This window comes from Dipteris shenzhenensis, chromosome 5, assembly GCF_047967505.1.
Source record: "Dipteris shenzhenensis isolate YYH24624 ecotype China chromosome 5, Dip_SZ_1.0, whole genome shotgun sequence".
Taxonomy (NCBI): Eukaryota; Viridiplantae; Streptophyta; class Polypodiopsida; order Gleicheniales; family Dipteridaceae; genus Dipteris; species Dipteris shenzhenensis.
Window position 1 is genome coordinate 27,834,593 of NC_141600.1, and position 72,089 is coordinate 27,906,681.

Below are 72,089 nucleotides of genomic sequence, written 5' to 3' on the forward strand. Positions count from 1 at the left end.
TGACATGTGAGTGGGGAGAAGGGAGAGATCCCGTGGATATGGTTGCAATCACCTGTACATCACTCTGAATCTGCTCCTTGCATTTATTCTTTCTGCTTTGGCCGCTTCATATATCTCAATCCAATTCTGCATCTCCATGCTATTGAGAATACAAAACTGTTAGATATCAATGCTCCACTCTCATGTAACTATGCGGGAACCAGCTAACTCTACTTTAAGCCCCCCATATGAGGAGAAGGCATTTGAGTAGCTCCGTTATTCGGTAGGTCCTAGTTTGGACACCAGATGGGGGCCATGTGTGGCCTGATGGCTAGACGGCTTCAGATAGAGTTGGCACACCACCAACTAGGCTACATGCAAGTGCAGGAAGGCATCCCTTGACTGACTGCACTGAGGGTAGATAGAGCATTTCCCGGGGTAGCCCACTCTCGGGTTGCGGGGCTTTTTGTATTGCAAAAGGGCATCATTAAAACAATGAGGATGCATCTATTTTATAGTGTATATTGCCAAAAATAATTACTTAATTACATCAAGATGTAAGAAACTTACATGCATCATACATCCAGATGATAACTCTCGCTCGTGCTCGTTTATTGTCTCTCCATCACGCTCGGCTTTACGTAGAGACAGTTGTAGCCAATCAAGTGACATGTGAGTGGGGAGAAGGGAGAGATCCCGTGGATATGGTTGCAATCACCTGTACATCACTCTGAATCTGCTCCTTGCATTTATTCTTTCTGCTTTGGCCGCTTCATATATCTCAATCCAATTCTGCATCTCCATGCTATTGAGGATACAAAACTGTTAGATATCAATGCTCCACTCTCATGTAACTATGCGGGAACCAGCTAACTCTACTTTAAGCCCCCCATATGAGGAGAAGGCATTTGAGTAGCTCCGTTATTCGGTAGGTCCTAGTTTGGACACCAGATGGGGGCCATGTGTGGCCTGATGGCTGGACGGCTTCAGATAGAGTTGGCACACCACCAACTAGGCTACATGCAAGTGCAGGAAGGCATCCCTTGACTGACTGCACTGAGGGTAGATAGAGCATTTCCCGGGGTAGCCCACTCTCGGGTTGCGGGGCCCGTTTGGAGCCTCAAATGATCCCAGATGGCTGTGGGCTGAACGGAGACCCGTAGGTTAGTTGCTCTATTTTGTGCACCAATTCTATCGTATGGTTGGTGGCCTATTTTGGGACCGACCACTAGTCGATCGTTTTGGGCGGACTGGGTCGGCCACCCAATTGAGCCTAACCAACTACGACTGGTGGCTATATAAGAGCAAGCTCGTGAAGCCCATTTCATCACTGGCTACAGCAACCTTGATTCCTTAGCATTTAGCCTCCGTATTCTACTATTTCCACCATGCCATCGAAGCTTCTTTCACAGGAGCACACGGTTGGGAGGCAGCGCCATCTATTGTATCAGTTCTACAGTAATCAAATTTTTGATTCTCCATACTATCTTGTTTTCTCTCTTGCTTACAAAATCTTGTTATCTGTTGAGCACAGACGTCGTATTATTTTCTTACATGGTATCAGAGCCTGGACTCTAGCAAGAAGATTTGGTAGTGTGTTTCTGTTTGCGAGTAGATTGTGAGAGATGGCCCAGCCCGTAAGACTGCGAATCCCACCGTTCGGTGAAAGCGGAAAGTTGGACAGCTCTAACTATCCTCTTTGGAAGTTCAAGTTGAAGACCATCCTAAGCGCAGATGAGCTTTGGGACACTTCTACTCGGGCGGATGTGAGGCCGGTTCCGAGACCGGATCTAGCCAATGCAGGACAATAGATAGTACCAACTGCGGATGAGATTCTCCCGTGGACAAGAAGAAATGCAGATGCATTGCGTTCTATTGTCCGTAGTGTTAGTGATTCCATCATGGCGTTAATTCAACATGTCACCACAGCGGAGGAGGCATGGACGGTCTTGAAAAATTAGTATGAGACCACGAATCAGACACGGATTCAGAATCTGGAGACTCAACTCGCGAATGAGAAGTTGTGTGAGTCTGAAGCAGCAGAGAAGTTCATCACCAGGGTGAAGAATCTACACGATCAGATGACTATGATTGGCATCACCATCACCAGCGAGAATCTAGCATGAAGGTGCATACGGATTCTCCCACCAAAGTATGACGGTCTTGTTACGGCGCTGAATACGCAGAACAGAAATTTGCCCCTCAACTTTGAGGATTTCAACGTGATGCTTCTGGAGGAGGAGATGCATCAAAAGACGAGGACTGGAGAAGATTTGGCTTTCTAGACCGGATCAAAGAAAGGTAAGGATAAGGACTCTAGTAACCCATCTTCTTCTGATGATAAAAAGAGAAAGAAGAAGATCAAGTGCTTCTATTGCAACAAGGTAGGGCACAAGCAGAATGAGTGCCGAAAGAAGATTGCAGATGAGAAGAACAGAGTGAAGAAAGAGTCTAGCAACATCGCACAGACAGTACCTATAGAGCTATTCGTAGCAATTGAGGAGAATTGCACGGAGGTAGTTCATGTACCTACGGATGAACCTTGGATCATTGACAGTGGTGCATCGTGCCACATGACTAGTCGGAAGGATTGGTATACCTCTCTACAGCCGGTAGGGAATGACATCATGGTAGCAGTCAGCAATGATGCAAAATGTCCAACAAAAGGAAAAGGTACGATTGCTCTCAAGTCAGATGGAGTTGTAAAACAATTGTCCGATGTTCTTTATGTGCCAGATATCAAGAGGAACTTGTTGTCTGTTTCTGTGATCACGGATTGGGACCTCAAAGTTCAATTCGATAAGAATGGTGCACAGATCCTGGATCTTCAAGGAAAGGTCACTGGTAAAGGTACACAACACAAAACATTTACGAACTCTCAGCTTTCAGTGCTCGAGCAGATGTGAAGAACACTAAGCTATGGATGAGAGGTTTGGTCATCTTAACCTTGGTTCTTTGAAGGAGATTCATAAAAGTGGAATGATTGCATACCTACCAGAAATTTCATATATGCCCGATGTATGTGAAGCTTGCATGATGGGCAAGTAGCATCAGCAACCCTTTTCTAAAGAGGCCAGCAAGGCAAAGGCTCCTCTAGAGCTCATTCACACAGACCTTTGTGGAAAGATGGAGATGGAAGCTTTGGGTGGTTCCTTCTATTTCATGACGCTGATCGACGACTACAGTAGAAGGATATGGATATACTTCCTGAAGACGAAAGACAAGGCTTTCAATAGGTTCAAGGAATGGCATGTAATGGTCAAGAAAGAATCGGGGAGCAAGGTGAAGAAGCTGAGATCAGATAGAGGTGGAGAGTTCACATCGACTGAATTCGAAAGTTACTGCAAAAGTCACGAAATCAAGAGGCAGAAACCCCCGCCACATACATCACAACAAAATGGAGTAGTAGAACGCAAGATGCACGTCATCTGCGAAATGGGCCGGAGTATGATGAAAGGGAAAGATTTGCCAAAGACTTTCTGGGCTGAAGCATGTAACACTGCAGTTTACATCCTCAATCGTAGCTACACGAAGGCTATGAACGGGATGACTCCACTCTGCAAGCCTTTTCTGGTAAGAAACCTTCAGTTGCACATTTTAGAGTTTTTGGATGTGATTGTTTTGTGCATGTCCCTGCTGCTACCAGGACCAAATGGGAACCGAAGAGCCGGAAGTGTATTTTCTTGGGCTACAGTGAAGAGGCGAAGGGTTATCGTCTCTATAACCCTGTTACCAAGAAGATAATTGTAAGTCGCGATGTGGTCTTCTCAGAACAGCCGCATCAATTGGAGGAGGATACTTCCTTCCCAGACAACCAGGACCAGGATATCCATCCAGTACCACCACCAACAGCAGACCGAACTTGTTAGAGTTAGCTCAAATGTCCACCTCTCATGTAACCCACCAATATTCTGTGTACCCAATGTTGTAAGGCCCCCATATGAGGAGAAGCCATGATGGGCATCAGATATTGGGAGGGATCCCCAGTTTAGACACTGGAAGGGGTCTTAGAGTAGACCAGATGGTTATGAGACGGCTTAGGAGCCAAGAGTAGATACCCGTCTGCACAAAGGGGGGGTTCGGGGGGGCGATAGCCCCCCCGATAGCAGGGGGTCCGGGGGGCACAGGCCCCCGGTGGGGGTCTGGGGGCAAAGCCCCCAGCGGCAGGGTCCGGGGGCTACCGGTAGCCCCAGGCCCGACGGTATGACCTATGCGCGATCCTTCATTTGCCCGACGGCATGTTTTCTGAAGGGTCGGTGGTCTTCCAGGCCGACTGTCTATTAGGCCGACTGCCTATTACAGGGCCGACCGTCAACCACTTACACTATATAAGTGGCCACCCCCTATCATCAGATCACCAGTTTTTCACGCTCATAGTCCTCCGTCCAGCATCTGTCTAGATCACCATCGAAGCTCTGTCTGTAGAGCGCACGGGTGGACAGCCAACCATCAGTTGTATCAGCACTTTGGTATATCAGAATTTTTTGTATTCTCTCCAGCTTTTCCATCGTGTACTTGCGTTTTGTTGTTATCTTCCGCTGCGTACTATTTTCTTACAGAACTCCCCCAACGTAGCTTGGGAGGATTCAAGACAAAGAAGATGAAGAAGAGCCTGTAGAACCACAACGGAAATGGCCATTCCTGAAGTGGGTAAAGCAGCTTTTGGATGGCAGAGAACCTCCAGCCATTGAGGAGGAACCATCCGAACACTGCCTATCCAAGAGATTAGAGGAGCAAAGAAGGGCACAGGAACACTTGGTCAACTATGCTTTGATGATAGAAGTGATCCATGCTGATGAACCCAAGTGTCTTGAAGAGGCACAGGGCGATGATAGGTGGATGGAGGCTATGCAGTCGGAGTATGGCTCCATAATGAAGAACAACACTTGGGACCTTGTGGATCAACCACCAAAACGCAAGGTAATCGGAACCAAGTGGGTGTACAAGATCAAGTACAAGTCCGATGGCACATTGGATAAGTACAAGGCTCGGCTCATGGCAAAAGGATTTGCACAGGTACATGGTTTTGATTATCAAGATAGTTTTGCTCCCACAGCTCGACTAACCACAATTCGTAGTGTTTTGGCTTTAGCTACCCAGGGAAGTTGGCCCGTGTTTCAGATGGATGTGAAATCCGCCTTTCTGAATGGAGATCTCAAGGAGGAGGTATACGTGGAATAACCACCAAGTTTTGAGATCCCCGATTCTCAGAAGGTAAAGTCTGCAAACTAAAGAAGGCCCTTTACGAGCTAAAGCAGGCCCCACGAGCGTGGTACTAGCGAATTGATGCCTACTTTTTGCAAAACGGGTTCAGGAGGAGTCCATCTGATGCAAATTTGCATATCTTCAGAGAAGGAGGCAGGTGTATGATCGTAGTCCTTTATGTGGACAACCTTGTCATAACAGGGAACCATGAAGAGAAGATCTCACAAATGAAGCATTTGCTAGGAAGAGAGTTTGAAATGATAGACCTTGAACTGATGCATTTTTCTTTGGGGATTGAAGTTTGGTAGGAGTCGAAACAGATCTTCATTTCACAGCTGAAGTATGCTAGAGAGATACTGAAGGCATTTGGCATGGCTGAGTGCAAGACAGTTGGTACCCGTATGGAGGTTGACGCGAAGCTCTCAAATGAGGATTCATCAACACTGGTGGACGAAGCAAAGTATAGAAGGCTTGTGGGCAGCTTGATCTACTTGTGCAACACACGGCCGGACATCAGCTTTGCGACTGGTGTACTAAGTAGGTTTTCCAATAAACCCCGGGAGAGCCATTGGAGGGCATGGATGTGGGTGCTGAAATACATCAAAGGCACACTTGATTATGGCATCACCTATACCAAGGGCAACATCTTGACCGGATTCTGTGACTCGGATTGGGCAGGAGACGTGGACAGCAAGAGATCAGTGACAAGGTATTGTTTCTCACTTGGATCTGGAGTTGTGTCATGGGTCAACAAGAAGCAACCCATAGTTGCTCTTGCTTCTACTGAGGACGAGTACAAATCTGCATGCTTTGCTTCTTGCGAGGCAGTGTGGTTGAGGAGGATTTTGGGGGACATGGGTGTAGTGCAGAACAAGCCTACACAATTATCATGTGACAATCAGAGTTGCATGGTGATTCCAAAGAACCCGGTGTTCCACGCTCGCACAAAACACATTGAGATTCAATATCACTTTGTATGCGAGTTGATCATGGATGGAGAGGTCAACTTGGTGTACTGTCTAACTATAGAGAATGCTGCAAACATCTTCACGAAGGCTCTTGGAAGAGACTTGCTGGAGAGGCATCTTCATCGATTTGGCATTGGGCCGAAAAAGTAAGTTCACTTGTGGGTGGACATTGAGGGGGGGTGTTAGATATCAATGCTCCACTCTCATGTAACTACGCGGGAACCAACTAACTCTACTTGTAAGCCCCCCATATGAGGAGAAGGCATTTGAGTAGCTCAATTATCCGGTAGGTCCTAGTTATCCAGATGGGGGCCATGTGTGGCCTGATGGCTGGATGGCTTCAGATAGAGTTGGCACACAGCCAACTAGGCTACATGCAAGTGCGGGAAGGCATCCCTTGACTGACCGCACTGAGGGTAGATGGAGCATTTCCCGGGGCAGCCCACTCTTGGGTTGTGGGGCCCGTTTGGAGCCTCAGATGATCCCGGATGGCTGTGGGCCGAACGGTGACTGTAGGTCAATTGCTCTATTTTGTGCACCGGTTCTATCATATGGTCGGTGGCCTATTTTGGGACTGACCACCAGTCGACTGTTTTGGGCGGACTGGGTCGGCCACCCAATTGAGCCTAACCGACTATGACTGGTGGCTATATAAGAGCAAGCCCGTGAAGCCCATTTCATCACTGGCTACAACAACCTTGATTCCTTAGCATTCAGCCTCCGTCTTCTACTGTTTCCACCACACCATTGAAGCTTCTTTCACAGGAGTGCACGGTTGGGAGGCAGCACCATCTATTGTATCAGTTCTACAGTAATCAAATTTTTTATTCTCCATACTATCTTGTTTTCTCTCTTGCTTACGAGATCCTGTTATCTGTTGAGCATAGACGTATTATTTTCTTACAAAAACTTATTGAATTTCTCCATTTTCTCTTTACTCATCTTTCTTTCAATCCCTTTTCATTGGGGAACCTCGCCAACGATGTGATCATCATCCTTGTTATGCCAAGACTGTGGCATATCGAGAGATCCATAGATGCAAGAAACTCCATGATATATACTAATGACTCTTGCACAAGCCATCCCTCTACCATGCTTCCTTCCGGTCTTGCTCTTTGCCTTACAAATCCCTTCAAAGTTTTCATAAACCTCTCGAGAAAAACATCCACCGACTATGAACGGTACCTGCGATGGCCACCTCATCACGTATGTGCACAAGCAAGTGCACATTGAGTTGTCATAATGCTAGAGGGAAAGTGCTTCTCAAGCAAGCATATGGCTTCGATGGAGTCCACACTAGCCTTCTCAATGCTTGATATGAAGATCTCTTTTTTAGATATCCACCTATTTCACATGCCCATGCAAGATATATTCATAATTAGTCTAGAGATTACTCAACTTAAATTGAAGAAAATGCAATCAATGCGATTTGATAGTAAGCATACCTCACAATACCACTAATCTTAAATATAGCATTTCTAACATCTTCTTGTAAGCACCCTTTCACTGTAATTGGGAGGATGAACTATCCAAGCAACAAAGAAGTCATGTTAATAATATAACATAATCATAATTACACTAACGCATCACGATTATCGGTACACTATTCCTACTACTTAGAATACCTGTAAAACCTTCTGCCAATCATGGGACTTGAGCCCACTAAGCTTATTGTCCTTTGAAAATGCTCCTTTCAAGCAATGCATGTACCCTCTCAGTGTTCAAAAAGAGGCAATGTCCACCTTGACCATTGCCTCCTCTCTCTTGGAGAGGATCCATGTTGCTTTCGAGAGGACAACTTTACAAGCACGTACTTGGGGCCACAAATCAGGAATCCTATTCATAGTGCATAAGTCTTCTCGCACTCCTCCCGAGTCTTTGGAATCAACCAAGTGTGCCCAAATAGTATCCCCCACATTCTTGAAGATATGCATGGGATCCAAGAGATGATTGATTTGTAAGTGGAAGAACGTGCCACATGGGACCTACTTCAAACAGAATTCAAATGACGCTTTTAGACATCTAGAGACTACAAGATGATCCCGCTCTCCAACTAAGCAAGATTGAACAAGGCCAGCGAGAAGATGTACGCACATACCTGGGTAAGATGAAAAGACTAATCGCCAAATGTGACCCACGCCCAGATGCAAAGTACCTCACGGCATGGTTCATAGTAGGACTAAGAAATAAAATCCGAAAGGATATGAAAAAGATAAGCAGCTATGAAATGTTCAGTGCTTCTCATGCGGCAGCCATTGACATCGAGGATGGCATGACTAACTCAGACACTAGCAGTGATGACGGCAGATCTAGTACATGTGATAAGTGCTCGAACAAGGGCAAATCAAAGGCCACTTCTGAAACATCAAATGGAGATTGCCTAGAGGCCGTGACCTTGAAGCTGAAAGAAGACATGATGCAGGCCATGGAACAAAAACTTCAATTGTCTCAGCCATAAACTCAGACATATCCACGGCAAAAAATGTCTGGTGTCCACATTGCATGGCTAATCATATAGCAAATGAGTGCTCGATCCTAAGAGCCAGGATCATTGCACAAGAAAATCCACTGCCGAGGTTGTGGTGCCATATCTACATCGTCAGCGGCCATGATAAGAACAGTTGCATCTTCAACATGTGCAACAACCTGCCACAACCTCAACAATACTAGGCGGCACCCATGCTAGTACATAGGCAACTGCCACTTGCACAAGTGCCCCCAGCTTCGAGGATAAATCTTGTTGTTCCCGTTCGGATACAAGTCCCACAACTACTCAAGAATCCAAATCCATGACCATATCCAAGAGGAGTCCAAGAGTCCCAAATCCAGCTCCTCAGGGAGTTCCAATACATCAATTATAAGCCGAGGAAGTAGACTCGCCATTTGAGTATGAAGCAAAGTACCCAGTGTACTATGTAGAAGGTGCAAAGGGTCTAATACTAGTTTATGAAAATCAAGTACGTCCCAACACATATCATGCACCAATCAAGTGCTATGGTTGTGGAGAAAATCACCGGATTGCAGAGTGCCCTCATCATAGTAGCCCAACTACTTTCCAACCACTTTGCAAAGATTGTGGCATAGGACATGCCTGTATGGATTGTACAATAAAAAATAAGGTCCCAGAACAAACAGAGGTTAAGCCTGACATCCCCATCGGCATCATTGGGATGGACCATCAAAGTCTGGGTCCAGCAAGTGTAAAATCACAACATGTAAATGTAATTACACGCTAATAGAAAGAGGCCACCAAGGACCCTAACATTCCAATCCAACCAAAGCGACTTCTGAAAAAGAAAGCATAAGTGCCTCCACCTCCACCAAGCAATGAGCAGTCGAGCTCATCCATATCAACTCCCAAGCCTCAAATAAAAGAAGCTCCATACCCAATGCAGAGGTGGAGAGGGCTCGTTTTGAGGCACTTCAACAATGGATACAAAACTAACAAGTGAGGCTGAGAAATAAGCTCAAGACCCAATCCATGACTTGGCCCCACAAAGTATTGATACTGTACTCGAGCCTTTGTTCCAACAACAGACTCCACAACGTAATGTACCACCACTTCAACTTGAAGGAGCCGCACTCTTTAGCATCCTGAGTTGCCCTTTGTCAATTCCCATCGGAATCCTCCTACGGAATTGTCCCAACCTCTGGGAGAGTTTCAAAGGATAGATTGAACTCGCAAATCCCCCTTCACCTATGAATGACATAGAAGATATCCCTGTGCGGATGGGTGAGAGAGATGACATACATAACATTACTATGCCTTTGGTCCACAAGGCATATAATGAAGTCCAAGCCATAGTCGATGGTGGAGCAGGTGTAATTGTCCTATCAAAGGAGCTCTATGAAGAATGGAGTCTCCCACCAATGCAAAAGGCTAATTTCAACATACATCTTGCTGATGATTCCCGACCTAAACCCTTGGGAATAGTGAATGGCATGTCCACAAAGATCGTAGGAGTTTGCTTTTCCCTTCAATTCACAATCTTGGATCTCCCCAAAAATCCTATCAAATCTTATTGGGATGTCCTTGCTTATCGAAAGCATCAGTCCTCCATGACTAGGGAACTGATAGACTGACAATCCAGAATCGCGACACCGTAGTCAGGGTGAATGTGGGGATAAGAGCTATTAAACCAATTGTGCCTAGAGTGTTGGATGACACATCTTCCATGAAAATCTTAAGCAAATCAGCTCCCTTACAATAGCATGCCATAGCGGGTGACTCACAAAGCAATGTCAATAACTGGATACAAACATTGGCAACCATTGACAACTGCCATTCATTAGACCCCATCTTCTCACAGATAGATGCTAAGGTGCTACAAGTAGATCCTCCACTCACAATCAGAACCACTGCCTCTTGAATGGTCCCCTAAGGGACTGGAAGGAGTATGCACAGCAAATGAACCCTTACTTGGAAACACTTTATCAGTGGAAAAGTTACCCCACATTTTCGAACATAAGAAGTTTCAGAAATATAAGCCACATGTATGGATGAAGCTGGATCAAGAGACTTTAGAAAAAGGTCAAGAAGAGCCTAACAAATTAATAAATGCAACTATGCCACCAAGTACACATGACACATGTTAGGCTAGTTCAACCCCATCTGAGGCCGATCTTCGAGAAGTGCTAGAATACTTCAAGAATTACACAAGTGGCAGTGCGTAAATAGCAATGCCAAGACCACTAAGGGAATCTGAAGTTCAAGAAACCAATAGCATTGGAGAAACTCCAATCTATGAGAGACCAGCAAAAACACGCACAATAAAGCTCGCCCTTGAAGGGGAGGAATAAAAATTGGTTTTCATTGGGAAACAGCTTCGACAAGAAGATGAAACCAAACTCAAAGCACTCCTAATGGAATACCGTGACTGCCTAGCATGGTCCTACAAAGAGATGAAATGAATTTCACCAAAAGTGGCAGTACACACAATACCTATAAGGGAAGGTGCTCACCCTAAGGTCTGTGGACCTTATCGCACAAATCCTAAATATGGCACCATGGTTTATGATGAGCTGGAAAAACTCCTAGATGTCGAATTTATCTACGAGATACAGCACACCGATTGGGTTTCACCCATTGTCATTGTACCTAAATGCAACAAGAAGCTCAGAATATGCGTAAACTTTAAAAATGTGAATGCCGCCACAATTAGGGATCACTATCCCCTATCCTTAACAGAAATAGTGTTGGAAAAGGTGGCAAGTTCAGAAATATATAGCTTCTTGGATGGCTTTAGTGGCTATAACCAAGTGCAAATCGCTCCTAAAGACCAATCAAAACAGCATTTGCTACAAAATGGGGTATTTTTGCATATAGAGTCATGCCATTCGGCCTTTGTAATGCCTGTGAAGATTGTGGGAGAGAGGGAAGGAGTCTCACTTGCGGCTTTCTCACATGCACAATGGGGGAATACACACAAAGGTGGAGGCTGAAAACAGTTTTCCTCTTCTTAGTTGTGAAAGCCAAAAGAACTCATGTACAAAGAAAATAGAAGAACCCTATATGTGGGTCTCAAACCAAACTCAACTAACTAAGGTGGCATACTAACTGAGCCACGAACTAGTGTAGATAAGGATAGCTGTCATCCAGCTATTATTCGTGAGCGGTGTACCAACCGCATCTCCAGCTAACAAGTCAGTGACATAAATGCACAACAGTCACCCTGGCATATCGCGAGTGGAGCTCGATATCTCAACACTCCCCCTTGAGCTCAATCCCAATTCCTGCACACCAAGCAGGTCTCTGAACTTGCGCAGCTTCTCTGTGCCCAATGCTTTCGTGAATATGTCAGCTACCTGATCCTCTGTGCTGACATAAACTAGATCAATAAGACCTAGTAAAACCTTCTCCCACACATAGTGATAATGCACCTCAATGTGCTTTGTTCTAGCATGAAAGATTGGGTTCTTTGCCAGGTGTATACTGCTCATGTTGTCATAATAAATGACAACTGGCCCATCCGTAGACTGATGCATATCATAGAGTAGCTTATGCAACCAAGCTACCTCACATGCAGCCATTGCTGCACCTCTGTACTCAGCCTCTGTGCTCGACAAGGCAACTGTAGGCTGTTTCTTGCTGCTCCAAGTGACTACAGCACTCCCAAAAGAGAACACATATCCATTGGTAGATCGTCTATCAGAAATACTACCAGCCCAATCAGCATCAGTGTATCCATGCAACTGTATCTGGACCCCAGCCTCATAAAATAGTCCATACTGCAATGTGGACTTCACATACCTGAGTATGCATCTAGCCGCATCCAAATGTGGTTTCCTTGGAGCCTACATAAACTGACTTACCAACCCAACAGCATAGCTCAAATCTGGCCTGGTAATAGTCATGTAAATCAAACTTCCTACTATGCGTCTGTACATAGTAGGGTCTTCCAGAAGCTCACCTGCATCTGCGCTCAGCTTCACATTCTGCTCCAAAGGAACTGAAATAGGCTTACAGCCTGTCATCCCATATTTGGACACAGCATGTCCAATCCATACTGCCTCTGCAAGAGCTGTATCCCACTTGGTGATCTAATCACCTCAATGCCCAAGAAATAACGCAGCTCTCCCAAATCCTTCATCTCAAACTTCTGCCTCAATAGCATTTTCACATGAAGGATATCTTCATCACTATCACCTGTGATGATCAAATCATCAACATAAATGACCAGCAGCATAATCCCTTTCTCTGTTTTTCTCACATAGAGTGAGAAATCTGCCTTGGAAATCTGGAAGCCAATAGTGACAAGATACTGTCCTATCTTGTCAGACCATGCTCTAGGTGCTTGCTTCAAGCCAGACAAGGCTTTCTTCAACCTGCAAACAAACTCAGGATGAGTAGCATGAACATAACCTGCTGGCTGCTCCATAAAGACCTCTTCTTGCAAATCACCATGCAAGAAGGCATTCTTTACATCCATCTGATGTAAAGACCATCCCTTTGATGCAGCCATAGCAATGGCTGCTCATACGGTTGCCATCCTTGCAACTGGGCTGAAAGTTTCTTCATAATCAATGCCATATGTCTGTGCATACCCCTTGACAACTAATCTTGCCTTGTATCTATTCACAGAACCATCTGCATTGTGCTTGATCTTATAAACCCACTTACAGCCAATTGCATTCTTGCCTTTAGGTAAAGGCACCAATTCCCATGTAGCATTAGCATCCAAGGCATTCATTTCTTCATCCATGGCTTTCTCCCATTTTTCATTTCCCATGGCTTGCTCAAAAGAAGTGGGTTCTGGTTCCTGTATCACTTTGACCATATAGGCATAGTGAATGGCTGTAAATCCATCATATTTCAGCCTATCCACAGGATACCTAACCCTGGTAGACCTGTGCAAAATAGGCTCACTTCCAGGTGCTCTCAAAACATCCTTGGTCTTCCTTACTCCAGGTGTAACGACAGAAGGAATACCCAACTCATCATCAATGCTCTGTTCTGAGCCACTGGATTCACCATCCACATAAGAGTGACCTACATTCACATCAAACATGGGCTGATCTACCTTCTCTTTTCCTTTTCGTGATACCTGCGTACCACTTTCTGCATTGCTTTGAGGAGATTCTCCTGATCTCAATCTACCTGTCCATGGCAAAGTATGTGAACCACTGGTAGAGGACACTCCAGGTCCACTGATATTTTGTGATTGCTGCTGTGCATTCTGTGCAGCATTACCATTTTGTGCATCTACATCAATCATCACATTTACTGGTTTATACCAGCTGCTCATCTCATCAAAAACATCTCTGCTCACTGTGAACTTACGTGTAGAAGGGTTATAGCATCTATACCCTTTCTGCTGTAGAGAATAACCAATAAAGACGCACTTCTCAGCTTTTGGATCCAACTTGGACCTCAACTCATCTGGCACATGGACATAGGCAATGCAACCAAAATCTTCAGATGAGAAATATCTGGTTTCCTACCAGTATACATCTCTTCTGGCGTCATGCCATGTATTGCTACAGTGGGAGTCCTGTTCATTATATAGACTGCTGTAGCAACTGCTTCAGCCCAATAATAATCTGGTAGATCTTTTTCATTTAGCATAGCCCGAGATACCTCTCCAATATGCCTGTTTTTTCTTTCTGCAATTCCATTTTGCTGTGGGGTATGGCTGCATGAATATTGCTGCTTTATACCATGCTCCTGCAAGAACCTTGCAAACTCATTTGAGAGGTACTCTCCCCCTCCATCTGACCTTAGGCATTTTATTTGCAGGCCTGTTTCTTTTTCAACCATAGCTTTGAAAGCTTTGAAGTGCCCAAACACTTCACTTTTCTTTTTCATAAAATACACCCATAGTTTTCTGCTGAAGTCATCAATAAATGTGACAAAATAGTGACAGCCTCCAATAGATGCAGCTTTTGTAGTCCACACATCAGAGTGGATTAATTCCAATGGCTTTTTACTCTCTTGAACATGCCTAGGAAAAGGTTTCCTTACCTATTTCCCAAATTGACAGGATTCACAAACCTTGTGCATTTCTGCAACCTTGAATTTAGGCAATCCTGCAACAATATTTTGGGCTTGCATTGATTTAAGTCGCTGTATATTAACATGACCAATGCGTTTGTGCCAGATATCAATATCTGCAACTACACCGGTCCCATGTGCAAACATTGCTGCACTCAGTTCAAGCATGTCTGCATCCAACGTAAACATTCTGCCCTTCTTCTTTCCTTTTGCTATCAAGCGACCATTATTTTTCATATCCTCAACAAAGCATCCATGAGGATTAAATCTGACCTGCAAGCCTTGCTGAACCATCTGACCAACAGAAACCAGGTTCTTGGTGATGTTCGGGACATGAAATACATCAGACAAGTATTTCTTTTTCCCATCCTGCATAGACAAAGGAATTTTGCCAATCTGCACAATAGGATGTGCAATATCATCACCAGTCTTCATAAATCCTGGCTTTTCCATCTTCCTTGCATCTTGCATCCATTCTGCATGACCTGTCATGTGGTTTGACGCACCTGAGTCAACATACCACACATCATTTTGTTCTTTTGCACTTGTCACAGAATTGGTCATATGCTGCACCATAAAAAGATGCTCATTTCTGTCATCACCCTGCCTGCTAGAAGATGCATAATTGCCTTGCTGTAATTTTCCATTCATAATGTCATTCTGCTTTTTGTAGCAGTCCTTAGCCATATGACCCATTTTGCCACAATAGTAGCATTCAACATTGCTGTTTGCATTTTGGCTTCTCTGCCATCCACCACGGCCTCTTTGGCTCCCCCTGCCTCTAGAGTTACCACGTCCTCCTGCATAGGACTGGTTTTCTTGCATTTGCTGCATATTCTGATTTCTACCATGGCCTGCAGATCGGCCTCCTCTACCTTTGCCTCTACCTCTGCCAGCATTTGAGTAGAAGACAGTTTCTTTTGAAGTTCCTACTGAAGAAGATGCACCCCCATTTCTCTCCTCTTCAGAAATTAGAAGAGCAATCAACTCCTCAAAATCAGGAAATTTTTCACGGACGGCAATGGATGTCCGGAACTGTGCATAATCCTTTCCTAGACCATTCAAGGTCACAAAAACCAAATCATCATCATCCACTGGTGACCCAATGGAAGCAAGTGCATCTGCAATTTTCTTCACTTTCATGTGGTAGTCATTTATGCTCAAATTTTCTCTCTGCACATTGTGCAACTCCTGTTTGAGTTGCATTTTCCTGGCTTGCGTATTTGTGCTATACATTTTTGCCAAAGTATCCCATGCCTCCTTTGGCGTATTTGCATCCTGAATATGCACAATCATGGAGACCGAAATACTGATAGACAGCCAGTACATAACTTTCATGGCTCTCTCATGCCATCCTTTAAATGCCTGCATTTCCTATTGACTGGGAACATTAGGAAGAACAGGTTCTTCTTCATTTCCTGTAATGAATTCCCAATAGCCTTTTTCCATCAAGAAATTCGTCATTCTAAACTTCCATGCCTGGAAATTGTTCTTGTCAAGCTTTTCAGTGACAATCTGTGAAAGAGAATCAGATGCCATTACAGAACACTGCAAAATATTCTGTCACTACAAAAAAACACAGCTTTTGCCTCACACGGGCAGATATGCAAAATTGACGAAAGTGGTATTTCACCACACAGTCACTTCCTAGTGACGATTTTGCATCAACAGGCAACAGGCATGAATCTGCAACTCCCAATATCTCTGCACATAGGCATACGATGCAATTTCTGCGGCACCTTTCCACCGACTAGCCGCGCAGTGGTCGCACGCAGTGGTCGCACAGCAAAAAATTGGGCCTTTTTCTGAGTGCCTGCGAAGAACTTCGGCCTTCAAAACGGGCCCCGAAACGGCCTCAAATCAGAAAAATAAAGTCACTAAGGGCTTTGCCCATATCCGCAGCATATACTGCGCTCTCGCCACACCGCGAAGGGCGTCTCAATCTGAAACAGTGCACTCCTGCACTTCTGGTTGTGCTACTTGCAGAGATTTTCTCCCAAACTCGAAATAGGAAAGCAACACTGGTCCTCTTACCAGGACACCACGAACTTGGCTTGCTTTCTTGAGCTCCTTACCACGAACAAGGCTCTGATACCATGTGAAGATTATGGGAGAGAGGGAAGGAGTCTCACTTGCGGCTTTCTCACATGCACAATGGGGGAATACACACAAAGGTGGAGGCTGAAAACAGTTTTCCTCTTCTTAGTTGTGAAAGCCAAAAGAACTCATGTACAAAGAAAATAGAAGAACCCTATATGTGGGTCTCAAACCAAACTCAACTAACTAAGGTGGCATACTAACTGAGCCACAAACTAGTGTAGATAAGGATAGCTCTCATCCAGCTATTATTCGTGAGCGGTGTACCAACCGCATCTCCAACTAACAAGTTGGTGACATAAATGCACAACAGTCACCCTGGCATATCGCGAGTGGAGCTCGATATCTCAACAATGCCCCGACCACATTCCAGCGAGTCATGTTCACAGCTTTCAAGTCATTTCTGAATAAGTTTTTACAGGTGTTTTTGGATGATTTGTGCATCCATTCAAACAAACAAGACCACTTCAAATGTCTTGAAGAAGTACTTATCAAATGCAGGGAGTATGGAATCTCCCTAAATCCAACAAAATGCCAGTTCATGGTCACCCACGGAGTTGTTTCGGGACATATCGTCTCTCAACATGGGATTGCAACTGACATGGATAAAATCAAAATCATCATGGAATTGATACCTCCTACAAATTCCAAAGGTGTACAGGTCTTTATGGGACATGCTGGCTATTATAGAAGAATTATATTGCAGTATGCCATGATAGCTAGACCACTTTACAAATTATTAGTGGAATTCTTCTGGACCGAATAGTGCGACCAAGATTTTGAGCTTTTAAAGTGGCGCCTAATCACAGAACCCATCATTATATCTCCCAATTGGGATATCGATTTTCATGTTCATAATGATGGATCCAAGTATGCAATTGGGAGTGTGCTTTGTCAACCTGGTGAATATAAGAAAGACTATCCATTCTACTTCGCCAATCGACAACTCAATGATGCAGAGATCAACTATACCACCACAAAGCAAGAAGCCCTAGCAATGGTGTATAGTGTAAAGAAATTTCGGCACTATCTACTGGCAAATGATTTTGTCTTCTACACCGACCATCAAGCATTTCTTTATCTTGTGAACCGTTCATGTACAACAGGACGAATAACCAGGTGGCTCCTCTTGCTTCAAGAATTCAACTTCAAAATAGTGGTTTGCAATGGTGCCCAACACTACATTGCTGATCACATGTCTCGAGTCAAGTCGAGAGAAGAAGCCACTAGAGTAGAAGATGACTTACCAGATGCCACACTATTTTAAATAGATGCTGTTCCAGAGTGGTGTGGAGATATCATTGGGTACTTGATGGTAGGAAGACCACCCCCTTAAATGAAAGTAGTAGATGCCATAAAATTAACTCTAAGGGATGCACCCTATCAACTCATTGCAGGACAATTATATAAGATGGGCAAGGACCAGATATTAAGAAGATGTGTAATGCCTCATGAGATCATGCCAATCCTAATTGAAGTCCATGAAGGCATTGCAGGAGGACACTTCCAAGGGGAAGCCACAGCAAGAAAAGTTCTCCTCGCAGGCTATTGGTGGCCAACACTGTGGGCAGATGCCTATGAATATGTAAAAGGATGTGATGTATGTCAACGGACTACTAAACCACAACACAAAGACTTCGATCCCCTAACAACAGTTGTTGCACAAAACCCATTTGAAAAATGGGGGATTGACTGTGTGGGTCCCATACATCCAGTAGCAAAAGGAACACATGCACGCTACATCATTGTGGCCACCGATTACTTTACAAAATGGGCTGAAGCTAAAGCAATCAGAAACGCAAATGCTACAAGCATAGCAAGATTCTTATATGAAAATGTGATCACCCGATTTGGATGCCCCATTGAAATTTTGTCATTGCACACATTTTGTCAATGAGGTGATCCAAGAACTCTTGCCTGGCTTCATGGTAATCGATAGAAAAATCAGACCCTACTACCCCCTGTTGGGGAACTAAAGGGAAAGCATGAAGTGAATACAAAATGAGAATTCTTTCTTATGGAATGAAGAAAGGTGAGGTCCTTATGTAGGCACCTCTTACATGATCACTGACATCACTGATGACCTCTAATCTCCACAATCATCTCCTCAATCAGCTCCTAGATTCTCTCAATCATCCTATGTGGCATCTACTGTTGAGAGTTCATGCTCAACATCATGTGATCATGTGTGCATAGCACCATCACGTGATCATATGTGCATAGCACTAACCTTATAGAGTGCTATAAAGGAAAGGGTTAGATCCCCTAACCCTAACCCTAAAAGGGTTTGTATATATTCTATTTTTTCAACTAATTCTAGTGTACAGTTAGTCATTTGTGGTGTGCTCTCTAGCTGTGCCCTCTCTCCTCATCTCCACTCTTCTCCTCTCCCCTCTTCATATTTTGTCATGGTATCAGAGCATGGTTCTGCCTTCCGTTGAGGCGCCATCCTTCTTGTGAGAGTGATTGAGAGATTGAGAGATTGAGTGAGATTTTGTGTTCATTCTTTCACTTCCGTTGAGTGATAGAATTTCCGTCCATGTGAGAGAGAGTGAAAGCCCTTGTTTCATCAAGGCATGCAAGCCCTCTCTTTGAGGCACCTTCATCACTTCTCATGTTCATCTTGTAGAGCATCTTCTCCTCTTGAATCTACTTCAGAAAGCTCTTCATTTGGAGCTAGGGAGATAAAGTTATGCTTGTTTTAGTGATTGGAAGGGTTCATTTCTCGGCTGGTTCTCCCTTGCTCTCTACTGGCTGGTTCTCCTTTGTTTTCCCGTGAGTCGTGAGCTTCAGTAGTGCCTGAGCAGCAAGCTCGACATTCGACAGAAAAGCAGCAAGCCCACAGTTTAGGTCTGTGCCTCCATCTGCAAACAGCCAACGGGCTAGGCTCCTACGACGAAGACCTCTCAGCAGCAGCCACCGGCAACGACCAACGATCTCCTGCGGCTCTTCTATCGACCAACTCGCCATCTACAGCAGTAGCCGCCAGCTCCAACGACGAGCTCCTCTATCGACCAACGAGGGACCTCCACAGGAACGACGCTTCAGCCGAGGCAGTGGGCGCATGCCAGCCTCTATAACAAGCTTCAAGCTCCATAGCTTTCCAACAAGGCTCCCATCAACAACGCTCCTCCGCATGCCAACGCTCCTCCAACTAAAAACAGCGCGAACGCCATAACAAGGCTTTCAGCGACCTCCTTCGTGCAGCGCTCCAAGCCTCGTCGTCGAGCGACGCCTCCAGAACACCCCTTCTACGACTGCTCCAAAGCCTACGACGGCTTACGCGGCTCCTCCACCATCGCCAGAGCTCGAAGCTTCAACAAGTCACCCGTGGCCTCAGTCGACTTCAGTCTCCACAGCGCCGGTTCGAAGCTCACAGACGCCAACGCCTCCTTCGGCAAAGCTCACGTCTCCTACGCTACACTGCGAACTTCTAGCACCTCTAAGGTAGTCCACCGAAGGCTCTCGATCGGCCGCCATAGCCTCCAACAGCTCCGACAGAAGCCGCCTCACTCCAACGAAAAACGAGGACGGAATCTTTCAGATTCCGTCGGCATCTCCAAGATTCCGGCGGCCCACGAGGCGACACGTGGAGGATAAAGCACACACTCACCTTGCGACACGTGGCAGATAGGGTTGGTTAGCCTAACCCTAGTCAGTTAACCAGATAAGTTTTGCCCCTAACCGTGGTTAAACAATTGTGGTTAAGTCAAGTGAATCACGGTTAAATCAGTTGGTTAGATCGTGCCACGTGGCAACCTTATCCACAGTGCCACGTCACCAACTGCCACGTCAGCACCGACTGCCACGTCATCAGTGACACGTCATCAGGCCACGTCACCTGCCACATCATCAGTGACACGTCATCAGCCACGTCACCAGTGACACGTCATCACTGCCACGTCAGCTGCCACGTCATCTGTGCCACGTCATCTGCCATGTCATCTGCCACGTCATCTGCCACGTCATCTGTGCCACGTCATCATTGCCACGTCATCAGTGCCACGTCATCAGTGACACCTCAGCACTGCCACCTCAGCACAGAGCTTCACTGGCACACCTCTTGCTAAGCACAGTGCCACATCATCACTGCATGTGACTCACAGTGACACATCATCATTGAGCACCATTTGCACTCCTTTTGCCCCTCCACCTAGATCAAGTCATATCTCTTGATCCAGGAAGAATTTGAGGGTGCTCCAAAAAGGAAAGTCGCTCGATTTTTTGTGCTCTACGCGCTCGTTACATCACGCGCACATTTCGGCGCAAGTTACACTCACATTTGAGCTTCGCCGACAAAACACTTCCTTCACGCACATTTGCCTCTACATCGATGCATCTGACCCAGCACTTAAAAAGAACAAAGGAAAAGGAATTATTTGCTGCTCTTTCATCGATCGACGGTTGGTTTAGATCTAGATCAGAGTAGACTAGATCGCCATAGAGGGGACGCTTTGAATTCCCCAAGTTGCCAATCTAAGCCATGCCCGAAATTCCCGACTAGTACCTACTCGGAGTCAGTCCATACGCTCACATCCGATTTCACATCATTACATTACCTGAAATCTTACGTTCATCAGTTCAGTGAGCAGACTTCAGAGTTCAGAGGCATTGCAGATTGATTCAGTGGGCAGATAGCACTTGATTTCACACACACATGCCACCATTGTAAAGCCTATTTGGCTATCTCACGGCATCGTGCACATCATTTTTTCAGCCTTGTAAAGCCTCTTGGCTATTCCCGGCATCATTGCCACAAGCCTTGTAACACAGGTCAGATCTTATTTACTGCAGTTCTATCTTCACCGACGGTACAGAGATTTCACTTGGCATCTTCAGTGTATTTGCAGTTGATTCATACAGAGTTTTCCAGGACACTTTTTGAGTACATTGTTTGCACCATGTCAACTAGCAACCTCAATTTGGAGGCATCTGCTAAGTTAGACAACTCCAATTACGGTACATGGAAATACCGAATGGAGACCATTCTTGTGCTTCAGGACAAATGGGAGTATGTTGATGGATCCATACCTAGACCATTGGCCGATCCAGCCACCAGTAGCTCTACTCCATCTGTTGTCACAGCACCAGCAACGGGATCTACATCGGGATCTACATCTACACAAACAGTTTCCGCACCAGTAGCAGATCCTGCCATTGCCCGAGCTCAAGCAGAATGGGATAAGAAAGACAAGTATGCCTATCACCTGATCAAGCAGAATGTGCAAGATGTCATGCTAGCACAGCTCAACACAGTCAAGACATCAAAAGAAGCATGGGATATGTTCGCAGCTCTCTACGAGTCCAAGAACACATCCAGGATTCTCACCTTGAGAAACCAGATCAACCAGAGTTTCCGCAATAGCAATGAAACCGGTCATGCTTATGTACTCCGCATCAAAGACTACAACAATCAACTTGCAGCAGCAGGAGAGACTATGAATCCCGCAGAAATGGTTCAAGTAATCCTGAATGGACTAGGAGAAGGATATGAGAATCTGGTCCAGAGTATTGCCATCCAACGGCAAATTCCAACACTGGAAGAACTTCAGTCAGTTCTACTTGGTGAAGAACTCAGGACTCAGGCCATTCAGGCACGTAAAGGTCATTCTAATGATCAGGCATTCACAGCTTCAGACAGAAGCAGAGGCAAAGGCAGAAACAGAGGTAGATCATATCAGAAAAGTGGTCAAAATCAAAGTCAGAATCAGCATCAGCAGCATCCTCAGCAACATCAAAATCAGCAAAGAGGAAATCATTCCAACAGAGGAAGATTCCAAGGACGAGGGAATGCATCCACCAATGTGTCAAACATTCAATGCAACTATTGTCACAAGTTTGGACACTATGAAAGAGATTGCCGCAAGAAGCAGTATGACCAAGGCGGTCAATCCAGCAGTAATCGAGGGAATTCTCGAGGAAGAGGAAATCATCGTGGTGGACATTCTAGTCACAGTCATTTTGCAAATGAACATGGGAATATGTTTCTTGCAAGTGAGGAATTGCATCAGACTGATACAATAATGCACCCAGACACTGATTTCAATCCCAAAAAGGATTTCAGCTATCAAGTCGACCAAGTGGAACAGGATCCTTGGTACATCGACAGCGGTGCATCATCTCATATGACAAATCATCAGGAATGGTTCACAGAAATGAAGCCATTAGAAGGTCAAAAGAATGTCATCTACACAGCAGACAATACACCGAATCCGGTTCAAGGGACAGGTGTTATCCCTATGAACAATTTCACTGGTACAAAAGGATTAGTCAAAGATGTGCTCTATGTTCCAAAGCTCAGCAAGAACCTTTTGTCAGTAGGTCAAATGACGGAACACAACTACAAAATCATCTTCGACGGTGATGAATGCACTATCAGAGACAAATCCAAAAGAGGTCAGCTAGTGGCAAAAGGTGTCAAGGAAGGACGCTTGTACAGGATGCTAGCTACAGTACCAGATAAGCATGCCATGTCAGCTCAAATGCAACAGATGCCACTATCTGCAAAATGGCACAAGAGATATGGTCATGTCAACTTCAAGTACTTGTTAGATCTAAGGAATCAAAATATGGCAATTGGGATTCCGAAGCTACAGTTTCTTGGAAAAGTTTGTGAAGCATGCTGCTTCGGCAAACAAAAGCGAACCAACTTTGTCAGAAGTACCTCTCGTGCACGAGGTATTCTTGATTTAATTCATACAGATGTATGGGGTTATGCCCAGACCCGCAGCATCAATGGTTCACTTTATTACTTGACCTTCATCGACGACTACAGCAGATATTGTTGGGTCTACTTTCTGAAAGAGAAATCTGAAGTGTTTGCCAGATTTCAAGAATTCAAAGCCATGGTAGAAAACCAAACAGGCAGAAAGATCAAGGTCATGAGATCAGACAGAGGAGGTGAATACATGTCTTCAGCCTTCATGAACTTTTGCAAAACTCACGGCATTCGAAGACAATTCACATGTGCAGATACTCCTCAGCAAAATGCAATAGCTGAAAGGAAGAATGGGACTTTAGCAGACAGTGCTAGAGCAATGCTTAGTGAAAAGCATCTTCCGAATCAGTATTGGGCAGAAGCAATAGCTACAGCTAACTACTTGCTTAATCGGCTTCCTACCGAACCGATACAAGGAATGACTCCTTATGAAGCATTCACTGGACACAAGCCACGCATTGGGCATCTCCGCATATTTGGTTGCATAGCATATGCCCACATACATGATGATCATCGCAGGAAATTGGATGCGAAGTCACGCAAATGCATCATGGTTGGCTACAGTGATGAGAGTAAAGCATACAAATTGTATGATCCCATCAACCGCAAAGTCATTATCTCCAGAGATGTAATCTTCGATGAGGAATCAGAATGGAAAACCTCACCTACACCGGAGATAGAAGCATCGACTTCACAGTCATCTACAGAACAGGTTGATGAAGAAGAGCAAGAATTGCCAGCAACACCCCAATCAGCGTCACAGCAGCTCAGACGGTCTACTAGGGAAAGCAGACCACCAGCCAGATTGACATATGCTCAGAAAGGCAAAGCAATTCAGGTGGAAACCACCAACTATGCTCTTATGACTACCATCATGGCTACAGAAGAGCCAGTGTACTTCGAAGACGCAGTAGATAAGCCAGAATGGCAAACTGCAATGAATGAAGAAATGGATGCTTTGTATAAAAATAACACTTGGGAATTATGTGACCTTCCACCAGGAAAGAAGGCCATAGCCAACAAATGGGTATACAAAGTGAAGTACAATCCAGATGGCAGTATTCAGAGATACAAAGCCAGATTAGTTGCAAAAGGATTTGCACAACAATATGGTCAAGATTATGATGAGACTTATGCTCCAGTAGCAAAGATGGATTCCATACGGTTCTTGATATCACTAGCGACACTCAGTAAATGGAATGTGTATCAGCTCGATGTCAAGAATGCATTTCTCAATGGTTATCTAGACGAGGAAGTCTACATGCAACAACCAGCCGGTTATATTGAACCAGGACAGGAGAACAAGGTTTGCCATCTCAAGAAAAGTCTCTATGGCTTAAAGCAAGCCCCCAGAAGTTGGTACAGCAGAATTGACCAATATTTTGCTGATCTGGGATACATGAAGTCAAATGCAGATCATACTCTCTACTACAAAGTTCAAGGGGAGGATATTACTATTGCACTTTTGTACGTAGATGATCTGATTGTGACAGGAAGCAAGGATAGCTTCATCAGAAAGCTAAAACAAGACTTATCTGCAGAGTTCGACATGAAAGATCTTGGACTTATGCACTATTGTCTTGGAATTGAGTTCTGGAGAGATTCAGATAGCACATTCATGAGTCAGCTCAAATATGTTGACAGTCTCCTGAAGAAGTTTCATATGGCAGATTGCAAGATTGCAGCCACTCCCATGGAACAGAGTTTGAAACTTACTAAAGATTCAGAAAAGCCTACAGTCAATGACAGATACTACAGGCAACTCATTGGATCTCTTATATATCTGACAATCACACGGCCAGATATTTGTTATGCAGTAAGCTCACTAGCACAATTTATGGCAAATCCAAAACAGTCTCACTGGAATGCAGCCAAAAGAGTCTTGAGATACATCAGAGGTACAAGACAATTTGGGATAGAATACAGAGGAAGTCATCCACGGTTGCATGGATACTGTGATAGTGACTATGCTGGAGATCATGAGACCAGGAGATCGACACAGGGATATGCATTTTTCCTTAGTCAAGGTGCTATATCATGGTTGTCAAACAAACAGCCAACTGTTTCTTTGTCTTCGACTGAAGCAGAATATAGGGCACTCACTACAGGTGCATGTGAGGCTATATGGCTCAGAAGACTATTGTCAGAAACAGATTACTTTGATGAGTCAAAGCCAACAACAATATACTGTGATAATCAATCGGCTCAAGCATTGGCCAAAAATCCAGTATATCACTCCAGAACAAAGCACATTGATGTCAGAGAGCACTTCATCAGAGAAAGAGTGTTACTTGGTGACATCACACTGCAGCATTGTGATAGCAAAGAAAATGTTGCAGACATCTTTACCAAACCACTCGGTAAAGAGCTATTCGAGAAACACCGACTAGCTCTTGGTTTGATGCAGAGGAAGGACATTCCCATTAAAGGGGTGTGATGGAATGTAATGCTCAGTCCTTCTTCGATTCCCCAGAATCATCATCTTGAGGGAAGGCCTACTTCATGATGTTGATCTTGAGGGAAGGTGTTGAGAGTTCATGCTCAACATCATGTGATCATGTGTGCATAGCACCATCACGTGATCATATGTGCATAGCACTAACCTTATAGAGTGCTATAAAGGAAAGGGTTAGATCCCCTAACCCTAACCCTAAAAGGGTTTGTATATATTCTATTTTTTCAACTAATTCTAGTGTACAGTTAGTCATTTGTGGTGTGCTCTCTAGCTGTGCCCTCTCTCCTCATCTCCACTCTTCTCCTCTCCCCTCTTCATATTTTGTCATCTACCACCACCTAACAGTGCTTATGGGCACCTAACTGTGCCTCTAGCACACACACATAGAAACCAAGGTGTGCCTGGGGCATACACCTTGAGATATCCCATCATACCCCCCCTCAAGGGAATGCCTTAGGCTATATCAAGGATACATCTAGTCTCATAGTTTCTCATGCCATCTCATGGTGGTCAAGGATAAATCTATGGCTAGGTTCTCATGCTAGCAAGGGGTTCCCAAGGGTGTGAAGTAAACAAAGGGATACATAAGACCTTCCAATGTTTATCTCCCCTATATGTACATGCACACAATGTCTGTAGGAGGTACCATGGAGTAAAACACATACACATGGCCTACATCATATGGTGACTAGAGGTGTTTACAAAACACACAATAGTTTATTTCATTCATTTTGAAGGACTATCCAGGCTGAGTACCTGGACTCAACATATATGGAGATGGTTCAAAAAGCATAATCTTCATAGGATGCCTCATCTTGTGGAGGCACATCAACTGAAAGTAGATTGGCAGTCTCTGGTTTTGTAGTTGCTTCCTTTTTGGCCTTACAATACTTTTCATGGTGATTATTTTTGCCACAATGTTTGCAAGGATTGATCTTGAAGCAATCTTTTGAGAGGTGATTAGTCTTACCACAATGTTTGCAAGGTGAAAACTTGCCCTTTTGGATTTTTATGGCATAGGCTATGTCATTGCCTCTCCGGAGTTCCATGTGCCTTTCTTCTTCTTGAAGAGCAGTAATAAGACTTCAAGAGTAGGATTAGGAAGATTTCTCAAAGTGGTAACAACATGATCATAATCTTCAGGCACACTTTTGAGCAACACTACCATTGCATCATTTGTAGTGATTGGAGAGATGATAGAAGCAAGTTGAGTCATGAGACTCTGCATATGACTGACATGGGCAGCCAAAGGAGTGCCACTAGCCATCTTCAATTCAAAGAAAGAAATCTTAAGTGACAATGTTGAGATGTGAGAGCTAGCACTAAAAATAATATCAAAAGCTTCTGCCAAGCTTCAGAAGGAGACTCCAAATCAGAAATGTGATGAATATAGTCATCTCCTAAGGCAAGAGCAATGATGCCATAGGCTTAGGCTTTCTCCTCTCTAGTGGATCTCTTGCCAGGTGTGTTGGAGCTAAGGATTCTCCAGCATTAGAGGCTATTGAAGAAGAAGTTGAAGTAGGTTTGAAAAGCCCCCAGAGGTTTTCCCTCATTAATGCAAACTTAACCTTCATCTACCATGTGTGAAAGCCTTTACCATTGAACTTATCCATATTCAAGAAGGTAGCCATGAGAGGGTCTAACCCAGAATGGGCAATGTCTACTCTCTTACAAGGCTAGAAAGAGTTGAAGGGCTTCAAAGTACAAGCATTTAGAGTAGTAAAGACTTGTAACCAAATTCCATACTATAAATCGATGATGCTTTCACTTGCATGCTTTATAGAGGTGACTAAATGAAAGTATTCAAATCAAATCTAGGTATAGCAACTTAAAACAAAGCTGTAGCCATAGTTGTACTGATGTTATTCATCACTTTAAAACATCAAAAATGCTAAAGTAGCATCTAATGTAGCATCAAACTCACAACCTTGTCAAAACTGTCCAAAACAGAGTCCTGAACTTGGAGGGCTTGTATCTCACTCTTCAAAGCAAAGAAAAAAGGGCTTTCTAGGTAGAAACAAAGGTCATATAGTAGAGAAGAGCCACTGAGGAGGAGAGGCGCAATTCCGTGTCATGTCGCCATAGCTAGCTGCTTGAACGTCGACTGGTTTTTCCTTGTTTTCTCCTTGAATATGTAGCCATTGCTACTCAAATTTCAACACAAGATAGCCAAGGTATGGAGAAGCTTCCCCTAAAATAAATTAGAGAAAGGTGGAGCAGACACAGAGAAAATGCAGAAGATAATTTCGACAATCTTCATGGAATGGCGACCAGCAGCGCAGTTGTTTCTTCAATTCCTTGCAGGTGAAAGTTTGCCCATTTGAGAGGTATCTCCAGCTCATAGGATTTGGAGAATGGCAGAGAAACGAGGGAGAACAAGCTCTAGAAAGTTTTGGGAAGAAATGGTGAAGATGAAGAAGAAGAAGAAGATGGAGAAGAAGAAGATGATGTGGCACAAATGGGCTCAAGGAGGATCATAGTGCTCTGATGCCATGTTGGGCAACTGAAGGGAAAGCATGAAGTGAACACAAAATGAGAATTCTTGCTTATGGAATGAAGAAAGGTGAGGTCCTTATGTAGGCACCTCTTACATGATCACTGACATCACTGATGACCTCTGATCTCCATAGTCATCTCCTCAATCAGCTCCTAGATTCTCTCAATCATCCTATGTGGCATCTACACCACCTAATAGTGCTTATGGGCACTAACTGTGCCTCTACCACACACACATAGAAACCAAGGTGTGCCTGGGGCATACACCTTGAGATATCCCATCACCCCCAAGGGAATGGATAGGTAGAATCCACCAACAAAATAATATGCATTATCCTCACCAAGGTAGTAGAACCACAGTGTTCTGATTGGGCAGAGAAATTGAATGCTGGCTTATGGGCATACAAAACCACATTCAAGGTCAGTATAGGGAACACACCTTTTCAATTGGTATACGGCCTTGAAGATGTGGTCCCACTAGAATTTGTAATAACAAGTCTACGCATCGCAGTACAGGAATGCATGGGAGACCATGAATCCTTGAAAGAAAGGCTCTATCAGTTGGAAAAGCATACAAAGAGAAGACTAGTTGCCTACCATGCCATGACAACAGAAAAATGCAGAAGAAAGGCATGGTTTGACAAAATCTAAAAGCTAAAGACATCAAGGAAGGCGACTTAGTCCTGTTATACAATGCCAAAGTACACAAGGGAAAACTAAAGTATCTATGTCAAGGACCCTACCAAGTACGAAAGATGAATCCCATCGGAGCTGTGCTGCTAGAAACATTGGATGGAGTCCAATTCAACACAACAATAAACGGGAGCCGACTCAAGCGCTACTACATCAACACGCAATCTATCCCCGAAAAAAACAAAGATTTGGGAAACCAAGTCTTCCTTAGTTAGGATTAGATTGTATCACGAGCACTCACTTGCATATGTACATCTTCGCACATATAGGTAGCATCAATCGATTTTACCTAGGGCTCAAAAGTGATGACTGAGTTCTAGCTGCCCTATGAAAATCCTAGCCAAAAAAAAAAAACAAAGCATATAGTTAGTCCCTACCTAGCTACTAGGTCACGTGCACTCACACGCTTTTGCTTAGACACATAGATGATTGCATGAATAATTGTACCACACACTTTCATTCCATACTCTCAAAGCATGTGTGAAAATAAGATCTCTCTCTCTCTCTCTCACACACAGAAAGGTCATACCAGCATGCCAATCAATCTAATGATCAATGGTACACTACATGCACATGGATGCAGGTTCAGAAAAAATGCCGCCACTAAAGAGGATGCGCAGAAAGAGCCCACTGCCTCAACCACAAGACCCCCTCCAGAGTTCGTAGCCATCTATATCCTCTCAACCACGATGACCATAGGCATTCGTGGTCCAAAGCGATAGCTCCGAAGAAGATTCAGTGCATGACCAAGCAGAACAAATGCCACCCCAGTCACCACCGGCCTACACAGCCATTGACAGGGCCCAGTCACTGGAGCTTGTCTAGCCACCCACATCGACTTATGCTCTTTCCCAAGAAGCAACATCTTACTAAGAGCAACGGGGTCTAGGCAGTTTGCATTAGAGCCTCAAATCCTTGGAGGATAGTCCTACCCTAACCACATACATCAAGGACTTTCTCCATTCTTACTACTCTAGCAATGCAAAGGTTGGCAAGTACAGTACAATCACTGTGTACAATAGAGCCCACTCAACATTATCCTTGATAGTACAGTCATTCAAAGGGCTTTCTCATTGCCAACACAAGGTGGAAAATACCATAAATGGCCTGTTGATGCAAGGTTTCTTGAAGTACAGTCTCTCCTCACCAAGGGCACACTGATCCATAGAGATGGCATATTGCTTCGCACAATCCTTGCCCATCGCCTCAAGAAAGCATCACAATTCCTATCCACAATCTTGGGGGTTAACTGCGGTAAGAATTTTTCCCTTCCACTCTGCACATTTGTTTTGCTGAGTAGGAAGCTAAAACAAGACTGGGTCTAGCACTTCGTCATCTTCTTTACAAAGAAACTCAATGGTTCTTTAGGCCAAAAATGTAAAATTCCACACTTATTGGCTATAATCATCAAAAAAGAACTACAAGAAAGAGAAATTGCCCCAGTCACCAAAACCAATTGAGGAGTTGGACATACCCTTCTCACCAGTATGGGAGCCATCACCAACATCTCCTACTATCACATTGATAAGTGTAGATGCCTTAGTAGAAATACCTATTCTGGAGGTCAGGATTGTAGAATTGCCCCACGAGATGCTACAGCTCAGTGCACAACTGCAACCAATAAGTCTCCACCAACAGTAGCAACCCGAGTTCAAGACAAGATCGGCACCTCAACCTGAGGAAAGATCGACACCAGAGCCTGAGGCTACATCAGCACTCGAACTGCCCATCGATGCCATGCCAGTCGATGAGCCACAAGGGGAGCTAGTGCCCAATCACCAGTATGGCTATTGTACACAAGGAACTGAAATGCCATTGGAACAACCTCCCCCAAGTACTACAGAATCGTCAAGATGTCTACATGGGCACCACTTCTATCAGTAATATTGCCAAACCTCATCACCGTCTATCATTCTCCAACATCAAGCTAGCCAAATGATCCAAATGTCAGAACTATTCACTAGCTTGGCCAAGGAAGAATATGCAAGAGAATTGGAAAGGCAAACTGCATCAAAAATCGAAGACCAATTCCAGGCAATTGCCATAGAGGTCAAGGCACTTCGGGCACAAATAGATGAGAAGGAGGTAGAAGAAGTGTGCATGAACCAAGCTCTCCAAGCTGAAGAGAAGGTAGTAAGGGATGTGACCTCCAACCTCCACCAAAGTCAAACATAGCTGACTATGGCAGTAGAAGCAACGGCAATCCTATAGACCTACTATAACTCCTTGACATCCACACATGCGCAATAGATGGAGGTAGTGGCCCAAGCTCGACTCACTCTAATTCACAAAGAAGAAGAGCTCCAAGATTGCAAAGACAAGCTTGAAGACATGAAACAATATTTGGCCATACGTGCCTTCAGCATTGATGAGCTTACAAGGGGATGTGGAATCTTTAAAGACCAACTTGCTACCGTTAAAGAGACCATCACTTCACAAGCACAAGTCTTGGACCAATGGTCCAATACCACTGAAGACATTCCTCAACAGGCAAAGGTCACCTTACAAATGAGAAAGCTTAAGGAGGCATACACAACCATCTACCATCAATACAAAGAAAAAATGAATGAGATGCACTCCCAAAAGATAATCATCTCCAAGCTTGAACTCCAATTGCTAGTGCACAACAATGAGGCATTGGAAGACAACACCAATGACGCCCCACTACAATGCTCAACAATGGTGTACCAAGAGCTTGTGGCTGCTCTACAAATGGAAAATCACCTCAACGCATGCGTGCTTATCCAATGGAAGCAACTACAAATCAAGATCATATCTGCTCATCCAACAATCAACTGGGAACGTTCCATCGAGACTAAAACCATGCACATAATTTGCCAAGGCTTGTCTGAAGATGAGAAAAATATCTTCTACCTATCTACACATGTCGGGTTTATAGCACTCAAGACGGATGCTTTCATTGCATATGTATGCCTCATGGGTAGTCCTCCCCTTAGAATTATTGTAGGTTTGTTGCCACTGCTACAAAGGCCATCACTATTATTTGCAAGGCATGACATAACCAACATCCCACCCATGCAGCTGATCATCCCATCGCACCAGCAAAAAGAAGTGTCAGAAGACGACAGATCTGACATACAACTTCCCATATCTAACCACTCTTTCTGCCAACATCATAACCTCACTTATCCTTGCTGCTACCACCCCCTTAACCTTCCCCGAGCTCCATCCTAACATCTATTCCCTCCATTGTCTCTTTGCTCATGCCTCTCACCATTTTCAACTAACCCAACAGTCACAAACTTACGAGCCCTTCACACCTAGCTTCTCCCCCTCCCTACCCTTGAGGATTACCAAGCTGCTCAAACAAGTTTGCCTAGTTCTTTCCCCCCTCCCCTCTGCTCCCCCTTCCGCAACTATCACTCTGCCATATTTCTTCCCCATGTCCCCAACTTCTCTCCCTGCCCCGTCATCACCTCTGACACTTCTGGTGCTTCCCTCAACAGAAAATGACACAGTATTTGATTTTGAATATCAAGATCTGGATAATCCAATTCATATGCCCATGCCAAGTTCCAATGATGGGTATGATTTTGATGAGATACCACTTCCCAGTGACCCCATCAAGGAATTTCGGAGCAAATATCCTGATATGAAAACTCGAGGTGGATGGTGGACAACTTTCCTACCAACCTTCGTCAGCATCAAATTAGTGAACGTTGGATTAGCAAGTTGGATCCACAACCTGATTGACACTGTCCCAAGCTCTTTGATGTAATCTTCTTAAAGGAGTACTTACGGGCACCTCCATGTCTCAGAACCCATCCCAAGTTCTATGCAGTTCCATGGCCAATGAGCAAACCATACTCTGGTGTAGAATGGAATATTCAAGGCACACTGGTCTGAGCACTTCAGTAGCATGAGCAAATAATGCGCGGCAACATTGATCGCTTCCTTCGCCAAAGTGCTATATTCTATAAAACATTGGAATTCATTCTGGAGGTCCCATGTTACCTTGATTCCCATTTGCCTCCACTCAACTTTAATCCCAATGAAAGGGTCGATGCTCAGATTACAAGCCGACTCTATCAAAGAGTGATCTTCTTAGAAGCACGCCACATATCTCTATTTGAGCAAATGGTGGATACAGGCTACCTAAAAACTACGCAAAAATTATATGGTGCTAAGGCTTTACAGTAGGATCGACTGGCATGATGCAAGTTCCACGGCCACTGGACTAAAAGCATGGCAACCTAAGTACATGCTCGCAATGAGGATGAGTAATAAAATGGATTCGGGAGTATGTTGTCTTTGTGCCAACATGGACTTAGGTAGAACAGAATGTGTGTGTAGAGTAGTGGCAAAGCTCCACTTGTACTTGCATAAGGCTAGAATTAATCCCTCTTAGAAATCCAACTTGCATGTTCTACATGCAAGTTCTACATACAACTCCTACATGCGAGTTGTACATGTGAGTTGTACATGCGAGTTCTACATGCGAGTTGTACATATGACTTCTACATGCAACTTCTATATGCGAGTTCTATATGTAGAAAGAGAATGTGTTACAACTTTGATATGCAAGTCCTACATGTAGAAAGAGAATGTGTTATAACTTCTACGTACAACTTCTACATGTAGAGAGAGAATGTGTTACACTTCTTCCATGCAGAGAGAGAAGCTCTCCAACTTGTATATATACCCCATAATGGAATGAAGCCTGCACTCTTTGGGGCATTGTGTTGAGTTCTACTTTGGTATTCCAAGCAATTGTCTCAAGTGTCCATGCTTCCTTGTCCACATCCAAAAGCATGTCCTAACCTTGCAACCCATCCTCTCCCTCTCCTCCTCCCTCCTCCTCTCCCTTCTCCTCCTCCCTCTTCCTCCTCCTCCTTCTTCCTCCTCCTCCTCCTCTCTCCTCCTCCCTCCTCCTCCTCCTCCTCCTCCTCCCTCCTCTCTCTTCTTTCCCCCATATTCTTGCACCTTCTTCCTCTCCCACTCCTATGCTCCCTCTAAACCCTTTGTTCCTCAACCCTTAAACTCCATGATCTATGAGGGAGACGAGTTCTCCACCATGTACTCTACCCTAAACCTTCGATCCTCCTCTTAACCCTGGAACTCCTTCCAAACCTTGGAACTCCTTCTACCCCTAAAACCTCCTTCTAAGCCTTGGAACTCCTTCTAGACCTTAGAACTCCTTCTAACCCTAGAAATCCTTCTGAACCTTGGAACCTCCTTCTAGCCCTTAAACTCTTCCTAAACCCTGCAACCCCTAATGAAGGTGAAAGCCTTCATTACCTCAATCATGATGATACACGTTCCTTTTACACATGCATGCACTTTGTTTGCTTACCACACTTAAGCCTACATCTCTCACCGGAACAGGACTCGAGGTCCTAAGCGCTACACATATACTACAATCGACAACACCAATATATCTATAGGTGACAAAAAGCCTCGGAACCCTACATACTGAGAATACCTAGCTCTTCCTACGAAAGCAGTAGGAAAGAGCCAACACATGCAAAAAATGTGGTAAGAGCGTGTTCAGCGCATCGACAAGTGATGATATTTTCTTGGAATTGTTGTTTGTATTTGGCTCTTTCTAACATAGCATTGCACTTCTGTCGCCAGACAAATTTGGGCACAACTAAAAGCACCTAAAAGCTTCTAGTTGAAGGCACAAACATTGCAAAAATTAAGAGAATGGTGGCTTAGTAGAGTGCAAAAATTATGAGTGTGATGAGTCCATCAACAAGATTACTGAGAACCTCGAGCTGGATGTGGCTTGGCTTGTGCTCATCTGAAGATATTAGACCATGTGACTCAAAATTACTACACTTTAGGCTGCTTCTATTGTTTTGGTTTTCTAGCTCTCTTGGAATACTACCCTATATGGCCTATGTACTGAATGTTATGACCATTCAGGAATTATAAATACAAATACCGTAATTTTTTGGCAAAAGAAAAAAGGACTGCTCAGAAACTATTGCAGGAGGCAAAGGTTGAAATTGTCAGGAGTGTTATTGAGCACCCAGTATTTCGAGAGATACAGGGTTCATGTTCACAAGTGGTTGCAGATCATGAAAAAGGTTTATTGATAAGCGGCCTTCAGAACACCCTTAGTTACATGAAAAATCCCAAAATCTCTAAAGAGTTGTTTTTGAAGAGGACGAGCATGATGATGGTCATGAAGCCAATCATTTTTTGGCCGTGGAAGTAGCACCACCTTCCCTTGCATCTTGACCAATGTCATGCTTCGTGGTAGGTTCAATTTTCATGGTACTTTCTCCTGCAAGAACAATGAATTGGTAATTGGAGAGAAGACACATCCATCATTACCAAAAAAAGGAAAAGGCCAACTGAATTCACCTCTTCCAAACTTCTGTTTCATTGTTTTTTGCAACAGTGTCAAGGTCTCTACAAGTGTAGGGATCCCCTCACTTCCATTTCCCAATTTTGAACCAGTAGGTGTCTTCTCAAAAATCTGAAGGACCCCGTCACTTATACCTGAATTTGAACCACTAAGTGTCTTTGTCACATTGTCTCCCAACACCTCCACGTTTTCTGTAGGAGAAATTGGATTTGGTGCATCTGCTTCTACTCACTCCATGCCACTAGAAGTATGACTAGCATCTGCCTTGTCCAAAGAATCCAGCCCAATTGAAGGGATATCGTTTCTCAAGTTTTTGAGAAAATTAAGCAAATCTCCATAAAAAGTAGCAGTATTGACCGATTCACCCACTGCCAGACAGGATGCAAGCACACCAAAGGAGGCGTGGGATACTTTGACAAAAATGTATAGCACAAATACGCAAGCCAGGAAAATGCAGCTCAAGTAGGAGTTACATAATGTGCAAAGAGAAAATATGAGCATCAATGACTACCACATGAAGGTGAAGAAGATTGCAGATGCACTTGCTTCTATTGGGTCACCATTGGAAGATGATGATTTAGTTTCTGTGACCTTGAATGGTCTAGGAAAGGATTATGCACAATTTCGGACATCCATTGCCATCCGTGAGAATTTTTCTAGCTTCTTAGGTGACAACTCGTCTGCCTTGTTGTCTCCGTGCTCATCTCCTCTTCTGCACCACTCACGCTTCCTTTTTCTACAGTGACTTAAGTTAATGCAGGCCCAAAATATTATTGCAGGATTGCCTAAGTTCAAGGTTGCAGAAATGCATAAGGTATGTGAAGCCTCTCAATTTGGAAAGCAGGCAAGGAAACCATTTCCTAGACATGTTCAAGAGAGTAAGAGGCCATTGGAATTAATCCACTCTGATGTGTGGACTACTAAAGCTACATCTATTGGAGGCTGTCATTATGTTGTCACTTTTATTGATGATATTAGTAGAAAAGTTTGGGTGTATTTCATGAAAAAAAAGAGTGCATTTCAAAGCTTTTAAAGCTATGGTTGAAAAAGGAACACGCCTGCAAATAAAATGCCTAAGGTCAAATGGAGGGGGAGAGTACCTCTCAAATGAGTTTGCAAGTTTCCTCCAGGAGCATGGCATAAAGCAGCAATATTCATGCAGTCATACCCCACAGTAAAATGGACTTGCAGAAAGGAAAAACAGGCATATTGGAGAGGTATCTCGTGCCATGCTCAACGAAAAATACTTGCCATATTATTATTGGGCTGAAGCAGTTTCTACAACAATCTACACAATGATTAGGACTCCCATTGCAGCAATACATGGCATGATGCGAGAGGAGAAGTATACTGGTAGGAAACCAAATATTTCTCATTTGAAAGTTTTTGGTTGCATTGCCTATGCTCACGTGCTAGATGAGTTGAGATCCAAGTTGGATCCAAAAGCTAAAAAGTGTATCTTTATTGGTTATTCTCTGCAGCAGAAAGGGTATAGATGCTATAACCCTTCTACTCGTAAGTTTACAGTGAGTAAAGATGTTGTTTTTGATGAGATGAGCAGCTGGTATAAACCAATAAATATGATTGATGATGTAGATGCACAAAACGGTAATGCTACATAGAATTCACAGCAGTAATCACAAAATATTAGTGGACCTGTAGTGTCCTCTAGTAGTGGTTCACATACTTCACCATGGACAGGTAGATTGAGATCAGGAGGATCTCCTCAAAGCAATGCAGATAGTATTGAGAGTTCATGCTCAACATCATGTGATCATGTGTGCATAGCACCATCACGTGATCATATGTGCATAGCACTAACCTTATAGAGTGCTATAAAGGAAAGGGATAGATCCCCTAGCCCTAACCCTAAATGGATTTGTATATATTCTATTTTTTCAACTAAATCTAGCATACAGTTAGTCATTTGTGGTGTGCTCTCTAGCTGTGCCGTCTCTCCTCATCTCCACTCTTCTCTTCTCCCCTCTTCATATTTTGTCATGGTATCAAAGCTCCCTTGTCTTTCGCTGAGACATTGCGATCCTTGAGAGAGATCGAGAGATCAAGAGAGATCGAGTGTTCTCTTCCATTAAGAGAACTTCTTTGATAGAGGAATTTCATCCATTTGAGAGGAATTTCTATCCATTCATTTTGTGAGAGTTTCATTGAGAAATTCATTTGAGTCTCTATTCCATTCATTCTTCCATGAGAGTTAGTGGTTCTTCATATTGTGAGAGATCTTTGATTCACTTCTTGAAAGATCTTTTCTTTTCTTTTCTGCAAAGAGAGAGAGAGAGAGAGGTGTTTCCATTGAGAGAAAGAGAATTCTGAGTTTCGAGAGAGATATAATACAATCTGCCATATAGCTCGACCATGGGATCAAGTGATATGTTGTTCACCCAATCCATAGTTTCTGGATCAGGATGGTTAAATTGCTCGGCTTGAGCACCCTTTACCTTTGAAAGCAAGGATAACTTAATCAGCAAACTAGTCACGGGCGATAAGGTAGCACCCAAAGACTCCAACGACATAGCAAGGTAGCTCGTTCTACAAGCGAGCTTCTAAGCCTCTACTCCTAAGCCTCTTCTACAACTGCTAAGCCTTCCAACGACTGTGCAGTGCTAGTGGACTACAAGCTAGGCTGCATCCAAATCCAATGCACCTCCACCGAAGGCTTACCTCAACTCAACGCTCCAGGTGCCCAAACTAGCGACTGTCCTACAGCCTGCTCCATAGAACAACTGCTCATAGCTCTAGCTCCTTCTCTCAGGTGACACCAGCAACAGAACGGATCTCTACCACCAGCTTTACCCTCGGACTATAGTAGTAAGCGCCTCCTACATACGTGACCTCAAAGCCTCTCCATCACCAAGCTCCAGCACCAGTGCTGACTAGACGACTCCTACAAGCAATGCCAAAATCACAAGAGATCAAGCCTTGCAAGCCTTGCAAGCGTCGCCAGCAACAAGCTCCTTGCACTGCATCAATGTTCTCCATTGATGGAATCGGCATCTTCGTCGAAATCTTGATAAGATTTCGGCTACCCATGTTGAGCGACACATGGCAGATAAGCTCTTACCACGGTTAGAAAGTAACCTTGAGTTTAGTATCTTTCTTGGTCAGCTTAAGCCATGTGGCACCCCTATTTTATCTACCACATCAGCCTCGCTTGCCACGTTAGCCTTATCTGACATGTCAGTAGCCCCATGAGGCTACCACATCACCATTACCATGTCATCTAGCCACATCACCTGTGCCACATCAGCACAGACACATCATCACTACCACATCAGCATTGCCATGTCACCTTACTGACATCATCATCTTTTCCACCTCAATAGTGCCACCATAGCTGTCCAGTCAGCACTGACCCCTGCAGACACAGTTACCTCTTCACAGTCATTGCATGTGACCACTCCTGCCACCTCAGCACAGGGCTTCACAGGTACACCTTTTGCTAGGCATAGTGCCACATCACCACTGCATGTGACTCACAGTGACACATCATCATTGAGCACATTTGCACTCCTTTTGCCCCTCCACCTAGATCAAGTCGTATCTCTTGATCTAGGAAGAATTCGAGGGCGCTCCAAAAAGGAAAGTCGCTCATTTTTTCATGCTCTATGTGCTCGTCACATCACGTGCACATTTTGGCACAAGTTACACTCACATTTTAGCTTCGTCGGCAAAACCACTTGCTTCATGCACATTTGCCTCTACATCGACGCATCTGACCCAGCACTTAAAAAGAACAAAAGAAAAGGAGTTATTTGCTGTTCTTTCATGGATCGACGGTTGTTTTAGATCTAGATCAAAGTAGACTAGATTGCCATAGAGGGACTCTTTGAATTTCCCCAAGTTGCCAATCTAAGCCATGCCCGAAATTCCTGACTAGTACCTACTCGAAGTCAATCCATACACTCACATACAGTTTCACATCATTACATTACCTGAAACCTTACGTTCATTAGTTCAGTGAGCAGACTTCAGAGAGTACACAGGCATTGTAGATTTTTTCAGTGGGTAGATAGCATTTTATTTCACACACACATGCCACCATTGTAAAGCCTATTCGGCTATCTCATGGAATCGTGCACATCATTTCAGCCTTGTAAAGCCTCTTGGCTATTCCCAGCATCATTGCCACAAGCCTTGTAATACAAAATAGATTTTATATATTGCAGTTTTATCTTCACCGACGGTTCAGAGATTTCACTTGGCATATTCATTGTATTTGTAGTTGATTCATACAGAGATTTTCACATCACTTTTGAGTACATTTCTTGCACCATGTCAACCAGCAACCTCAATCTGGAGGCATCTACTAAATTAGACAACTCCAATTACGGTACATGGAAATACCGAATGGAGACCATTCTTGTGCTTCAAGACAAATGGGAGTATGTCGATGGGTCTACACCTAGACCATTGGACAATCCAACCACAAGTAGCTCTCCTGCATCTGTTGTCACAGCACCAGCAACGGGATCTACATCTACACAAACAGTTTTCGCACCAGTAGCAGATCCTACCATTGCTCGAGCTCAGGCAAAATGGGATAAGAAAGACAAGTACGCCTATCATCTGATCAAGCAGAATGTGCAAGATGTCATGCTAGGACAACTCAACATAGTCAAGACATCCAAAGAAGCATGGGATATGTTCGCAGCTCTCTATGAGTCCAAGAACACATCCAAGATTCTCACCCTAAGAAACCAAATCAACCAGAGTTTCCTGAACAGCAGTGAAGCCGATCATGCTTATGTACTCTACATAAAAGACTACAACAATCAACTTGCAGTAGCACGACAGACTATGAACCCCGCAAAAATGGTTCAAGTAATCCTGAATGGACTAGGAGAGGGATACGAGAATCTAGTCTAGAGTATTGCCATCCAATGGCAAATTCTGACATTGGAAGAACTTCAGTCAGTCCTACTTGGTAAAGAACTCAGGTGTCAGGCCATTCAAGCACGTAAAGGTCATTCTAATGATCAAGCATTCACAGCTTTAGATAGAAGCAGATGCAGAGGCAAAGGCGGAGGTAGATCATACCAGAAAAGAATGGTTTTTTGGCAAGAAGGACAAAGATCATTGCATGGAGAAGTGCATCAACATACAGGTGAAACATGATGCAGTGGATAGGGCGATCAGATATTTGCTCACAGTAAAAGTAATTCCTATTGGTCAATGCCATATTGACCCTAATATTATGAAGCATATAGCCGCTTTATCCACAGCTAAGGAAAGGCATGGGCACATAAGTGGATGAAGAATCAAGAAGATGGGGCCGAAGTAGTCACCTCGTTCATATGAGCCCAAATCCCACGATAGGTAATTGCATATGTTGAGAAGCTTGTGAATGAGCATAAACTGAGATTAACAAGTGCAGTCAGCCATGGCTTTCAATTCAATGTCAACATCACTTCAGAATCTAGAAAGCTTGTAGCATACATGAGCATTTCAGATGAGGACTTTTTAATTGATGAAGCAAGCTGGGAGAAGCCCCAAGTATTCTTTATCGATGAGGTTTCTTCCAATGATAGTCACTAATTCATTGATAGAATACTATATATCACCATTAGTAGAGCTAAAATTTGCAATATTGTGATTTTTGTCAATAAAGAAAACAAGGAAGAGATACATAACACTTTGGAGAAAGTTTATGCCCCTGATTTCAAGATCTACAACAGTCTGTATGCATCCAAGACAAGCAAGAGAGAATGTGGATTAAAGATCCAATGCCTCAAATCATTCCTCTTATGCAATATATGCAAGCGGAGTCGATATCTTGACCAATCTCTACAACATAACATAAGGGGGACTTCCAAGAGTTTGCATCTCATGCTAGACGAGAAAGAAATCCATAGGTCCTCTCATCATCAAGTGCACTCCAAAATCTATGAATGTCCTCCAAAAAGTGGAAGTCTTTTGATTACTATGTTTGAATACTTGCAACCACCTAATTGGGAGGTCACCCTATTACAGATGGGATATCTTTTCAAAGATCTTCTCAAAAAAGGATATTCCACTAATATTATTGAAAGAAAGGCTTGCACGGCACACTTCCACTTGCAAGCTATTGGCTATGAGAAAGAAGTGGAAGATAAGAGGATTGGAGATGATGACATGGAAGATCTTGATGGCAGACGATGACATGGATGATCTTTCTGGTTCACAAGATTACTCAAAGAAATCACAGACACATATTCTGGTATGACCCTTTACTTTTCTTTTACCAGCATTACATTTAATTATAACCTATCGATCTCACAAGACTCTGTATTTTATACAGACAGTAGAGGGGAAGGAAGAAGAAATGAGTTCACATGGATTTGAAGTCAGGAAGGCCACAATATTTCCTTCAAGTTTAATTGATATGGTGATTGCTGGAAAAATTGAAAGTGAAATATTTATGACAATAAAAGGATCACCGAAAGATTTTCCTGATATAGAGAGTCAACTACTTCACTTCTATGGGAACTTAGAGGATATGATGATGGCGTGGCTCACAGCTAAGAATTATGAAGATTTATCCAAGCTATAAGAAATAGGAAGCAACTTTGATATTCACGTTGTGATTGGACAACAACCTTAATATCTATCATTTGGTCCAGAAGATTTTTAAATCCTAATATATCGAGGAAAAGAGGTTAATGATAAAGTCATAATGGCCGCCCTCAGGTTTGATACAAACTTTATCTTTGCTTATATTCAACACCTTTATAAATATTGTGAGAGTTTCCTTAAAACTGTTGAATCTTATTCTTTTGTGTGACTTATCTGAGGCTTATTGTAACTTTTGGTGTCTGTCAACACCTTTATAAATATTGTGCTGAATCTTATTTTTTTTGTGTAACTTATCTAGGCTGCGTTAAATTTTATAATTTTAGTTTCATCTCCTTCAAAAATATCAAAAAATTTACTTATTTTTATGTTTTCACCTGTGCTTTGAAGATTGGGTTTTTTCTTTTTTCGAAAACTAGTCCAAAAGTATATGTAAAAATGAATTTCTACATTGACAAGTCCAAGATTAATAAAATAAGTGTTGAAGGAGCTTTTGGGTGGAGGCTGGGTGGAGGCTTGCAAAGGGGAGGAGGTGGAAAGAGAAGAGACATGCTTTGAGTGAGGAGGACATGGAAAGACAAGAGGCAACTTTGGGAGGAAGGAGGAGATAGAAGGTCAATGGAATAGAGGAGATGGAAGTTCAGCTTTGGAAGGGAGGAGGAGATGGAAGTTCAATGGAATGAAAAGATGAGATGGAAGGTTTGAGAGCCATGGGTTAAGACTTAGCTAGAATTTTAAAAGATAATCCAAGTTTCTGATGATCGACAACACGCATCATGACTAAATCAAACCTTGAAGAGGACACAAGGTGAATTGATTAGCAATTAAGAATAAATCAATGAATGTACCAAAAGGAACTTTGAGTGTTTGAAACATGCATTTGTTTTGGCATTGGTCATTTCTCAATTACTTTTTAGTCGATCCATTTCCTTGATTCTAGAAAATCTTTGCCCGTGCAAAGCAAGGGGTTCAGTACTCATATTTGATAGTCCTAGTTGCATTTCCTTGGATGGTTGGTATTTGCTTAAACTAGTGACACTAACCTTGTGTAAAAAACCCATCAATTAATAGTATTTTAATTGTTAAAAACCCCATCCCACTTGTAATGAGCTATTAATAGTATTTTAAAAACCCATCAAGAATAGTCTACTTAGATCATAAGGAAAGTTCACCAAAAGAGTATATTAAACAATCATCACTAGCATTTATTGAAAGCTATGGTACCATTTGTTTGAATAGATCACCATTTTACAATGGAAAGTTCTCCACACCCATATAAAAAATCATACCTTTATGTGTCAATTGCAATCATGCATACCCTCATCACGGGCATAACACTTAACAAGATTTTAATCCATCACCTTATGTCCATATGAGAGATCCAAAAGATGACAACTAATCTAGTCCCATGCTCTCCCAAGCTTTTAAGAGGACCAAAAGAAATATATCCAACACATTTTTTCTAACCTTTTCAATGCAATGTACTCAATGTTCTTGTCCTAGCCCAATTGCATGATTACCATATACTCTTGAGACATAGCTCCCATATGAAAAGAAATAAAGAAGAGACAAGTGCAAACTTCCATCACCATAAAATCTAGCTTCTGTACATAGATCAGATCCAAAATGGATTTAAAGGGAAGAGTTGTTAAACTAATACTAGCAAAATGCAACTCAAAATGAAGAAATTGATGTGCAAACTTGACACTTGGTTTTTCAACAATGAATATCTTTTGCCAATCACCCATATCTTTTTCTAACTCACAAGGTAAAGAGAGAGGAACAAAACATCTTGCAATGACTTCCTCTTACATCTTCTCCCTCAATGACTAGAACCTTCAAGTGTGTGCACCATCGCATGCAATCAAATCACCTTCACCTTTGCCTCTAGATGGGGCATCCTTTTTTACTTTGGATCTACCCTCTATTGTCATCTACCACATGCATCAAGCCTGCACATAATTCATATTATTTGAAAGCATCCTCCAAAATCAAGGATTTTGTAACTATAACATCTTGAACTTAAGAGAACACCCAACAGCCTCTACAAATCTACTTATTGCCCCCCCTAAAAAAATTTGATGTAGCAGTTGTCCCTCCTATCAAATTTTTTTAAAATTTGACTCTAACTCCCAGCACGTTAAAGGCAAGATCTCTAGTCATGGAATACATTGATGAATCATGATTTTAATGTCAAGAGGAAAGTGAGCAAACAAGAAATCTGAAGTTCAAGAAAATAACAACCCACCGAAAAGGTTTTGTTCCAAAGTGCAACCTCTAGCAATCAACCCACCAACTTTAATTTGCTAATTACTGAATCTTTGTCTATCATTCCTTAATCAACCCATTGGCTAGCTTCCAATAGTCTTTCAACACCGCAAATATTAAACTTGCATAATGTAGCATTTTAAGAACGTCTTGGAATAGTTTGAACCCCATACAAACACCATGTTTCTTCTCAATTTTATCTTCTCCTTTTCTCTCTCCCTCCCTCCTCAACTTTCTTCTATCATCACTCAAATGAGTACCTCCCTCAGCCCTCTCATTTTTAGCTCCTCCTTCCTTTGTAGCCACCATGTGCTCTAGACATATAGTTCATGGTCCTCTTCCTCTCGAACATCAACTTTGTTTTGCTCAAATCCCTTCCTTCGTTTACACTGGCCCTTGCACTTTCCTCTTGGCTGGGTTACTCTACCCTTTCCTTCACGTCAAATTTGCAAAGGCATGCTCAGTCTTGTCACCTACTTAGAACCTTGCTTTGGTTGTAATTTCCCTTATTCTTGGCTCCATGCGAGGGTTTGTATATTGAGGGCACATAGTTATATATTTGTCAAATTTTATGTTCTTATAGTACTGATACTAGGAGTGCTTTGAATTTTAATTGGTCAGTAAGATTGCCTACTTAAAGTTTTGAGGTTTACTTACATACAAAGGTGTTTATATATCTATTTATTACATTTTCTACTTGCATTATTAGTTATATATAGCTATATAGTTACATAGTTCTATACTACCTTTTTCTTACATTTTTTATCTAGTCTTGTAACTTCTAGAATGTGAAGAGATTTTTTAATTTTACTTAACATTAAAATTCTAAAATTTTCACTTTCTTTTAGATATGAAAATTCTTTGATGACATTTATGTTCATTTAATTAGTTTATGCTGTCATTTAATTTGGGTAATGTATGTGGAATTTTTGGTAATTGAAAAATTGTGTGCTTTTCACTTCAGCTTCCTTATATATTTAACCTATTATAATAATTTGCTAGTTAAAAAGACCTTGATGAAGGTTTGCTCCTTATCTAACCATTTTAAATTTAATTTTTAGGGAGGGACTGGATGACCCCCCTCATCTAATTATAATTCGTTTAGTTTTTGATAGGGCTTGTCTAATTTTGTTGTCCCTTTAAATTATTTTATTAAATATTGTTTAAATTTAAATCTTCTATGCTACTCTAGTAGTAAAACTTAAGGTTTAATGTAAACTGACTAATTTAAATTAATATTTTCAAAAATTCAACCTTTTTGCTATTTTTAAACTAATTCTATTTTTTTAATTTATTTTTAAAATTAATTTATTGAGGTATTTGCTTGATAAGCTAGGTGTTTTTACCTCCCTACATTTTTTTCTCTTGATTGGTTGAGTGCCTTGTAGGTAACTGTAACTTTTTGTTAAACCCCCTTTGTAACCATCACTTTAATTTGATTGACTCTAGAACTATATTTCGTTTTTTTTGCTTTAAAATGTAATTCCTCGCCTTTTTTGCTTAAATTACCTTAAAGTTTTTTTTTTCTTACAAATCCAAAAGGTTTGTTCAAGTTTTTGGGTAAATCGATAACAAGCCAGGGGATACAGGCATTACTTGTCTACCCAAATTCAACTTCTTTGTTCTAACAACTGGTTGGTTTGGATGGTGGCAGGTAAGTGGACCCTAGACCTTGGAACCTAGACTACCTAATGGATTCAACACCCTTTTCCAATCTTGTGTTCCTATTTCAAACTCAATATGATTATAAATTCTCAATTTTGGTAGGAATTTTTGCAACTCCCAACTTAGATGTCGTAAATATTTTTCTACTTGTCTCATATATTACTTTTTATCCAAATGGTGGAATTAATTGTATGGCTCATTTACTCATATTGCAAGTGGAGGTTGAGATTTGGCACATATTCTACTTGAACTACTTACCTTTGGGGCTTTAGATTGGTGCAAATTATTCAGAAAGGGATTGCTAAGCAATTGGTGATCAGTAGCTTGGGTTTAAATTGTTTACGGGTCTTAAGAGCTATATGAGAGACATGATCCCTATTGGGTTCTATTTATTTGACAACATGTAGTTGAGTCATGTTACTTAGATGACATTTTGGTACTTCCACTATAGTGGGATTTTGAAACCACCACAAGGCAACAAGCAAACCCATCTTCATGCTCCGCAACCATAGGAGTGAGTGAAAAGGGGGTAAAGAGTGGCGATATGGGAAAAGCAAAAACAGGAAGGAGAGGGAATAGGGGGAAGGAAAGTGTTATAAACATCAAGAGAGCACAAGAAGAAAGGGGGAAAGAGGAGGAAGATTGATACATATATCAAAGGAGAAGGAGAAATAGAAATCGGGAAATATGTAAGAGCATGGTGGCTATACAAGAATGATCGTATCACATCAAAGAATAGAAACCCTCCTTTTATAACCAAAAAAAGGTGTCTCTCTCCAAGTCTTAGTGTGAAAGAGTTTTGCACCAATGGGCTTGTAGAGTATGCATCCTCCATCATGGGTGACAACCTTAGCTTTCTCAGATACATCATCCTTAAGCATCTTAGGCTAAGGTGCCTTTTTGAATATTTTAATAAATTTTTGGATAAAGAGGACAATGATGCTTAGCTTCCCCGTTCTTTTCTCCTATATGCCTTTGTCTTAAAATATAATCAAGCGCAAAAGATGCTTGCCTACTCCGAGATTATTTTCAATTTTTAATTTTCCTCACCCTTGGCCTTTTCTAATTATTGAACTCATGGGGCCACTTCAGTGGAAGGTTGGCCCATGAGGATACCCTAACAGACACACGGCCAATAACTTGAAAGCACATGGATGAGCCCCACCACCTTGAGCATCGGCCCTTGTCACACAATATACTATGTTTCTAATTCCATGTCTACACTTATAAGATTTATATATCACATTTTCTTGGTAACATTTTCCTTATAACATCCCCCCCCTCAAGAATGGAATGCATAGCATCTCCATGCTTGGGAAAACTATAGATGAACTTGCCAAGATCAAATACAATGTGTGGTGTCAATGCTATATACACATGTGTTGTATCAAATACAAATTGTTTAGTGCTCAAAAGGGCCACAAAACCTAGAGGCTCCATAAAAATACTCAAAAGCTGGTCATTCCTCCCCATGTGGGAGGGGAAGGCCTCTTGGGGGGTCCACTTGGGAAATATAAGTACACTATGAGAGTTTAAAATGAGGGGTACTCTTATTCTCAAGACTTACAAAAATACATTTATAGTAGGGGTAATTTTATACACTATTTTTAAATTAACAGGTAGGGTGTGTTTATTCTCACATCTAAATTTAAAGTTATTTTTTAAATATTGTCTCATCTACGATGAGGTGTAAGAGCACACACAGTTTGTTGATTGTTAGCTGAAAGTTTTAACGTGTTGAAGAGCCCTCAATCACTTCATTGCACACCCTTTGCAATTCTCTACTACACCATTTGATATAACATGGAATAGGAGGAAATAAGAGATGTGGATGTGTGTGTGTGTGTGTGTGTGTGTGTGTGTGTGTGTGTGTGTGTGAGAGAGAGAGATTAAGAGAGAGAATGACAAATCCTAGTGGCCATGGCCACCAGACGAGAGAGAGAGAGAGAGAGAGAGAGAGAGAGAGAGAGAGAGAGAGATTACAATACTCTTCATGCAATATTTGTCCACAACATGTTCAAAGCAAAAGACAATGTGTAACACATTGTTCTCAGTGTCACTTATTCCTATGCTTTTATTGAATGAAAAATGAGTGTGTGGATGGAATTAGTGAGGAGAGGAGATTTGGTATCCATGTTTAGTTGTTCTTCTATATTCTCTAATAGATTGGCAAGGTAGCTATGTATACGTAATCTAGGGAATGTTCAAATTTATATTTGTTATGTTAATGAATAGGCCATTTATGTATCCAAGTTGGGCTGGAGAAGTGTTGAATCGAAACATAGGTGGGAATGGTCTACTATTGGCATGAGAGAGTGTATTGTGAAATTGGAAACATTAGGTAAAGACTCTATCCCATGAGGTACTCCACTAAATTGTCACCACACCTCCATGTAGGCAACATATGTATTTGTCCAATTGTGGCCATCCATATTATCCCATTGTAGACAAGGAGCTTGAGAGCAATACACATGTCTAATAAATATCTCTCATACTATGTGGTTATGGACACATGTACATCCTTTGATATGCAATAGAACTCTCCTTAATGTGTGGATGGGAGTATTGTGGCATCCTCCTAGGAATTAGGATATCTACTTGCATGTCTCTAGTCTTGGCATTGAGGTCCCATATGACAGGACCTCTCCTAGCTATATATGCCTATCTATGCTTATGCATATGCTTATACATAGGCATATATAGTCATGAAATGCACAATGTGAGATGCCAAATGAAATGAAATTCTATACCACGATTGTCTAGTGTGGGTGTATTTTCCAAGTCTCTGCACTTGGTTGGGTTAGTTCATCGATAGGATTGCTACAACACTAGGACAAGTGTTGCTTATTCCTCTAGTTGCAAGTGTTGCTTATTCCTGTGGTTGCAAGTGCTACTTATTCCTTTGGCTGCAAGTGTTTCTTATTCCTTTGGGGCAAGTGGTGCTTATTTTTGTAGTCTCTTCACCATCAAATTTGATATGGGATGAAACCTCTTAATTGAAAGGGCACAATGGTCTCAAAGCTTGATGCTAGCCTCTTGGAATCAATCTGGTGGAGCATGGTCGTCCGGGACGAACCATTTAGTTTGCATGATATGCAGTCATGTACTTGGCCTTTTAGCATGAGGTAGTCCATGAGTAGTCCACTACATTGTTGCCACACCTCCATGTAGGCAACATACGTATTTGTCTAATTGTGGCCATCCATATTATCCATTGTAGACAAGGAGCTTGAGAGCAATACACATGTCTAATAAATATCTCTCATATTGTGTGGTTGTGGACACAACATGTACATCCTTTAATATGCAATGAGACTCTCCTTAATGTGTGGATGGGAGTATTGTGGCATCCTCCTAGGAATTACAAACATGTCTTTGGTCTTGGCATTGAATTCCCATATGAGCAGCACCTGTCCTAGCTACATGCACCTCTAGATGTGCTCATAGAGTGATAAGGAAGGTAATACATGTCTTTCGATATGCTATTAATATAATCTAATGTCTATGGGGAGACATAATATGTTGTAATGCACACATCTAAAGGGCTGATTGCATCTTCCTTCTTACTCGCCATCTTGAGGTTCAAGGATTGTTTTTTTCCAAATGTCCTCTTTGAAATCTTTCACAAAGCATTAGTATCTATCCCAACAAAGACTCCATGTTTAGAGCTCTTGAATGCTAGGAAGGGATTGGCATGGGGAGTAGTGTAAAAGTAGGGGGATTTTTTGGAGAGCCAAGGGAGGGATTGGGGAATCGACATGAAAGGGGGGATTTTAGGGAAGGGTCGTTTGACCATAAAGCTAGTGTAATCTCAATCTACTTCTCCCAAATAAAGAGTCCTCACAATTAGTAAACATATGTATGTCTCACTGATGTGTATCTAGATGAATCCAAGATGATGCCACAACTTTCAAAACTATCTTACTAGGTGTAATTAGCATTTTTGCTGGGTGTATCCAGATAAATCCACAAACCTACCTACACATATCACACAAAATCAAAACAAGTAACCAAGGAGGTCACATATAGTGCATTTGTGCTCTATATTGCATGCCTCATTTATAGATCCCCAATGCAGTATCTATCACTTAGTTTCATCATTTGTCACCTTTACCCTTTCATCCATTATTTATCAATCCAACCTTTTAATCCTCTTCTATTATTCTACGTGTGTACTTTTCCTCTACTTATGATTTGGTCACTAATGTCAATCTCTAGACACACTCATGATTTTGATCGGCATCCAAGAACCTGTCATGGCTTGGCACTTGATTTCCCTCGCACAAGTCATCAACTTTTAGGCATCTTGACTTGAAGCAAAAGCAGGAGGCCCATATGTGTTCTTAGTATCATGTGTAGAATTTGTTTGCTCTAGGCTTGGTGGATCGTCTTTCAAAGGAAGCACCCCAGTGGGTGCTTCAAGAGTATCATTCTCTATCTTCTACTTTTGTGAATTTAAATTTCATCATAGCTCTATTATGGAGCCTAGTGCAACCATAGCTCATCTTCCTTTCATTAAAGGAGGACCATAGAGGTTTGCCAACTTGTTTTTGTTTTATTTGGTCAAGCTTCTTTTGTTAAATAAATCATTAGTTTTTAGATAACCAACCTACACCACGTTGAAGTTAAGTGAGGTTTAATTGATCACATGACCTTTACTTAGTGATTTATAATTTTGGAGTAGGTAGATTATCAAAGGAAGCCACCGATAGGAAGCTCACCTACAAGCAAAATCCAAATTATCAAAGACCCCCTAATAGGTCTAAGGGTAAGGTTTGCTAGCATGAGGTGTAACATGAAAGATATAACCATGTGAAAATGAATGGAAACAACTTGAAACAAACAAATATACAGGAATGCACCTCATTGCATTAAGAGTGTTGTACATCCCTCATATGCCAACTCCAAATCAATGATAGATTTTGTCAATGCCACATCCCTAATGGCGAAGGCATGCATCAACTTTTTCAAGGCTTTGCATCTCTTATGAATCTTTTTGTTTTGCCGACTTTTGGCCAAGAGGCCTTTTGCTCTACAGTGGATGATGGTAATCATACATCAAGCTGGGATACTTTTTGTAATCTTCTTGCCCTTTGCCTTTTGATAGTAGCTCCAAGAGAGGTTTTCTTAGCACAAAGAACCATTCCAAATGTGAAGAAAAGACACCACCATCTGCATGAGTTCTAGTTGGACATTAATCTACGTGTAGTACTATAGGATCTTCCCATCAGAGGCATGTTTCCTTGGCCTATTGAAATAGTATAGAGAGAAGTATTAATCCAGCGATGGCAACAATGCATCAGGGTACTGCATGAGGAGACTTGTTAGCTTCTTGTTGTATACTTTGACAAGCTCTCCATTAAAGATATCGACCCTTCATTGTGGTCTTTCTTGCATATGTAGGAGTTCTATCCCTTTTAGGAAAATTATTTTGTAGAGTTGGAAGTCCTTTTCCATGTTGATTTTCTGCCCACTAAGGAGCTAGCACATGCGATAGGAGCACAATGATGCATATTTTTTTATTCCCTCGGATGAGACGTGATGGAAAATAACAAAATATGCATATTCAACAATGCAAATGATATCAGATGGACATGAAAACTTGTATGTGCCTTAAATTTAATAATATTATTACATGTGAAAAGTATGGTACCATGACATGAAGTTGGGGGTAATAACTTCACGCACATCTTCACTTCCTATTGCTTTCAAATTGAGTGATAGAGATATTCATCACTAGGAAAGCTTTTATACCAAGAGACCACACCATACTATCCTCCCTTAAATGAGAATAAAGATGGTAACATCTCAAATGATGTTGTACTCAAGCATAGGGAGAAGGAAAGGATCAGCGGAGGTCATAATCTCAATAAGTCGAACTGTGCCAAAGAGAAGAGCAATACATTGTTGAAAGAAGATCTTGCAGCTCAACATGACATGAACTAATATATATCGAGGAGTTTAAAGGGGATGATTGGGTCGGATGGGTAGGTTCCGGGGAAACATTGCACCTCCTTCATAAATACCTTTATACAATTACCTCAAAACACTCTCCAAAATGTCATAAGACACAGAGACCCATGACTTTCAGCAGAGATATGATATCAAATATTGAAACACATATTGAGATGCACCTTGAAATGGGCTTCACTCTAATATAAGTTTTGTATGAAACAGAGGAGCGGTCAGAAAGATATGGGTTTACTGAATGGGGGTAAAAATTGTCTGAAAAAGAAATAGTCAAACACAGAGAGTCATAGATTTTTGGTTTAAATATAATACAATAACTAAATACATAAGATGATGATCCTTGAAAAGAGCTTCGTGTTAATATAAGTTTCGTCCAAATCAGACCACCGAGCGAAAAGTTATGAGCAAAATACTGACAGGGGGTCAAACTATCATGAAAAACACCTTCTCCTTCTACTGGTGCTGACTTGGGAGAATACTACCTCCATGCTTAGACTTCATCAACGATCCAAGTCCCATAGAGGTTGCCTAGGAGGGAAGGAAGAGCCCCCTTTGTGGCTTGGGAAATAGATAAACGATGTATGTGCAATGAGCAGCCGAATAGACAACACTTCTGAGCACCTTGGAAGAGAAAGCAATGGAAAAAGGGAAGAGACACTCAAGAGAGAGAGACTGAAGTGACATTCATTACCAATAGAGTGAGACTCCACTATAATGCAACTTAAAATACTATAAACACAAGGGAGAAGAAGAGATTTCATATCTACAAGAGGGAGCGGAAGCTCCAAGACTACTCATAGAGAGAGAATGAACTAGAGAGAGATGGACTCAAGAGTCTACATAAGAGAATATCTACAAGAGGGAGAGAAGGCTCATGGAAGAGGCTTGAGGAGACTAGAGCTACAAAAACTTGAGGCCTAATGGTGGAAGAGATGATGAACAAGGGAGAGGAGGGCTCCTTTTATAGAGATTTTGTCACTCTCCTTCACCCATTTACAATTGCTACCTATAGATTCCTTTCCCAATCAATCACATAAGCCCGTGTGTCACCATCCATGTCCTTTTTGGCTACTCTTGCCATGTGTCCCTTTAAAGATGCTCAAGACTCTTAAAATATTGAGAAAGTCAAGAGTCTCCCCACATGGAGCCCATAGGGACCCTCTCTTTTCCATATGTCCACATTCTCCTTATTCCACATAGGAATTCTAGAAGGATTCCTCTTGACTCCACACTCCTCCACATGCCTTCCACATGCTTGGCATGTGATCTCTCTTATATTATTGGAACACATGGACATGTTCCCACCTCTTTATATGACTCACTCTTCCTATTTTCTAAAAACCCCATAATATCCCATACACAAATAACTCTCACCCCATACCAAGGTATTTATCATTCATACACATGGCATTTACAATGATCCATTCCACTCATCCTCTCAATCTCGTACAATATCTTAGAAAATAGAAATAAGTGAGAGCCGCTAGGCTATCACTTAATACTCAAACTCTTATCAAACATAGAAGAAAACAATACCAATGCCAAATAAAAAATATCAATTTTTGGCGTCACATCTTTCTCCCCCAGCAGATCCTCTCTAGTAATAGAGAGGGTCTACTAGCCCTCAAGGTGGTCGAGCATAGAAGAATTTAAGGCGACACTCATTGGTGCATCCGGGTATCACCATGCCATCAACATCCTCAAGCTAATAGGTTCCATTTGTGAACTTCTTTTTGACTCAATATGGTCCCTCCCATCGGCTGATAAACTTTTTGTCTAGCCGCTTGTCCAGACAACTATCAAATCTCATGGCCAAATCTCCTTCTGCAATATCTTTCTTCTTGCATAATTTGGTGTCAAAATGGGCTTTGTGCTTTTTTTGAGAAGCTTCCAAGTTTTGTAAGGCCTATAATCTGCATTCATCCAAGGCTTCTAGCTGTACCAAGTGTTGAGCATAGGCATCCTCCTGTCCTTCTATTCTTGCAACAGCAGTGCAAAGACTATGTATCTTCAATTCAATGGGCAAAATGGCTTCTATTCCATACACTAGTTGGAATGGTGTAAACCGAATAGCTAGCTTGTGTGTGGTTCTGTAAGCCCCATAAAACCTATGCCAAGTGCCTATCCCAATGCCTTTTCTTGGTGTCTACAAGCTTTCCCATTGAATTGCACAACAATCCATTTGTTTTCTCAGCCAAGCCATTACATTGGGGATAGTATGGCATGTACATGCTATGATTTATCTTTAGCTTATGCACCACATGTTCAATTAGTTCATTTCTAAAAGACGTTCCTACATCGGTGAGAATTTCCAAAGGACAACCTAAGCATAAACAAATTTGATCAAAGAGAAATTTTGCAACTGTGCTTGCCTTGCTATTGACTGTGGCCTTGGCCTCTGCCCATCGAGTTGCATAATCTATGGCCACCAATAAATAATGCTTGTGAGTGAGGGAGTGGTCCCACAAAGTCCAACCCCCACCTCTCAAATGGTCCATATGCTGGAATAGGCTTCAAGGGCCCAGGAATAAATTGTCGCCTTCCAAACTTTTGGCATACTTTACAACTTCGACACCATTCATATACATCCTTATGGAGGCGTGGCCAAAAGTAACATGCATTAAGAATTCTCCTAGCTATGCTCACTAAAGCGAAATGACCGGAGCATTCATGACACATTTCTAGGATTCTTCTAATCTCCATGGAATGGACCACTCGACGGAGCACCTTATCTTTTCCCAATTTATAAAGAATGTCATCAACAATAGTATAGGTACAAGCCTTCCTTACCAATCTTTGCTTCTATTGTGTTTGCCCAAGCTTGGTACTGGGTCTTCTCTAGTCCTATATCTTTCATTGTGCAACAAAAGACCTCAAAGAGCTGCTCTCATCTGGTTGAATTTCATCCTCCAAGTTTACATGTACTCTGCAAGCATTTCTAGTATATTTTTTGGAGATTTTATGCTACACTAAATGCTTGAGGAGTAAAACACTCAGTTCAGAGATTATTCTTCCAAATATCAGCTCAAAGCATGTCATTTCAATTCAAAGAATGTTAATTCAATTGGTGCTAATCTCTTGACAACATGCCAACCTCAAGTTCTCAAAGCTCTTCCAAGATCAAGAAGACTACAAAGACAAAGTACAAGGTGAAGAAGACTCCAGTTAAGAGGTTGTGGGAGAAGCCAGCTGGTTATGATTATGCCAAACAATTAGGTTTTTCAGAATTCTTATCTTGCAATTTGCATCTATATGGTGAAGGTGATTTTTTTGTTCAGAAACATTGACCTTTTGTAAAGGGATTAGACACTGCCATTAATTTGGTAAGACCTTCCTAAATGACTTCCAAACTGAAAATAGATAAGTTTGAAGGAGAGGGGTTCCACACTTGGCAAACAAAACTGAAGTTTATTCTCATGAAAAAGGGAATATGGAAGGTAGCAAATGGCAAAGAAACTAAACCTACAACTAGAGAAGGAGAAGCTTCATGGCTTCCAAAAGATGAAAAAGCTCTTGCTATAATTGCCCTTGGTCTGAGTGATTCCTATATTCATCACATTGATAGATGTGAGACTGCTCATGCTGCCTGGACTCATCTTAAGCATGTGTTTGGAGCACAAGGAAGATGCTCTAAGTATAGCTTGCTTATCAAGTTCTTTGACTTAAAATTGGATAGGGGGGAGTCCATCTCTTCACATCTAAATTCAATGAAGAGCATTTTGACATAGGTATCTAGAGCCAGCTGAACAGCTGAAATAGTTGTTCTAGTAGGTAAGAATCTAGCCATTTTTGTCAAATGGTCAACTATGACCCAAATGGAGTCATGACCCTTGTGCATTCGAGGCAAGCCAGTAATAAAATTCATGGAAATACTTTTCCATTTATTACCTAGAATTTGTAATGGCTGTAATAAAGCCGTGCTTCTAAGGCGTTCTGCCTTAGTAACCTGACAAACTCGGCAACCTACTACATAGTTCTAAATAAATGCACGCATCTTAGGCCAATAAAAGGTATGCTTCACAAGAGATAGAGTCCGATGTATACCCGGATGTCTAGCACTAGGAGCATCATGACACTCCCAGAGAATCTTGGATCTAAGTTCCAGAACATCTGGCGCACAAATCTTTCCATTCCGGAACAGCAAGCCGTTCCTAATCATCCACTGACCTCCCGCCGCCTGTACCATAGGTGGCACAATCCCTACGTCCTGGTCAACCATGGAGCTCCCATCCTGGACTCTCTGCCAATAAGAACTGAAATGACTATCAGTTGCGTATAGCCCTCTCAGGGATTGAAATAGGTTTGAGGATATTTCCATAAATGACATAGCATTTACAAACTTGACTCGACTTAAGGCATCCGCCACACTATTCAATGAACCCTTACGATAACGTATTTCAAAATCAAAATCTTGCATTAATTCTGCCCATCTAGCTTTCCGTCCCCTCAATTCAGACCCATCACACACATACTTAATTGACTGATGATCAGTCAATACAAGAAACTTCGAACCATACAAGTAGTGTCTCCAAACCTTAAGGGCATACACTACAGCATAAAGTTCCTTTTCTAGTGTGGGCTAATGATATTGGGTGTCGTCTAGCTTCTTACTCTCAAAAGCTATAGGTCTGCCCTCTTGGAATAGAGCTGCCCCAATTGCAAAATCACTCGCATCGGCCTCTAGAACATAAGGCCGGGTAGGATCGGGTAATGCAAGAACGGGTGCTTCCTTGATAGAAAACTTCAAGGTTTCAAAAGCCTTGTTCATTGCATCATTCCAAGAGATTGGCTTGATAGACCTACGTCCACGACCTTTCAATATGTTTGTCAAGGGTGCCATGATATGTGAATAATCACGCACAGACTTCCGTAGAAATACCATAAATCCTAGGAAAGAACGAAGTTGTTTCACAGTCTGAGGAATAGGCCATTCTAAAACCTTCTGGATACGATCCAGATTAATGCTAATACCTTCAGAAGAAATCTTGTGTCCTAAGTAAATGATCTCCTTCATAAAGAAGTCACATTTACTCATCTTGGCATAGGGCTTATGCTTTCTTAGAATAACTAAGACAATCCGGAGGTGTCCTATGTGATCCTCAAGCGTTCGGCTATATACCAAGATGTCATCTAAGAACACTACAACAAATTTGCCTAGAAAATCTTGGAACAAATCATTCATCATCTGCTGGAAGGTAGCAGGAGCATTGGTCAAACCAAAAGTAATACAAGAAACTCGTAGTGACCATACCTAGTTCGGAATGTGGTTCTCTCTATGTGTTTAGCATAGATACGGATTTGGTGATAACCCGTACGCAAATCAATCTTAGTGAAATACTTCGCTCTGGCCAAACGGTCTATCAGATCATCAGAACGAGGTAGAGGGTATCGATTCTTTATTGTCACTTTATTTAATCGTTTATAATCTATACACATTCTCCATGTAGAATCCTTCTTCTTCCTTAAGAGGACAGGTGCACCCCAAGGTGATTTACTTGGGCGTATAGCTAACTCATCCTCCTCTAGCTGGCTTATCCTATAAGGTGGTACACTAATAGGTTGAGCCCCTGGGACTAAGTCTATGTGATGATTACTGCCCGTTCTGGAGGTAAACCTTCCGGCAGTTGAGCAAGGAATACATCCTTAAAACTATCTAAAAACATTCTCAATTCACGGTGTTCAAACACACTTAAATCATTCTTGTTAATTACAGAGACAACAAATGAAGAAAGCAGAATCAAAACACACTGATAGACATCATAATGAGAAGTGTTTAATATATTCCGAAGCTACATCGCAGATACAATAGGTTCCTGAGAAGAGGGAATTTTATCACACTGAATACAAAATTGGGTGTCCTTATCTATAAAAGAAAGGGTATGCTCCGCCCATCCAATCTGAATATTGTGGGTTTTAAACCACTCTATTCTAATTAACACAAGTCTACATGCTCCAGGTGCATAATATAACACGTAAGAGCCCCTGTGTAAGCTTGAATCCGGATAGGAAGCGCTTCAATCTTGCGATCCCCAAATTGCTTCCTAGTTGGAAGCTGCACCTCATAGGTGTGATCACTAGGGATCATGGACAGCCCCATCTTCTGCACAAATTTGTAATTAACAAAGTTGTGAGAGCTGCCCAGGTCAAAGAGAATGTGAACCTGTTGGTCCCTAACTTCTCCAAAGAAGTGATTATGAAGAAGGGGCATATTTGGCCAGAAGCAACTTAAGCAACTTCAAGGGAAAGAGAAAAATGAAATGTAACTTTTGTGGCAAACCTAGACACTTTGAAAAGGAATGTTATGCCAAAAAGAGATGTTCAACCAATCTTGTTGAGGAAGCCGAAACTGAAGAAGAAGAAGAACCAGAGAATGTCAAAACTCAAGCTCTCACTTCTTACAACACGCAATTGTATTCCAGTGTTGGAGCCTCCATACTCAGCACCATAGAAAGGAAACGACGAACAAGATACCGACCACCTCCAAGACTACTGCTCGTAAGATTCCTACTGGCCAAACTCAATGCTGATCCACCATGCGGACTAGGAATGGCACCAGTTCCCATGACATCCATCCCATCTCCTGGCATGTCTTAAAAATGACAATGTTGACTCTAGAACCTCCATCCCAACCAGAACATGCTTGAAAGTCTGGCCTTGTGCTTTTGTCGTAATCACCGGAACCCTCATATCTGTGAGAGGACTTGTCGGTACCAAAGAAGAATTAGGTTGGCATACACCAACCTCCTCCGGCTCCGACTCCTTGTTGAGGGATTGTAGCAATTGTCGATGGAATCCATGTACCAAGTTGAGCAACCTACCAAGCAAAATTTGTATAGGTGCCTCCAGAATGAATTCCATTTTTGACTCCCTTTGTCAAGAAATGCCCCACCTCCTGGCTTGATTAGCCACCAACAGTGGAGCTTCTTTGACTACCTCCAGAGACCATTTCCTAATAAATGAAGTTTGAACTTTTCTTGAACAATCTTCGGGTCCGATTAGACAATCGGATCTGTAAATTGTACCTTGTGTGACAGCTCGGTTGCCGTTTTTGGCTCAACTGACTTCATCAAAGGGGCCTCTTCTGCCACCAAATCCCGGACCTAACATCGCACTTGCTCCTGTACTGGCCAATCTACACAAACTAGTCTGTGTCCATCTCCTAGTTGTAAACCAAGAATCCTATGAGTGAGTCAGGTTGGGGCCACGAGTGTTGCCACATGATAGTGGGCAAGCCATGGAGCATCCCATGTACTACTGCTAAGGGATGAGGTCATCAATTTGTGAGGGGGAATGAAGCTGCAAATTCATGTGTGTGTGTGGCAAGAAGTGTGTGAGTGTAGGTGTGCTCGAAGGTTCTAGGTAGGTGTGTCAAGTTGGTGTGATGAGTGAGTGATCATAAGAGGTGATTGAATGAGATAATCAAGGAGATGATTGTGGATATGGGATCTACCTACATGGAGGCAGTTGCCTATATATGTAACCACTCTATGAATAAACAACCACATTTGTGTCTCATTGTTTCTACATGGACTCACATGTTATTCCAACAAGTACTTATCGAATGGGCACAACACATTGCATGTAACTCAATACCACCTAGGTTGAGGTGCATGCAGAGTATTGTGGCCATCAGATATGCTATGCATGGTCGATCATGCATTATACACCATTTGTCCCTTAATGTTATGCACAACCGTCAAAAAACACGCTCTCAAGTGTGTTATCTGAACAAGTACTTATGGGATGGGTGCACCACTTTGCATGCGAGTATATACCACCTAGATTGAGGTTTGTGCAAAGTATTGTGCCCATTTGATATGCTTTGCATGGTCAATTCTTGCATTAAACATCGTTTTTCCCTCAGTGTGATGCACATCCATCAAAAAGCACGCTCCTAGGTGTGTTATCCGAAGAAGTACTTATCGGATGGGCACACCACATTGCATGCAACTCAATACTAAATTATTTATACTATCTTTTATAATTCTAAACGGTAAAATCACAAATTTAAATTAGATATTCTATTAGCTAAATGCTTGTATCCTTGTATCACCATCAAAATTTAATAAAATAAAGTAAAAGTAAAATAAAATATATTAATTTAATAAGAAGTTACAACTAATAGGAAAAATATTCAAAAGAGACTAATATGTTCTATAATTGTTCCACAGGAAGATGGCAAAAGATTTCATTCCTGGGATGGAGGTGATATTATGTTGCCAAAGAGAAGTAGTTGCATTTTCTACAATCCATGATAGTGATCCAAATTCTCTTTATCACTTTCAAAGACTTGGCAAAGATAAGGTTGCAATTGTTGTATCAAAGATTTATGCCTTATAATGTTTTTAATAAATCATTTATTGCATGGGATAGAGATGAGACTTATCCAAGACATATCATCGGGAATACAAAGTGCAATTCTTTGGATTTCACTGTGGGAGATATTTTGCAAATGATATCATTTGCAAATAGGAACATAGCGGAAGGTCAAGTTTTGGGGTCTGAACACTGAGATCAGTGGTCATTTGCAAAGATGAGGATTGTGAAAGTTACTAATGATGTTATAGATGATAACACAATGTCATTGGATGGTCCCTATTATGAGGAAGGGAAAGATTTTAGATGGAGCATACAATTTTTTAAGATTAAAAAGGGACATGTGGTTTTCAATGACAAAGATAGAGTATACTACAATTTCAAAGGACTTAAAGAATATGCCTTCAAGCCAAGCTTTGTCCCTTGCACAAGGGAAAGGCCGAGGTTATTCCTAGGGTTCTGGCAATGAACTCAAGTATAGAAGTGACATCTTATCAAGAGTGGATGATTTTATTGATACGGAGAAAGATAAAGAATTTAGAAGCAATACTTGCTTTGGAGTGGATGAATCTTCATATAGAGTATATTTTGGAAGTTAGGATATCTGAAAATTTATTAAAAAATGAAGTGATTGCATAAACATAGAACTACATAACTCCAAAAAAAAATCAAGGGAAACAAATTGAGAAAATGGTACTGATTGAGTGATAGCAAGTGATTTGTGTGCTCTTTATACTTTAAGTATGATGCCATTCTAGTAATGAGTGCCAACAATGTAATGCTAGTCTATGCATCATATTGGATATAAGCAGTCTCGCTCAATTAACATATGAGGCTAAAAAAAATTGTTTGTGTGCATCTTGTTATATGTTTGTTTCATTCTATCCATGTTCCAATTCAAGTTACTTCATGAAAACCTGTTACCAAGGACAAGTTTGGGAGTGTAAAAGGGAGATAAAAAGAAAAATGGAGTGGAAAATGCATGAAAGTTTGAGAATTGGTCGACTGCATCATTGGAAATAGCTTCTATTAGACATGTGTGTGCACGCGCACTTGTGCGCATGCACATGCATGCACGCGCCCATGATATTAAAAATAAAGTATTTTATTTGGTTGCACAACACAACTTCTCATAGGTGGTGTCGCTTCAAATTAGACTAAAATATACAAGAGGAGGGCAAAAATTAAATGCTCTTCAAATTTCACATTTATAGAAAGGATATAATTATTGACCCCAAAACTCACCCTAGGGGTCTATAAAAGATGGAGAAAGGGGTTAGAGAGGGGTTTTAAAAATACCATTTGAACACATGTTGTATACATGGTTTACACAAGGTGGACCCCCCAAGGAAGGCCTCCAACACGTCCTCCCCCCAGAGTGGAGGGAGATCACTAGCAGTGCTTTTCAAAACAAAATCCTCTTCATGTTGCAACCACTGATCCACTTTGTCATGCTCATCATGGTTTGTGTCTCCATCCATGATTTCAAAAGGAAAGAGAGCTGTCGGAAAGGTTTCTTCAATTGGAAGCACCTTTAACTTTGATTCAAGCTACATGTATGGTCCATCATCCGTGAAATAAAAAGAATATAGTGAGGAAGACAAATTTTCTTCAATCTCTTCTATGTCAACTATCTCCACAGGTTTGATTGCAACTTCCATAGATTTTGTGAGTTCCCCCCATACTTAGTTGCACTCTTCTTTAATATCTTGCATGGAATCTTCCATAAACATTGTTAATGCCTCAGGTAGTAGACTCTAAACTTTATAAGGCATTTCTTATGGACCCAAGAATCTCAAGCCATCAATTGGAGAATGGGAAGTATCACTGTCAATATCAATCTCATCATAATCACTGGCATCATATTTCAAGACTTCTAGCTCATCAAGGCTTTCATCATCAAACAATCCCTTAGTGCTTTAGTATATATACTTACTAAAGGAGGAGAAAGAGCACCTGAGGGGGTAATTCATGTATTTGCAACCTTACACTTGCACAACACTTATGGATCATAGACATCATCAATGTGCTCCCCCTAGTTGAAAGATGCATCCCATTCCAGAGAGGGAGGAGAACCATACCGCTTGTCATTTCTTCTTGTAAGGGCATTTCCAAGCAAAGGCTCCTTAATAGGCATTATGTCTTCAATATCAGACTCTTCTATCTCAGTGTCATATCTATCCAAAACTTGCCTTAAAAGATGATGAGGGCACTCTGAGCGATAATGCCCTTTATAGTTGCAACCACGATAAACCACCTTGGAAGCGAAAATTCTATTGCAAAAGAATTGATTACTTCTTAATATTTTTGGAGAAAAGAAAACAAAATTCAAAGAATTGTTTTGTCGAAACAAATAATAAAAAACATATTGCAAAATATCCAAGGTTTCTTTTTATATATTCTAAAAATTTTTTAAATATCTAAAATTCTTGTTGTTGTGAAAAATTGTATACGTATCTTATGTAGACTATTTTCAAATAAGAAAAATGGAGGACTAAAATCCTTATTGTGAAACCATCGATGACTTTTTAATTCTCAAGCTATGTTTTTAAAAAAGCCTTAAAATTAGGAATTAAAGTGCAAAGAAAAGGGGGTAAAGAGTGGCGATATGGGAAAAGCAAAAATAGGAAGGAGAGGGAAGAGGGGGAAGGGAAGTGTTATAAACATCAAGAGAGCACAAGAAGAAAGGGGGAAAGAGGAGGAAGATTGATACATATATCAAAGGAGAAGGAGAAATAGAAATCGGGAAATATGTAAGAGCATGGTGGCTATACAAGAATGATCGTATCACATCAAAGAATAGAAACCCTCCTTTTATAACCAAAAAAAGGTGTCTCTCTCCAAGTCTTAGTGTGAAAGAGTTTTGCACCAATGGGCTTGTAGAGTATGCATCCTCCATCATGGGTGACAACCTTAGCTTTCTCAGATACATCATCCTTAAGCATCTTAGGCTAAGATGCCTTTTTGAATATTTTAATAAATTTTCGAATAAAGAGGACAATGATGCTTAGGTTCCCCGTTCTTTTTTCCTATATGCCTTTGTCTTAAAATATAATCAAGCACAAAAGATGCTTGCCTACTCCGATATTATTTTCAATTTTTAATTTTCCTCACCCTTGGCCTTTTCTAATTATTGAACTCATGGGGCCACTTCAGTGGAAGGTTGGCCCATGAGGATACCCTAACAGATCAGCATAGAGGAACTATTTAGGTCTGGATTACTCACACCTCACAGACACACAGCCAATAACTTGAAAGCACGTGGATGAGCACCACCACCTTGAGCATCAGCCCTTGTCACACAATATACTATGTTTCTAATTCCATGTCTACACTTATAATATTTATATATCACATTTTCTTGGTAACATTTTCCTTATAACATCCCCCCCCTCAAGAATGGAATGCATAGCATCTCCATGCTTGGGAAAACTATAGATGAACTTGCCAAGATCAAATACAATGTGTGGTGTCAATGCCATATACACATGTGTTGTATCAAATACAAATTGTTTAGTGCTCAAAAGGGCCACAAAACCTAGAGGCTCCATAAAAATACTCAAAAGCTGGTCATTCCTCCCCATGTGGGAGGGGAAGGCCTCTTGGGGGGTCCACTTGGGAAATATAAGTACACTATGAGAGTTCAAAATGAGGGGTACTCTTATTCTCAAGACTTACAAAAATATATTTATAGCAGGGGTAATTTTATACACTATTTTTAAATTAACATGTAGGGTGTGTTTATTCTCACATCTAAATTTAAAGTTATTTTTTAAATATTGTCTCATCTACGATGAGGTGTAAGAGCACACACAATTTGTTGATTGTTCGCTGAAAGTTTTAACGTGTTGAAGAGCCCTCAATCACTTCACCGCACACACTTTGCAATTCTCTACTACACCATTTGATATAACATGGAATAGGAGGAAATAAGAGATGTGGATGTGTGTGTGTGTGTGTGTGTGTGTGTGTGTGTGTGTGTGTGTGTGTGTGTGTGGGGGTGGGTGAGAGAGAGAGAGAGAGAGAGCGAGATTAAGAGAGAGAATGACAAATCCTAGCGGCCATGGCCACCAGACGAGAGAGAGAGAGAGAGAGAGAGAGAGAGAGAGAGAGAGAGATTACAATACTCTTCATGCAATATTTGTCCACAACATGTTCAAAGAAAAAGAAAATGTGTAACACATTGTTCTCAGTGTCACTTATTCCTATGCTTTTATTGAATGAAAATTGAGTGTGTGGATGGAATTAGTGAGGAGAGGAGATTTGGTATCCATGTTTAGTTGTTCTTCTATATTCTCTAATAGATTGGCAAGGTAGCTATGTATACGTAATCTAGGGAATGTTCAAATTTATATTTGTTATGTTAGTGAATAGGCCATTTATGTATCCAAGTTGGGCTGGAGAAGTGTTGAATCGAAACATAGGTGGGAATGGTCTACTATTGGCATGAGAGAGTGTATTGTGAAATTGGAAACATTAGGTAAAGACTCTATCCCACGAGGTACTCCACTAAATTGTCACCACACCTCCATGTAGGCAACATATGTATCTGTCCAATTGTGGCCATCCATATTATCCCATTGTAGACAAGGAGCTTGAGAGCAATACACATGTCTAATAAATATCTCTCATACTATGTGGTTATGGACACATGTACATCCTTTGATATGCAATAGAACTCTCCTTAATGTGTGGATGGGAGTATTGTGGCATCCTCCTAGGAATTAGGATATCTACTTGCATGTCTCTAGTCTTGGCATTGAGGTCCCATATGACAGGACCTCTCCTAGCTATATATGCCTATCTATGCTTATGCATATGCTTATACATAGGCATATATAGTCATGAAATGCACAATGTGAGATGCCAAATGAAACGAAATTCTATACCACGATTGTCTAGTGTGGGTGGATTTTCCAAGTCTCCACGCTTGGTTGGGTTAGTTCATTGATAGGATTGCTACAACACTAGGGCAAGTGTTGCTTATTCCTCTAGTTGCAAGTGTTGCTTATTCCTGTGGTTGCAAGTGCTACTTATTCCTTTGGTTGCAAGTGTTTCTTATTCCTTTGGGGCAAGTGGTGCTTATTTTTGTAGTCTCTTCACCATCAGATTTGATATGGGATTAAACCTCTTAATTGGAAAGGGCACAATGGTCTCAGAGCTTGATGCTAGCCTCTTGGAATCAATCTGGTGAAGCATGGTCTTCCGGGATGAACCATTTAGTTTGCATGATATGCGGTCATGTACTTGGCCTCTCAGCATGAGGTAGTCCATGAGGTAGTCCACTACATTGTTGCCACACCTCCATGTAGGCAACATACGTATTTGTCTAATTGTGGCCATCCATATTATCCATTGTAGACAAGGAGCTTGAGAGCAATACACGTGTCTAATAAATATCTCTCATATTGTGTGGTTGTGGACACAACATGTACATCCTTTAATATGCAATAGAACTCTCCTTAATGTGTGGATGGGAGTATTGTGGCATCCTCCTAGGAATTACAAACATGTCTTTGGTCTTGCCATTGAATTCCCATATGAGCAGTACCTCTCCTAGCTACATGCACCTCTAGATGTGCTCATAGAGTGATAAGGAAAGTAATACATGTCTTTTGATATGCTATTAATATAATCTAATGTCTATGGGGAGACATAATATGTTGTAATGCACACATCTAAAGGGCTGATTGCATCTTCCTTCTTACTCGCCATCTTGAGGTTCAAGGATTGTTTTTTTCCAAATGTCCTCTTTGAAATCTTTCACAAAGCATTAGTATCTATCCCAACAAAGACTCCATGTTTAGAGCTCTTGAATGCTAGGAAGGGATTGGCATGGGGAGTAGTGTAAAAGTAGGGGGATTTTTTGGAGAGCCAAGGGAGGGATTGGGGAATTGACATGAAAGGGGGGATTTTAGGGAAGGGTTGTTTGACCATAAAGCTAGTGTAATCTCAATCTACTTCTCCCAAATAAAGAGTCCTCACAATTAGTAAACATATGTATGTGTCACTGATGTGTATCTAGATGAATCCAAGATGATGCCACAACTTTCAAAACTATCTTACTAGGTGTAATTAGCATTTTTGCTAGGTGTATCCAGATAAATCCACAAACCTACCTACACATATCACACAAAATCAAAACAAGTAACCAAGGAGGTCACATATAGTGCATTTGTGCTCTATATTGCATGCCTCATTTATAGATCCCCAATGCACAGTGTCTATCACTTAGTTTCATCATTTGTCACCTTTACCCTTTCATCCATTATTTATCAATCCAACCTTTTAATCCTCTCTTCTATTATTCTACGTGTGTACTTTTCCTCTACTTATGATTTGGTCACTAATGTTAATCTCTAGACACACTCATGATTTTGATCGGCATCCAAGAACCTGTCATGGCTTGGCACTTGATTTCCCTCGCACAAGTCATCAGCTTTTAGGCATCTTGACTTGAAGCAAAAGCAGGAGGCCCATATGTGTTCTTAGTATCATGTGTAGAATTTGTTTGCTCTAGGCTTGGTGGATCATCTTTCAAAGGAAGCACCCCAGTGGGTGCTTCAAGAGTATCATTCTCTATCTTCTACTTTTGTGAATTTAAATTTCATCATAGCTCTATTATGGAGACTAGTGCAACCATAGCTCATCTTCCTTTCATTAAAGGAGGACCATAGAGGTTTGCCAACTTGTTTTTGTTTTATTTGGTCAAGCTTCTTTTGTTAAATAAATCATTAGTTTTTAGATAACCAACCTACACCACGTTGAAGTTAAGTGAGGTTTAATTGATCACATGACCTTTACTTAGTGATTTATAATTTTGGAGTAGGTAGATTATCAAAGGAAGCCACCGATAGGAAGCTCACCTACAAGCAAAATCTAGATTATCAAAGACCCCCTAATAGGTCTAAGGGTAAGGTTTGCTAGCATGAGGTGTAACATGAAAGATATAACCATGTGAAAATGAATGGAAACAACTTGAAACAAACAAATATACAGGAATGCACCTCATTGCATTAAGAGTGTTGTACATCCCTCATATGCCAGCTCCAAATCAATGATAGATTTTGTCAATGCCACATCCCTAATGGCGAAGGCATGCATCAACTTTTTCAAGGCTTTGCATCTCTTATGAATCTTTTTTGTTTTGCCGACTTTTGGCTAAGAGGCCTTTTGCTCTACAGTGGATGATGGTAATCATACATCAAGCTGGGATACTTTTTGTAATCTTCTTGCCCTTTGCCTTTTGATAGTAGCTCTAAGAGAGGTTTTCTTGGCACAAAGAACCATTCCAAATGTGAAGAAAAGACACCACCATCTGCATGAGTTCTAGTTGGACATTAATCTACGTGTAGTACTATAGGATCTTCCCATCAGAGGCATCTTTCCTTGGCCTATTGAAATAGTACAGAGAGAAGTATTAATCCAGCGATGGCAACAATGCATCAGGGTACTGCATGAGGAGACTTGCTAGCTTCTTATTGTATACTTTGACAAGCTCTCCATTAAAGATATCGACCCTTCATTGTGGTCTTTCTTGCATATGTAGGAGTTCTATCCCTTTTAGGAAAATTATTTTGTAGAGTTGGAAGTCCTTTTTCATGTTGATTTTCTGCCCACTAAGGAGCTAGCACATGCGATAGGAGCACAATGATGCATATTTTTTTATTCCCTCGCATGAGACGTGATGGAAAATAACAAAATATGCATATTCAACCATGCAAATGATATCAGATGGACATGAAAACTTGTATGTGCCTTATATTTAATAATATTATTACATGTGAAAAGTATGGTACCATGACATGAAGTTGGGGGTAATAACTTCACGCACATCTTCACTTCCTATTGCTTTCAAATTGAGTGATAGAGATATTCATCACTAGGAAAGGGACATTAAAAAGAAGCTTTTATACCAAGAGACCACACCATACTATCCTCCCTTAAATGAGAATAAAGATGGCAACATCTCAAATGATGTTGTACTCAAGCATAGGGAGAAGGAAAGGATCAGCGGAGGCCATAATCTCAATAAGTCGGTCTGCGCCAAAGAGAAGAGCAATACATTGTTGAAAAAAGATCTTGCGGCTCAACATGACATGAACTAACATATATCGAGGAGTTTAAAGGGGATGATTGGGTCGGATGGGTAGGTTCCGGGGAAACATTGCACCTCCTTCATAAATACCTTTATACAATTACCTCAAAACACTCTCCAAAATGTCATAAGACACAGAGACCCATGACTTTCAGCAGAGATATGATATCAAATATTGAAACACATATTGAGATGCACCTTGAAATGGGCTTCACTCTAATATAAGTTTTGTATGAAACAGAGGAGCGGTCAGAAAGATATGGGTTTACTGAATGGGGGTAAAAATTGTCTGAAAAAGAAACAGTCAAACACAGAGAGTCATAGATTTTTGGTTTAAATATAATACAATAACTAAAGACATAAGATGATGATCCTTGAAAAGAGCTTCGTGTTAATATAAGTTTCGTCCAAATCAGACCACCGAGCGAAAAGTTATGAGCAAAATACTGACAGGGGGTCAAACTATCATGAAAAACACCTTCTCCTTCTACTGGTGCTGACTTGGGAGAATACTACCTCCATGCTTAGACTTCATCAACGATCCAAGTCCCATAGAGGTTGCCTAGGAGGGAAGGAAGAGCCCCCTTTGTGGCTTGGGAAATAGATAAACGATGTATGTGCAATGAGCAGCCGAATAGACAACACTTCTGAGCACCTTGGAAGAGAAAGCAATGGAAAAAGGGAAGAGACACTCAAGAGAGAGAGACTGAAGTGACATTCATTACCAATAGAGTGAGACTCCACTATAATGCAACTTAAAATACTATAAACACAAGGGAGAAGAAGAGATTTCATATCTACAAGAGGGAGCGGAAGCTCCAAGACTACTCATAGAGAGAGAATGAACTAGAGAGAGATGGACTCAAGAGTCTACATAAGAGAATATCTACAAGAGGGAGAGAAGGCTCATGGAAGAGGCTTGAGGAGACTAGAGCTACAAAAACTTGAGGCCTAATGGTGGAAGAGATGATGAACAAGGGAGAGGAGGGCTCCTTTTATAGAGATTTTGTCACTCTCCTTCACCCATTTACAATTGCTACCTATAGATTCCTTTCCCCATCAATCACATAAGCCCGTATGTCACCATCCATGTCCTTTTTGGCTACTCTTGCCATGTGTCCCTTTAAAGATGCTCAAGGCTCTTAAATATTGAGAAAGTCAAGAGTCTCCCCACATGGAGCCCATAGGGACCCTCTCTTTTCCATATGTCCACATCCTCCTTATTCCACATAGGAATTCTAGAAGGATTCCTCTTGACTCCACACTCCTCCACATGCCTTCCACATGCTTGGCATGTGATCTCTCTTATATTATTGGAACACATGGACATGTTCCCACCTCTTTATATGACTCACTCTTCCTATTTTCTAAAAACCCCATAATATCCCATACACAGATAACTCTCACCCCATACCAAGGTATTTATCATTCATACACATGGCATTTACAATGATCCATTCCACTCATCCTCTCAATCTCGTACAATATCTTAGAAAATAGAAATAAGTGAGAGCCGCTAGGCTATCACTTGATACTCAAACTCTTATCAAACATAGAAGAAAACAATACCAATGCCAAATAAAAATTATCAACTTTTGGCGTCACATCTTTCTCCCCCAACAGATCCTCTCTAGTAGTGGAGAGGGTCTGCTAGCCCTCAAGGTGGTCGAGCATAGAAGAATTTAAGGCGACACTCATTGGTGCATCCGGGTATCACCATGCCATCAACATCCTCAAGCTGATAGGTTCCATTTGTGAACTTCTTTTTGACTTGATATGGTCCCTCCCATCGGCCGATAAACTTTTTGTCTAGCCGCTTGTCCAGACAACTATCAAATCTCATGGCCAAATCTCCTTCTGCAATATCTTTCTTCTTGTGTAATTTGGTGTCAAAACGAACCTTATGCTTTTTTTGAGAAGCTTCCAAGTTTTGTAAGGCCTGTAATCTGCATTCATCCAAGGCTTCTAGCTGTACCAAGTGTTGAGCATAGGCATCCTCATGTCCTTCTATTCTTGCAACAGCAGTGCAAAGACTATGTATCTTCAATTCAATGGGCAAAATGGCTTTTATTCCATACACTAGTTGGAATGGTGTAAACCCAATAGCTAGCTTGTGTGTGGTTTTGTAAGCCCCATGAAACCTATGCCAAGTGCCTATCCCAATGCCTTTTCTTGGTGTCTACAAGCTTTCCCATTGAATTGCACAACAATCCATTTGTTTTCTCAGCCAAGCCATTACATTGGGGATAGTATGGCATGGACATGCTATGATTTATCTTTAGCTTATGCACCACATCTTCAATTAGTTCATTTCTAAAAGACGTTCCTGCATCAGTGAGAATTTCCAAAGGACAACCTAAGCATAAACAAATTTGATCAAAGAGAAATTTTGCAACTGTGCTTGCCTTGCTATTGACTGTGGCCTTGGCCTCTGCCCATCGAGTCGCATAATCTATGGCCACCAATAAATAATGCTTGTGAGTGAGGGAGTGGTCCCTCAAAGTCCAACCCCCACCTCTCAAATGCTCCATATGCTAGAATAGGCTTCAAGGGCCCAGGAATAAATTTTCACCTTCCAAACTTTTGGCATACTTTACAACTTCGACACCATTCATATACATCCTTATGGAGGCGTGGCCAAAAGTAACATGCATTAAGAATTCTCCTAGCTATGCTCACTGAAGCGAAATGACCGGAGCATTCATGACACATTTCTAGGATTCTTCTAGTCTCCATGGAATGGACCACTCGACGGAGCACCTTATCTTTTCCCAATTTATAAAGAATGTCATCAACAATAGTATAGGGACAAGCCTTCCTTACCAATCTTTGCTTCTATTTTGTTTGCCCAAGCTTGGTACTGGGTCTTCTCTAGTCCTATATCTTTCATTGTGCAACAAAAGACCTCAAAGAGCTGCTCTCATCTGGTTGAATTTCATCCTCCAAGTTTACATGTACTCTGCAAGCATTTCTAGTATATTTTTTGGAGTTTTTATGCTACACTAAATGCTTGAGGAGTAAAACACTCAGTTCAGAGATTATTCCTCCAAATATCAGCTCAAAGTATGTCATTTCAATTCAAAGAATGTTAATTCAATTGGTGCTAATCTCTTGACAACATGCCAACCTCAAGTTCTCAAAGCTCTTCCAAGATCAAGAAGACTACAAAGACAAAGTACAAGGTGAAGAAGACTCCAGTTAAGAGGTTGTGGGAGAAGCCAGCTGGTTATGATTATGCCAAACAATTAGATTTTTCAGAATTCTTATCTTGCAATTTGCATCTATATGGTGAAGGTGATTTTTTTATTCAGAAACATTGACCTTTTGTAAAAAGATTAGACACTGCCATTAATTTGGTAAGACCTTCCTAAATGACTTCCAAACTGAAAATAGATAAGTTTGAAGGAGAGGGGTTCCACACTTGGCAAACAAAATTGAAGTTTATTCTCATGAAAAAGGGAATATGGAAGGTAGAAAATGGCAAAGAAACTAAACCTACAACTAGAGAAGGAGAAGCTTCATGGCTTCCAAAAGATAAAAAAGCTCTGCTATAATTGCTCTTGGTCTGAGTGATTCCTATATTCATCACATTGATAGATGTGAGACTGCTCATGCTGCATGGACTCATCTTAAGCATGTGTTTGGAGCACAAGGAAGATGCTCTAAGTATAGCTTACTTATCAAGTTCTTCGACTTAAAATTGGATAGGGGGGAGTCCATCTCTTCACATCTAAATTCAATGAAGAGCATTTTGACACAGGTATCT